The sequence below is a fragment of the Harpia harpyja genome, chromosome 15 (assembly GCF_026419915.1).
Source record: "Harpia harpyja isolate bHarHar1 chromosome 15, bHarHar1 primary haplotype, whole genome shotgun sequence".
Taxonomy (NCBI): Eukaryota; Metazoa; Chordata; class Aves; order Accipitriformes; family Accipitridae; genus Harpia; species Harpia harpyja.
Window position 1 is genome coordinate 28,831,980 of NC_068954.1, and position 67,684 is coordinate 28,899,663.

At 51.3% G+C, this 67,684-nt stretch overlaps 6 protein-coding genes across 6 annotated transcripts in view; all 6 read left to right on the forward strand.

Moving 5' to 3' along the window:
* KRT8 (keratin 8) overlaps positions 1-5,884 on the forward strand; it is a 6,385-nt gene extending 501 nt beyond the window's left edge. Inside the window, 10 exon segments of the mRNA XM_052809828.1 lie at positions 1-171; positions 1,873-2,081; positions 3,131-3,191; positions 3,294-3,389; positions 3,475-3,639; positions 4,001-4,126; positions 4,789-5,009; positions 5,411-5,466; positions 5,563-5,627; positions 5,629-5,884. The exon segment at positions 1-171 is cut by the window's left edge and continues 501 nt beyond it. Of these exon segments, the coding sequence (XP_052665788.1) occupies positions 1-171; positions 1,873-2,081; positions 3,131-3,191; positions 3,294-3,389; positions 3,475-3,639; positions 4,001-4,126; positions 4,789-5,009; positions 5,411-5,466; positions 5,563-5,627; positions 5,629-5,745 (1,287 nt within the window). The 3' untranslated portion in view covers positions 5,746-5,884.
* Positions 5,885-15,707: 9,823 nt separating this feature from the next.
* Positions 15,708-20,993, forward strand: LOC128151807 (keratin, type II cytoskeletal 4-like). The gene is made up of 9 exons (XM_052809480.1): positions 15,708-16,279; positions 16,911-17,128; positions 18,127-18,187; positions 18,418-18,513; positions 18,621-18,785; positions 19,018-19,143; positions 19,355-19,575; positions 19,807-19,841; positions 19,927-20,993. The coding sequence occupies exons 1-9, from the start codon at positions 15,740-15,742 to the stop codon at positions 20,235-20,237; spliced, it is 1,773 nt and encodes a 590-aa protein (XP_052665440.1). The 5' UTR covers positions 15,708-15,739; the 3' UTR covers positions 20,238-20,993.
* A 4,397-nt stretch (positions 20,994-25,390) lies between these two features.
* Positions 25,391-30,727, forward strand: LOC128151806 (keratin, type II cytoskeletal 3-like). The gene is made up of 9 exons (XM_052809479.1): positions 25,391-26,115; positions 26,777-26,991; positions 27,197-27,257; positions 27,508-27,603; positions 27,780-27,944; positions 28,417-28,542; positions 28,750-28,970; positions 29,378-29,412; positions 29,519-30,727. The coding sequence occupies exons 1-9, from the start codon at positions 25,489-25,491 to the stop codon at positions 29,878-29,880; spliced, it is 1,908 nt and encodes a 635-aa protein (XP_052665439.1). The 5' UTR covers positions 25,391-25,488; the 3' UTR covers positions 29,881-30,727.
* Positions 30,728-34,919: 4,192 nt separating this feature from the next.
* LOC128151805 (keratin, type II cytoskeletal 5-like) lies at positions 34,920-39,807 on the forward strand. Its single transcript, XM_052809478.1, has 9 exons — positions 34,920-35,637; positions 36,417-36,631; positions 36,826-36,886; positions 37,055-37,150; positions 37,287-37,451; positions 37,586-37,711; positions 37,940-38,160; positions 38,458-38,492; positions 38,599-39,807. The coding sequence occupies exons 1-9, from the start codon at positions 35,008-35,010 to the stop codon at positions 38,958-38,960; spliced, it is 1,911 nt and encodes a 636-aa protein (XP_052665438.1). The 5' UTR covers positions 34,920-35,007; the 3' UTR covers positions 38,961-39,807.
* A 4,287-nt stretch (positions 39,808-44,094) lies between these two features.
* LOC128152045 (keratin, type II cytoskeletal 6A-like) lies at positions 44,095-48,800 on the forward strand. The gene is made up of 9 exons (XM_052810032.1): positions 44,095-44,721; positions 45,606-45,820; positions 46,015-46,075; positions 46,244-46,339; positions 46,516-46,680; positions 46,815-46,940; positions 47,169-47,389; positions 47,680-47,714; positions 47,822-48,800. The coding sequence occupies exons 1-9, from the start codon at positions 44,095-44,097 to the stop codon at positions 48,091-48,093; spliced, it is 1,818 nt and encodes a 605-aa protein (XP_052665992.1). The 3' UTR covers positions 48,094-48,800.
* A 15,690-nt stretch (positions 48,801-64,490) lies between these two features.
* LOC128151857 (keratin, type II cytoskeletal 1-like) overlaps positions 64,491-67,684 on the forward strand; it is a 5,430-nt gene continuing 2,236 nt past the window's right edge. Inside the window, exons 1-2 of the mRNA XM_052809583.1 lie at positions 64,491-65,627; positions 67,018-67,235. Of these exons, the coding sequence (XP_052665543.1) occupies positions 65,034-65,627; positions 67,018-67,235 (812 nt within the window). The 5' untranslated portion in view covers positions 64,491-65,033. The remainder of the gene's footprint in view (positions 65,628-67,017; positions 67,236-67,684) is intronic.

The following is a 67,684-nucleotide window of genomic DNA, read 5'->3' on the forward strand; positions in this document are numbered from 1 at the left end:
GGTCCGGCCGTCGTGCCTGGGACGGGGGGTGGCATCACGGCCGTCAGCATCAACCAGAGCCTCCTGACGCCCCTCAACCTGGAGATCGACCCCAGCATCCAGCGGGTGCGCAAGGAGGAGAAGGAGCAGATCAAGACCCTCAACAACAAATTCGCCTCCTTCATCGACAAGGTGGGGCTGGGCTGGGGTGAGACCCCGCAGGGAGAGGGCTGGGACCCCCCCTTGGGGACCTCCTGAGTCCCTCAGGGACCTCTTGACCCGGTCAGGCACACCCTGAGCCCCTCGGGGACATTGAGACCCCCCCGGGGACCTCCTGGCCCCTTCAGGTCCATCCTGAGCCCCTTGGGGACACTGAGACCCCCTTGGGGACACTGAGACCCCCTTGGGGACCTCCTGAGCCCCTTGGGGACCTCCTGGCCCCGTCAGGCACACCCTGAGCCCCTTGGGGACATTGAGACCCCCTTGGGGACCTCCTGACCCCCTGTGGGACCTCCTGGCCCCTTCAGGTCCATCCTGACCCCCTTGGGGACATCCTGGCTCTCTTGGGGACACCCAGACCTCCTTGGGGACACCCTGACCCCTTTGGTCACATTTTGGACCCCTTGGGGACCTCCTGGCCCCTTTGGGGACATACAGACCCCCTTGGGGACACCCTGGCCCCTTTGGGCACGTTTTGTCCCCCTCAGGGACCTCCTGCCACCCTTGGGACCCCCATCGCCCCCCTCAGGGACCCTCTGACCCCCTTTGGGCACATTTTGCCCCCCCCTCTGGGACCTCCTGGCCCCCCTGGGGACACGCAGCTGGCTGTGGGGACACCCTGGTCCCCTCCCACTGCTGGGGACATGGCGGCCGAGCCTGCGGGCAGGGAGCGGCGCCGGAGCAGGAGCTGGGATGGGACGGGTTGGGGGGGGGAATGTTGCCTGCCCCCCCCAGGTGCAATGGGGGCACCCCCCAACGAGGAAGCAGCCAGCGCTGGGGTGGGTGCCCCACTCCCACCGGCACCCAGCACCTTCCTCCCCGGCACCCGCTTCCGGATGCTCCGCTGGGGCTGGGCTCCTCGCCCCGTCGTGGGCTGGGGGGGCCCAGCTGGGCGTGGGGGGGACACACGGGGGTTCCCCTGGGGGCAACCCCAGATTGCACCCGGCACCCCAGGTTTACACCCCAGACCTGGCGACCCCAGACTTGCACCCCAGCACCCCAGATTGCACCTGGGACCCCAGGTTTGCACCCCAGACCCGCTGACCCCAAACTTACACCCCAGGACCCCACAAGCACCCCAGACCCAGTTTGTACCCCAGGACTCCAGAATTGCCCCCAAGACCCCCTGGCTTGCACCTGGGACCCCAGATTTGCACCCAGGACCCCAGATCTGCCCCCTGCCACCCCTCTCACCCACCCCACCCTCTGCTCCTTGCAAGCCAGCACCCAAGACCCCCCCCCAGCCATGCACCCAAGACCTCCATGTTTGCAGCCAGGACCCCAGCCTTGCACCCCAGATCCAGCTTGCTCCCAGGACCCCAGACTTGCACCCATGGACCCCAGATCTGCCCCCTGCCACCCACTCCTCTCGCCCACCTCACCCTCTGCCCCTTGCAAACCAGCACCTGGGACCCCCAGCCTTGCACCCAGGACCCTCAGCCTTGCACCCCAGATCCAGCTTGCACCCAGGCCCCCAAATTTGCACGCAGGACCCCAAATTTACACCCAGGACCCCACGTCTGCCCCCTGCCACCCCTCTCACCCTCTACCCCTTGCAAACCAGCACCGAGCACCCATCTCCATGACCTACCTCGTGCAGCGGAACCCGTCCCCAGGGTGGGATTCGCAGCGTGACGGGGGGGTGACGCTGACTGCCCCCCCCCTCCTCCCCAGGTCCGGTTCTTGGAGCAGCAAAACAAGATGCTGGAGACCAAGTGGAGCCTCCTGCAGAACCAGAAGACCACCCGCAGCAACATGAGCGGGCTCTTCGAGGCGTACATCGCCAGCCTGCGCCGCCAGCTCGAGGGCCTGGGCCAGGAGCGCCTGCGCCTGGAAGCCGAACTGGGCAACATGCAGGGGCTGGTGGAGGAGTTCAAGAACAAGTCAGTCCCGTCCCCGCGGCCGCGACGCCTTCTCGGGCTGTCGTGTGCAGTGGGGGCGGTTGGGGATGTGGCACGGGCCCCCTCGGCGGCGTCTATCGCCTTGGGGTGCAGCATCCCACCGTGTCGCTGAGGTGGTTGGGGGGGGGGGAGCTGGGGATGCTGGGATGGGGCTGGAGCGTCCCCTCCGGCTGTCATTGGGGCGGCTTTGCCCGGGGAGGGTGGTTCTTCCACTGCGAGGGGCATCCGGGTGGATGGGACCCCGTGTCCCTGCATCCCTGTGTCCCCATGTCCCTGCATCCCTGTGTCCCCATGTCCCCGCATCCCTATATCCCCTGCATCCCTAGATCCCCTGTATCCCCATGTCCCCCGTATCCCCATGTCCCCGTATCCCCATGTCCCTGTATCCCCCATATTCCCATGTCCCTGCATCCCTGTCCCCCATATCCCCCATGTCCCTGCATCCCTATATCCCCCGTGTCCCCCTGTCCCTGTATCCCCATGTCCCTGTATCCCCCATATTCCCATGTCCCTGCATCCCTGTGTCCCCCATATCCCCCATGTCCCTGCATCCCTATATCCCCCGTGTCCCCCTGTCCCTGTATCCCCATGTCCCTGTATCCCCCATATTCCCATGTCCCTGCATCCCTGCGTCCCCCATATCCCCCATATCCCTGCATCCCTATATCCCCCGTATCCCCATGTCCCCGTATCCCCATGTCCCTGTATCCCCCATATTCCCATGTCCCCCATGTCCCTGCATCCCTATATCCCCCGTATCCCCATGTCCCCGTATCCCCCATATTCCCATGTCCCCCATGTCCCTGCATCCCTATATCCCCCGTATCCCCATGTCCCCGTATCCCCATGTCCCTGTATCCCCCATATTCCCATGTCCCCCATGTCCCTGCATCCCTATATCCCCCGTGTCCCCCTGTCCCTGTACCCCCCTGTCCCCATATCCCCATATCCCTATATCCCCCATATCCCCATGTCCCCGCATCCCTGTCCCCCCCCCATCCCCTTCTCCAAGCCCTCCCCTCTTCCCCAAGGTACGAAGAAGAGATCAACCACCGCACCGAGAAGGAAAATGAGTTTGTGCTGCTCAAAAAGGTGAGGGGGGGGCCCCGGGCCTGGCAAGGGCCAGGCAGCACGGAGTGGGGGGGGGGCAACAGGGACGGGGACGGCCTGACGGGCTGCCTGCTCTGCCGCCAGGACGTGGACGAAGCCTACATGAACAAGGTGGAGCTGGAGTCACGGCTGGAGAGCTTGACCGATGAAATCAATTTCTTGAGGCAGCTTTATGATGAGGTACGGGGTCACCTCCCTCGGGGGGGGGGCCCACACGTGCACCGAGTTGCCCGTGCTCAGCCCGGACGCCATTCCTTGCCCGCAGGAGCTCCGGGAGCTGCAGTCTCAGATCTCCGACACCTCCGTCGTCCTCTCCATGGACAACAACCGCAGCCTGGACCTGGACGGGATCATCGCCGAGGTGAAGGCGCAGTACGAGGACATTGCCAACCGCAGCCGCGCCGAGGCCGAGAGCATGTACCAGATCAAGGTGAGCCGGAGCACCGGCCCCGGGATGCGGGATGCTCCGACCTGGCTCCCCCCGCTGCCGGTGGTCCCCGCTCCTCCCTCATCTGGGATGAAGGAAGCGCAGGCTCCTTCCTCCTCCTCCCTGTGGCTTCACCCTGCAACCCAGCCGGGCAAACACCCTCCCTGCCCCGGAGCAGGCGGCTGCTGCGTGGGAGAGATCCCGGCTCCAAACCCAACCGGAGCCGCCACAGCCCAGCCCGGAGCATCCCTCCTGGCATGGGCACGTCCCGGCTCTTTTCTCCCCAATTTTGGGGGTGCTGGGGGAAGGAGGTGTGTGTGTGGGGGGCACCCCATCTCCATCCTGCCCGCTCGGGTCTCTGCAGTACGAGGAGTTGAAGACGACAGCCGGGAAGCACGGGGACGACCTGCGCAACACCCGCAGCGAGATCAACGAGCTCAACAGGCTGATCCAGAGGATCCAGGCGGAAATCGAGGCGCTCAAGAACCAGGTCTGGGAATGGCCCCCGGGGCGGGAAAGTGGGGGAGACGCTGCCCGCTCCTCCCACTGTCACCCTCCCCCACCAGCACCCCCGTGGCCCCTCTGGGCCTTGAGACTCCCCCCCAGCCGCCTGTGGAATCCTGCGGACCCTACCCTTGGGAGCCCCAGATCGGAGCAGGGATCGATATCCCGGGGATGCGGGGGGGGGGGGTGTCATAGCCTGGGGGCAGGGGATGCTGGGGGGCATGGGGGATGCTGGGGGGGTGAGGGATGGTGGGACATGGGGGATGCTGGGGGGGGGTGAGGGATGGTGGGACATGGGGAGTAGGGGATGCTGGGGGCGATGCTGGGGGTTGTGGGGGTGAGGGATGCTGGGCTACAGGGGATACTGGGGGGCGAGGGGTACTGGGGCGTGGGATTCTCAGGGGTGAGGGATGCTGGGGGACAGGGGATGCTGGGACATGGGAGATTCTGGGGGGCGATGGGTGCTGGGGGGTGGGGGATGCTGGGGGGAGCGAAGGGTGCTGGGGGGTGAGGGATGCTGGTGCATGGGACCTGCTGGGGGATGCAGAGGCACAGGGAGTGCTGGAGAACTGGGGATGCTGGGACACGGGGGACCCCCCCCAGCCCCTTCTCCATGTCACCCCCCCCCCCCCCGGCCGTGCCTTGCAGCGAGCCAGCCTGGAGACGGCCATCGCGGAGGCGGAGGAGCGCGGGGAGCTGGCCCTGAAGGATGCCAGGGGGAAGCTGGCCGAGCTGGAGGCAGCTCTGCAGAAGGCGAAGCAGGACATGGCCCGGCAGCTCCGCGAGTACCAGGAGCTCATGAACGTCAAGCTGGCCCTGGACATCGAGATCGCGACCTACAGAAAGCTGCTGGAGGGCGAGGAGAGCAGGTGGGGACACTCCTGCCTTGCTGGCACCCGCATCCCACATCCCATATCCCCCAGGGATCCCGTGGGCATCCCATGGGCACCCTGCATCCCGTATCCTGCATCCCGTGGGCACCCTGCATCCCGTATGCCGCATCCCATGGGCACCCTGCATCCCATATCCCCTGGGCATCCCAAATCCCATATCCCCTGGGCATCCCACATCCCGCATCTGTTGGGCATCCCGCAGCCTCACCCCGGCTACCTGCAGCTCAAGGCTGTGGCCAGGACCACAAGGACCCCGTGTCCCTCTGCCACTGCCTCCCCCTCCCGCCTGGCCTTTGGCATGTCCCTTAGCCCCCACCCTGACACTCGGCATGTGTCGTGTCACCCCCCCCCCCCCCCCCCCAAATTTCTCCTGGCAGGCTGGAGTCCGGCATGCAAAACCTGAGCATCCACACCAAGATGACGGGGTACTCGGGTAAGGCGGGGGGGTGACTGGGACCCCCTCCTACTTGGGTGCCACCCCCCCCCCCCGGTGCCACCACGCTCACGGCTGGTCCCTCTCCCCCGGCAGCCGGCTTTGGTGGGGGCTTCGGGGGGGGCTTCGGCACCTCCTTCGCCAGCGCCGGCTACATTGTGCCCCCCCCCCGCCCTGGAGAGCTCGCCCCTCACCAAGTCCCGCGCCATCGTCATCAAGAAGATCGAGACCCGCGACGGCAAGCTGGTGTCGGAGTCCTCCGACGTCCTGGCCAGCTGAGCCCCCCCCTCCCCGGGGGGGTCCCTCCGCAGGAGCCTTTGGTGGCCGGATCCGGCCCGCAGACGGATGGGACCCCCGGCAGCCCCTACCCCCCCAGGGCAACCTGAGCCAGTGCCCCCCTCCCCGTCCCCACCGAGGGCTCCAACCCCCCCTGGTCCCCACCCCCCTCTTCCATCTGTCCTGGCCCCACCATATCCCCATCGGAGCTGTGGGGTGGGAAATGGGGGGGCCTGGCCCCCCCCCCCCCGGGGGGCTCCCGCCGGCTCTGCTGCCGGAATAAACCTTTGAAATACAGAGTTGTTTTGGTAAACGCCGGTGCCGGGAGCTGCTGCCCACGGGGATGTGGGGGACCTGGAGAAGTGTCCCCCCCCACTGCCAGGGGTGCCAGGATCCGTCTTGGGGTGTCAGGGTCTGTCTTGGGGTGTCAGGGTCCATCCAGGGTGCCAGGATCCAGCCCGGGGTGCCAGGATCAGTCCCAGGGTGCTGGGGTCTGTCTGGGGTGCCAGCATCCATCCCAAACTGCCTGGCTCCCTCCTGGGGGGGGTCCCACATGCCAGGATTCACACCCAGGTGCCAGGATCCATCCCAGGGTGTCAGGATCTGTCCCAGCCCGCAACTGTGCAGCCCCGTGCGACACGATGCGCTGTGCGGTGTCTTTTAGGGTCCCCAACACCAGCCTGCAGGGGCATTAATTACAACTCTCGTTAGCGCTGGCCGTAACGAGGCCGTGGCCGGCGGCGTTCAAAGTCCAACTGGCCAAATCCTGCGGTGTTTTCCCCCAAACCAAGGTTCTCTCCAGGATCCAAGTGACGGCTCCCATCACGTCTGTCCTACATCGCCCGGATCCGGGAGCTGCCCCAGGCTCAGCCCTGCGGGATTCTCTGGGATTCTCCAGTGTCTCGTAGGAGGGTTGAGCCCTGGGGTGCTGCTAGGAGGAAAAGTGTGGGAGCCTTTTATTTTCGGCTGCCTCTGCACCCTGAAAAGCCGTGGGATCGTCCCGCCTGTGGGGTTTGCTGTGCCAAAAGTGGGGCCAGAGAGGCCCCAAGTCACCCAGGGAGGAGGGGACACCCCCCTGGCTGCCCACCCATGTCCCCCTTTTCCCCCCTGATCCGTAGTCACAGGGAGGGAGTGAAGCAGCCCCGTTTGGGGGTCCCAGCCCCCCCCCCCCCGCCGAGATCCAGCCCTTGGAATAGTGGTGGGGGGTGTGTTTAATGGGATTTTCCACCCCAACCCCCTCAGAGGTGATGGGGGGGCATGACTGGGGCTACTGGAGCTGGTGGTGGCAGAGACACGGGGGGAGCAAGTGGGCTCAGAGCTGTCCCTGGGGTGTCCCCATGGGGTGGGGGGGGGGCGGCAGGATGGGGGACGTCGGCTCAGAGTGGGGATGCAGCTGACGAGGACTTTGCCCCTTGGTTAATAATTAGCAGCACCGGCTCGTTTGGTTTGGGGACAGATCCTGTTCACACCAGGATGTGACAGGGTGGGAGGATTTGGGGGTGTGGGGTGGGCTGTGGGAGGCTTTGGGGGGGCCCATGCAATGGAATTGGGGGGCTCAGCATCCCCCCGGCACCGCTGGCACCTCTGGTGACCCCTTAGCGGGATGGGGGGGGGCTGCGAGGTGGGACTGGGGGATGTCCCCGGGATATTGGGGTGCTCCAGGAATTGGGGTGCAACCCCCCCCATTGCCGGTCCGGAGGTGACACCTGCTGTCTGCACCGCCCACCTCCGCTGCAATTACCGCTTGCAACTAATTAACGTGCTCTGGGGGGGCCGTGGGGTCCCCCCCTGCCCCCCCCGTGCAATGCACGATCCCCCCAGCCTTGCCAGTCTGCACCCCAGGGCCTTGCCCCCCCCCCAAGTTTGTGCTGCGATGCAAAGGGGGGACCCAGAGGCTCCCCAAAACCCGCCCCGACAGCCCCCTGGTCCCGGGGGGGGGGGGGCGAGCTTCTTGGGGGGGGCCCTTGGGTCAAAGCGGGGCTGGTGCTGTGTTCAGGTGGGGGGTGACACAGCTGACACTCCCCCCCAAAAAAAAGGGGGGTGGGAGCAGCCGCGGTGCCCGGGCTTCCCCCCTGCCCGGGGCGGGGGGGGGGGGGCGTTAAAGTGGGGCCACCGCCCTGCACCCCCTTTTCTGCTCCTGTCCCCCAATTTTGACACCACCCTGACCCTGCCTCGAGGTTTGGCGTTGGTGGGGTCCGCCCCCCCCCCTCCGGGATGTACCCAGATCCCTAAGGGCTCACCCCGCTTTTTTGGGGGGCTGCGAGCTGGTTTGGGGGCTCACCGGAGTGCTTGGGCGGGGGGGGTGGGGTGGTTGCCCCCCCCCCCGAGGGATTCACCCCCAGCCTCTGGGGCAGCCCTGCCACCCCCCCGGATGGTTTTGGGTTTTGGGGTTCGCGGGGACGCTGGAGGGCGGCAGAGGAGCGGGGATGGGTTACGGCAGCTCCTGCTGCCAGCTCCCGGGGTGCGGGCAGCTGCCTGGGACCGGGGGGGGGGGCCGGGGGGGGGCAGGATGCTGGGGTCCCCCTTTGGTCCCCCGGGGGGGCTGTGTGTGTGTGTGTGAGCCCGGCATGGGGGGTCCCACCCCAGCCCTGACCCCCCCCGGCTCCAAACCCCCCCCGAGGATTTGGGGGGGGGGGGGGGGAACAGCCCCGGTGCAGCCGATGGGGCTGAGACCGGGGGGGGGGGGGTGGGCATGGACCCCCCCGTTCGGAAACGCTGGGGGGTCGTGGAGACGTGACCTTGCAGGGAAACTGAGGCACGGGGCGGGCTGGAGAACCCCGGCGTCCTGGGGGGTGCTTGAGCCCCCCCCCCCAAGGGCGGCAGCTCGGTGGGACCCCCGGGATGCACCCACGGTGCTATCTAGAAGCCGGGGGGGGGGGGGGGCTGGAGGGGACAGCCCCCCCCTCGGAAGCATCACCCCATCTCGGTGCCAGCACCCCTGTTCTGCATAACCCCCTTCCCCCAGGGGGGGGGCACCCCAAAACGCGGGGTGCCGGGCGCCCATGGGTGCTGGCACAGCCGGATCCCGGCGGGCAGGGCCGGGCAGGAGCAGGCAGGTCCCGGCAGGGCTGGGGGGGGGGAAAGGGGGGGGGTTGGACAGCGCTTTGCTGCGGGCAGGGTGCCGTGCCACCCCGGGTTTCAGTGTCACCCTGCCCTGCTGGGACCGGGGACGCCGGGGGGGGGGACGACGTCGAGGGTCCCTGGCATCACCCCGTGGTTTTGTGGGACCCAGCGACACCCAGAGGGTTCTGGGGGGGGTGTTTAAAATCACCCGTCACCGCCGAAAAAGGTCCCAGGGCTGAATATCCTGCATGGGGAAACTGAGGCACGGCTGCAGGGCTGCAGCTCAGGGGACCCCCCTGCCACCAGACAGGACCTGGTCCTCATTGGCAGGATTTGACCCTATAAACCACCCTGGGGGTCCATCCCCGTGGAATCGGGCCGGCTGCGGCCCCCCCCAGGGCTGGGGGAGGATGCCAGGGCAGGCTGATGCCTGACTCAGCTCGTCTCACGGGTGGAGCAGTGACTCACGGGGAGAGACGTGCTGGGCCCCGTGCGCAGCCCACATGTTTTTTGGGTATCCCTGGGGCTGGGGGGGTTCCCCTGCTCCTTTCGGGGTGTCCCAGGGTCGGGGGGGGGGAGCTGGGAGGGAGGACATGGATGCCTGGGTTCCTCTTGGGCTGGGGGGGGGGAAGAGGGGGAGGGGGTTTGGGGGTCCTGAGCCCCTGGGGGGGGCGTTAGGGGCTCGTGGTGGGTGCTGGAGGGGGACAAGGGGACCCTGTCCGGTGGGGATCCCCCGGCGTGAGGACCCAGATCTCCGAGGATGGAGCCGAGCCACCGGCTTGCGTACTTTGTGCCCCCCCCAAAACTTTCCTGCCACTGATGTGACCTGAACCCCCATTTCTGCCTCCGCAGGACCCTCCGAGCCCAGACCCCCCCCAAATCCACCACCAGAACGGGCTCCTTCACCCCACATCCCACCTCGCCCTCGTGGTCCCCTCCCAGCCCTGGTGTTTTGGGGTCCCCGTTGCGAATGGATGCGTGTGGGGGTGGAAATCAGCAGCACCCATGGAGGGGGCACCCAAAATCTGGGTACTCGGGCGGGCACCTCCGGGCGTGCACCCGTCCTCGCACACGCGTGTGCACGGGGTGATGCGGGGGGTCCCTGCCCCATAGCGGGGGGCTCGTCCCCCCTCGGCTGCTGGAGCCCAGGTGTGGTTTGGGGCTGGGGTGCAGCAGCAAGACTGGGCTTGCCCTGAGTTTTAACGCCTGTAATTAGCATCAGGGGCAGGATCCACCCAAAGCTTACCTCTTCATATTTTCACACACACACCCCTGCGCCCTTCCCGGGTTGCTGCCCTCCCCCCTTGGAGCCCCCAAATCCCACCTGACTCCCAGCATCCCCCCCATGGCACCATCCTTCCCTTTCGGCCGCTTCCCCTCTCCGTGACTGCTCGTGGGGGTGAAGAATCCCCAAACCCGGCACAGTTTGGGGAGGGTGTTGCTTTTATTTTTTGGGGGAAAAGACCCCGGGATCAGGCACGGGGCGGCCCCCGGGTGCTGGTGAACCCCCGGGCAGGGGAAACCGGGGTGAGATGGGATGGTGGGGAGGGATGCACCCGTTTTTAGGGGGTTGGGGTGGCTGGTTTGGCTTCCCGGCACATCTCTGCCCTTTAGAGGGTGCTCTGCATTTACCATCCCCGGCCGACGCACCCAAAGGATTGCGTGATGGCCGGCATGGGATGGATGGACGGATGGATGGACGGACGGATGGATGGACGGACAGATGGATGGACGGATGGATGGACGGATGCAGGGACATCCCACGGGGTGCAGCACCCTTGGTTCCCACCTCCATCGCCCCACATCTGTCTTTCCCCTCGGCTCATCGCTGGGGTGACCCCAGCAATTTGGGGAGGGGGTGATGCTGCAGCAAAGCCGCTTTCCCTCTGCACCTGGAGGCCGTTGGGTCCAAAATCCCCCCCGACCCCGATTGCTTTAACCCCGCTGGTCTGGCAGCGGCTCCCAAATCCATGCTCAATCCTCTGCCGAGCCTGAGCTCTAATTTTGCTGAAGGGAGAGATGCTCTCCCATCCATTTTGCCAGTTTTCTTCGCCAAAACGCTCCTTTTCTGATTGCTTCATGTAAAAGCCAGAGAGTTTAACAGCCTCATTTCCACCCCCCCCAGCTTGTGAGAAATGAGGGGACCTTTGTGTGGGGAAAAATCCTCTCCATCCTCCTGCCAAATCCACAGGAGTTTGGAGAAACTTTTCTGTTTCCACGAGGCTCTGAGGCTTCAAACCCATTTTTTCCTCACCCTTTTTTCACTAAAAATGAATGTTCTGGCCTCAGGTGATGCTGTCGGGGTGAGGAAATGGGCTGGGGGAGATGCTCTGTCCTGCCAATGCTCCTGAAGCCACATAAAGTTGCGATTCCCCACCCTCGGCCCCACGGCAGGTGTATTCAGCACGACCCTTTCCCCTCTAAATTTGCCCCATTTTGGGGTCCTTGTTTGCTCTCTGCATGGACAAAGGATGCTCAGTGCCGAGTTTCCTCCAATGTAGGAAAACCCAGGGGGAAATAGGTGTCCAGCGGGTCTTTGTTCCCATGGGATGGGGTTGTACGGCTCTGCCCTGGCCTTGCTTGGGCTGCTGAGATGCCGTGGGATCCCCCCGGGGTCAGCCCAGCCCCTGCTTGGGGTAAATCCCCACCCTGTATCCCTCCGAGCAGGTCCTCATCTCCCCAGGGGCGTCCTGCGGGGGCTGCCCTGCTTCCCGCTTCCAGTCCAAGCGGCTACATCCGTAATTATCCCTAACACTCATTTCGTGGGAGACCTGGCTCTGTTTTTCCCACCGTCGAGCCTGGGAGGCAGGGCTGGGACGAGCTTTCCCCTGCGGTGGGGAAAGATGCTGGGTCGCCTTCCCGGATGGCAGGGGACAGCGGGAGAGGTGACACCCAACAGCGGTGCCAGTGCTGCATCAGGTGAAAGCATTTAATGGCATCGCCATAATAATAGGAATTATTGCTGTTATTAACCCCACTTACGGAGGGCTGCAGGTTCCCAGGAGAAGGGGTTGCCTGTAAGCTATGTGTTAGCAGCATCGTTTCTTACAAGGAGGCTCCCGAGCGAGAGCCCGGGGCTCTTTGCTCTCTGCAATTGCAGCTCTGACAGGAGCGGGGGTGCCGCCCGTCTTCTGCAACACACCGCTTTGATCTCTCTCGGGACCCACCTTGTTATTTCTGCTTTTATGATTCCCGGCTCACATCCCAGCCCTGCAATTTCCCTGGTTAGTAATTGCCAGCTGAGCAGCCAGGAGTCTCCTGCTCCTTTACTGTTCGACAAAGCGGGGTTTTCTCGGTCGAACGCGGTCCCAGTGCGGCTTTAGGCTGAAACCGGGTACATTTGGGCTCTCCGGTTTTGCTCTGCTTTCCCCTGGTTGAGGTTACAGGTGCTGCAGCTTGGATGCTGCCCGTGCTTTGACCCCGTATCAGTGGTCCCCTTTCCCGTGGGGGTACCTATGGGTATGGATATTCCAGCTATCCGGCTCCAGGCTTGACGCACGGGGTTGTCCCGAGCCTTTTTAACCCCCCAACGAGGACACGTTTCCTCTCCCTACCCTTTTCCCACTGCTCTTCACTGGGAGAGGAGCCGGCCCGGGGCTGCAGCCGCTGATGCACCATCAAAGAGCTCTGCGGGACTCACTTGCCTGTCCTGCTTTAATTTCCCTCTTTCTCTCCTCTGCTTTGCATGCGAGACCTGGCCCGTGGGGAGAACAAGCAGCAAGACTGAAGAGCCCAGCATCAGCCTTCGGCGAGGGGCTGTGCTCGCTGCCGTGGGCTTCGATGCCCATCGCTGGCTTTGAGAAGCTTCCCTGGCTCTGAAATACTCCCAGTATAAACTGGTGTTGCAGCCAAGGGACTGTGCTGCTTCCAGCATCACGATCCCCATGATCCTAATGAGAGATGCTGAGCACCATCAGTAGGATAAATCCCAGTTTCTGTCTGGGCACGGTGTCTGGTGCAGGAAAGGGTCGCATCCTGCCACAGTTCATCTCCTGCTAAGGTTCACGGAGTGTGCCTGCTCCTCCGTTGAGACCGGAGACGCTCGTGCCCCTGCGCAGATACCTGCCAGCAGATGAGGGATGACCCACGGCAGATGAACCAGCTGCCCCAGTGCCGGCGGTGACCGAGCCCGTGGGTCCCTGCCCCACAGCCGCCACCCCACCATCTCAGGGACCTGCCACGGATGCTCAGGCTGCACCTCTGCGGATCCGCGTGTGCCCAACTCTCCTGCCGTGGCCTCGCGGCGCCCCGAGGAAGTCTCGGAAGCTCATTAAAGAAATGCGGCCGTGCGTGTTAGTGGAGCTGCAAAACCTCTTGGGATCAAGTTTCACCTCTGGGCTAGGGTTAGGATGCAAAGAAGTTGGTTATTTATATCTTTCCATGGGAAGAGCCTATTTTCTCTTTCCAGCATCTCATTCAAGCCCGGCCTAGCAAAGCTCTTAGGCGTGTGTGTAAGTCTGGGGGTTTGCCCGCTGTCCTCAGGGAGAGGAGAAACCCCTTGGAAGGTGGATGGGGGTGTGGGCATTGCTGCAGAGCGATGGGATCAACGGCTGCTGAGCTCTTGGACCTGTTTGGTGGCGTGTCCAGGTCCTTAGTGACGGAGCTTTAAACCCGGCAGTAACCCGATGTCAAGATTTTATCTGGCTTTCTGAGCTACAAGCTGGTCTTTAAGAGGAGGACTCGTGTCTCCTGTGTTTGGAAACGTCTAATCTCTACTGCGCACTACGTCAGCTTTGCTACCGTCACGGCTCTTGCAAGGAGAGAGGAGTTGCTGGAATTTGACCTCTCCTCCCAGCCCGCCGTGGGGGAGGCAAGAGAGCAGGCGCTGGCAATTAAAGCCGGGCTGGGTTGTCCCGTGGGCTCTGTCTCCGCTCCCCACCCCATGGCTCTGGGAGGAAGGTCACCTCCACGGTGCGCTTTCCACCCCGGGATGCTCATCCCAAGACTTTGCTGTTGCTGCCGGGTGACTCCGTCCCGGCGCTGGGCGGGCGACGGTGGCCAACGTTGGGTCCCCAGGAAACATCGCTGTCGCTGGTGCTTTGCTCCTGGTGCGTTAACCAGCCTGGCAAGCGCTGGAGCATCTGAGATGCTCAGCCTTGGGATGCAGGACGGATTCGGGAGGGAGTCCCGGTGTCCCAGCAAGGTTTTCCCACCCCACCGTGGTGGGGCAGGACTTCGTGGGTGTAGCAGGGCGCTTTGCTGGCCCAACAGCTGGCTTCTTGGGCAAGCGCCTTGGCCGGCAGTGAGCCAGGAGCCGTGCCAGGAACCGGTGGCGGAGCCACCCTGGGAACTCCCGGCAGCTACGCTCTCTGCCTGGGCTCAAACAGGTTCAATTGGTTTCTCGGCAGATTTGCCGGTTGCGTAAGGTCGGGGAGATTCAGGCGCTGCCTCCTTTCCTCCAGCCAGAGCCGGGTTCAAGCCGCTTCCCTTCTCACCCCGACCACGTCCCCACTGCGAGCTGGAAAATCGGGGCTCCCAGAGCCCCAGAGCGGGAGAGGGTTTCCAGGTGGGGCCGGGGCGTGCAGGATGCTTGCTGCCGCAGGGGAGCGCGGGTTTCCCTGTTCCCTGCAACACAAATCCCCTTGGGCTGAAAATCCTGCAGTTCAACGAATGCCCAATGAGGTTCAGGAGGAAAAATCCTCCCTTCCTGCAGAGATGCACCCAGACCCAGATTTGCATGTTTGCAGAAAAAAAAGCTGGGGGTGAATAGGCTCAGAGCTGAAACTGGTTCTCCAAACCTCTCCCACGAGCGTCTCCAATAAAAGGGATAATTACAGAGTTGGCTTTTATTGTCACGGCTTCAGCTGCAGCTTGTGGTTTGGGGGGAAGTCTTACGGCTTTTTACTTTTTTTTAACGGCGGGATAAATGGGGATCCTCAGTCAGAAGGCATCTTCAGACACCTCTGCTCATTAAAATATAAATTAAAAGTGGTTAAGCAATTAAGTCGTATCTTTTTTAAACAATGCGAGCTCGCGGGAGCGGCTTTGCCAAGTGCCACGTGCTGTGGAGGGGGCTCCTGGCTGGAGACCCTGCGAGGATGACCAGGAAATATCCCGGCAGTGCCTGGAAGGCTTCCAGCCTAGGAGGGATGGGGATCTGCCATCATGGACGCAGGGCAGAGCTCCTCAGGCTGGTAATGGCATCTTGACTGTGTTGAGGTATGGCGAAGGGTGTGCAACACAGAAATATCAAGATATTTTGATCTCTGCAAACCCCTCTGTGTCCCTCCAGGCTCAATACACCAGTCAGAGTGATCTAAAATGACTTTAAAAACCTTCTTAAAAGTGTTTCTAAGTCTTCTTCATTGACATAAAACTGATTTTATAGCCCTGCCAAGGACTAATGCTCTCTGGTTGTGAAACAGTTTTGGACAACCCAAGTCAAATCTCCTCTGAGCAGAAGGTTGAACCAGAGTGCATTTGAGGGTGTGATTGGGAAACCACATTTTTGTCGGAATGCAGTGAACCAAGCACCTGCCATCAGGCTCAAAATGAGTGATCTAGCTAAAACAAGGGTCTCCCTTGAGGGTGTAATATGTCAAGGAATTTGTAGTGCTTTGTCATTGCCATAAGAGGCTCAGAAAGGCCCGTGATGAGTTTACAGCTGCAGCTAAGGGAATATGATTTGGAGTTGTGCTTCCAACACCAACAATACCTTTGTTTTTCTTAGCTCTCGAGGGAGTGTTTTGAGGCAGGTCATGGTGGTGGCAAAAAGAGGAGGGCATCCTTCCAAGCCCTAAAACAATGAATAGAATAAAAAAAAAAAAGATATCTCCACTCCCCTGCCACCCAACCAACTCCCTGAGCACATAAAAAGGGGCACTCAGCCACTGCACGCACAGAACTCACCTCCTCTTACCTCCCAACCTCCTCCCGCGCGCTGCACCACTTGGCTTTTCTCTCTTCACTCTTTGACTGCTGGGGACCCGTCACCATGTCTCGCCAGTCCTGTGGTCTCGGCAAGAGATTCAGCTCCAGCTCCGCTTGCTTCGGAGGGAGGAACAAGGTCACGTTCAGCTCTGCGTCCCATGGAGGATGCTGGGGACCTGGCAATGCCGGTGGCTTCAGCAGCAGGAGCCTCTATTGCTTGGGAGGGAGTAAAAGTACCTCTCTGGGAGGGTTCGGTGGAGGTGGTGGTGTCTACAGAGGTTTTGGGGCTGGCGGCCAAGGAGGCTTTGGCTACGGCTGCGGTGCTGGGGCAGGATTTGGTGGTGGCTATGGTGGTGGGGCTGGAGGTGGCTTCAGTGGAGGCTTTGGTGGTGCTTTTGGTGGCTTTGGTGGAGGATTTGATGGCGGGATGGGAGGCCAAGGCTTTTTCCCTTGCCCACCGGGCGGCATCAGGGAAGTGACCATCAACCAGAGCCTGCTGGCCCCACTCAACCTTGAAATCGACCCTGAGATCCAGAAGGTGCGAACACAAGAGCGGGAGGAGATGAAGAAGCTTAACAACAAATTCGCTTCCTTCATTGACAAGGTGAGAGTGGCTTCAACCCGGGGCTGGGAGGTGGAGGTCTGAGCTCACCACAGCTCGTGCTGGTTGCAATTGCTGGGAGATACGCATCCAATAATATCCAGGGAGCCAGGCATTGCCTAGACCACCCCAAAGAACCCCTGCAGACAGAGAGATGGTGGCTGGAGAATTGACTTTCCCAAGGTTATGGAGAAACCCAGGAATAAGAACCTTGGTTCTTAAGACCACAGTCCTGGTGCTAAGCCCTGGGACCAGGTACCTGCATGCAGAGCATCCTCAGAGGAGTCTCTGCTGATGGACTCTGTCCATCTGCGGGCTGAAGAACTTCGCATGTTTTGGCTGATTTTTAAGGAGAAGATGCCAAAGCTATGAAGTTCACTGTGTTTCTCCTGTTTAAGGACTGTGAGACTGGAGAGGGAAGGTGACCCACCTTTGCCCACTCATCCTAGAGCTGTGGTCCCACCCGTCCAGTGGGACCCTGGAGCTGTTGCTCACTGGAGATGAGAATAGGCAGGAAGGCTAAACTCGTTAAATGGCAAAAAGTTACGGAAAACATGGGGAAAAAAAAAATCAATAAAAAGATGCTTTTGGGAATAGCCTGACTCTTTTTCTATCCACCCCTGCACTCATTTAGGTCCGGTTCCTAGAGCAGCAGAACCGAGTCCTGGAGACCAAGTGGAAACTCCTGCAGGAGCAGGGTGGCACAGGGACGGGTGGCAGAAACTTCAGCCCCTTTTTTGAAACCTACATCAGCGGGCTGAGGAAGCAGCTGGACAGCCTCTCAAGTGAGAAGCTTCAGCTGGAGTCAGAGCTGAAGAGCTTCCAAGATATGGTGGAAGACTTCAAGACCAAGTGCGTTGTTCTCAGTGTAGTCATGGTTGGGCTGTCTGGTGGGGAAAAAATAGAGATAAAAACTTGCTTTGAGCAGTCAGAAAATGGAAAGAATCATAAGAATTGGCAATATTTCACTTGTTTCAATGATTAGAAAATGTAAAAGCTTTTGGGAAAGTTTTCATCAACTGAGTTTTGACAATAGGCAGTGATTTTTCAAGGTGTTTCTCAATATGTATTGTTGCCTGAGTTACGCTTCTCACTAAAGCAGGATCCTTCACTGTTTGTCTTCCTCGCTTAAGAATCCATGACATTATGATTTAATGAAGTAATTAGATCAGTTGCTAAATCCTACTGTAATTTCCTCCTGCATTTCCTCATGGATTCCTTCCCATAACATCCTTCATGATTTGAAGCTTAGAGCTTTCTTTGGAAGGATGATGTGGGGTTAAAAAAAAAAAAAAAGATTCTTTTCCTGCTATTATTTATTAGATTAATTTGCTCAGTTGGAAAAGCAAGAACAAAGCCTGGAGAAATGCTTGCACTGAAGGAGTTGCAAAAATTGGTGGGAAAGCAAGTCTGGGACTCGTCAGGATCAACCAGATCCCTTGCTCTACTGAGGCTGCAGGTTGAAAATTGACTTTGTTTTGGAGATCATCTCCACCACTCAACAGTCTGCAGCAATTACCTGCCCTAGTGAGCAGTTGGAAGTGGACCAAGTTGAGGACCTGAAGGTCCTTGGGTCTTGTAGGAGGAGTTGGAGTGGCCACAGCCACCAGGACTCAGTTTAGGCAGAGACAGGATCCCTCTTTGCAGGCTTTCTTCAGCAAGGCATTGGAGATGGCAGGAGCCAGGGCTCGTCTAGAAAGGCAAAGTGCTGTTGCTTGTCCATAAATCTCGCTCATGGCAGGTCTATTTTTGCTGCGTTCATTAGTCTGAGGCCAACAATGTCTAGTTGCCAGCAGCAGCCAGAGCCAAAATAAGCAGACAGATTCAATCTCCCTTGTTATAATCAACAGGTACGAAGAGGAAATAAACAAAAGGACAACTGCGGAGAACGATTTTGTGCTCCTAAAAAAGGTAAAGTCCTTTTTTTTTTAAAGTCCTTCTTTTTTTTTTGACACGAAGACACATCTTAGTTCAGAGGATGTCTTGCTTCCATCAGCACTGGTTCATTAGCACCAGACAGAAACCAGGACCCCTAGATGTATGGCCCATAGGGAAAAGGAACACCAAAGGGCTCACAGTTACATGTTAGATAAAACGGTGTGTATCAGGCAGAAGGTTTTCACCTCCCATTTCTGCTGCAGGATGTGGATACAGCCTATATGACCAAGGTGGAACTTCAGGCAAAATTAGATTCTCTGGCAGATGAGATTAACTTCTTGAGGTGTCTTTACGAAGCGGTAAGTGGTCCAGCTGCTCTCTGGAGGGGGATGCCAGGATGGAGAAGGGTTGTCATGCTCTAAGGAAATAATGGCAGGGCTAAAGCCAGATCTGGTGTGAATTACAGGAGCTGTCTGAGATGCAGAAGACCGTTTCCGACACCTCTGTGGTTGTCTCTATGGACAATAACCGAAACCTGGACCTGGACAGCATCATCGCAGAGGTCAAAGCCCAATACGAGGAGATTGCCAACAGGAGCCGCGTGGAGGCTGAGACTTGGTACCGATGCAAGGTGAGTGTGCTACAGGTTGCTTGTGATCACCGATGTCTGAGGAGGTGGAAGAGTTACTGGTGGTAGCTCTGACCGTGCTGAGACCTGGGATATTGCTGGTACTGATCTAGCCAGACTGGAGTTGGTGTGCACATGGTCACCTTGGCTTGGATGGGGTGGAATGGGGAGCCGTTGCGAGGAGTCACCTAGGTCATGGTGGACCTAACATGCTCCTCTCACTTCTGCCTACCAGTATGAAGAGCTGCAGATTACCGTGGGCAAACATGGAGACAGCCTTAAGGACACAAAGATCGAGATCTCTGAGCTCAACCGCATGATCCAGAGGATAAGGGCTGAGATCGAGAGTGTGAAGAAACAGGTAGAGGTTGCGTTTTTTGAGAAATGGGTGTGAGCTCTTGGTAATGCCCTTCAGAGCTTCCCTAAAAGCAAATAGTCTGGTAGCAGTCATTGTAAGCGGGAGGGAACCTGCTGCATTTGTGAATAGCTGAGCCCAAGTGACCTGGGGTCACGGCTGCATCTCCGACTGGCTGCCCCTGGCCCACTCATGACATCTGTGTCTCACTCTCCAGTGTGAAACTCTGCAGAGCTCTATTGCGGATGCCGAGCAGCGCGGGGAGCTGGCCCTCAAGGATGCCAGGGCCAAACTGACTGAGCTGGAGTCAGCCCTGCAGAAGGCGAAGCAGGACCTGGCCCAGCAGCTCCGCGAGTACCAGGAGCTCATGAACGTCAAGCTGGCCCTGGACGTTGAGATCGCGACCTACAGAAAGCTGCTGGAGGGCGAGGAGAGCAGGTGGGTGGGGATACAGCAGGAGTCCGACTGCATCCTGCTAAATCAATGGGAAGAACGTGGCACATCACATCTCTTCTAAAATATTAATGGTGTTGCCATTTAGCCATGGACTACAGTCCTGTAGCTGCTGTTATTTATGCCCGTGGTCTGATGGACTAAGCCTGGCTTCATGGAGCTGGACCAGTCCAGATGCTCCGGCTGGAGCTGATGCTCTGTCTCTTTTCCTTGCAGGATGTCTGGAGAGTGTCAGAGCACCGTGAGCATCTGTAAGTAGTGTTCCCACAGGATTGATGCTCCAAAACTTCATGGTGGCATCAGAGGTAACCTTGTGCCTTCTGTTCCTCTCTGCAGCTGTGGTGGGAGGCAGCATGAGCTCTGTGGTAGGTGGATACAGCAGCGGACTGTGCCTTGGAGGAGGAGGAGGAATCGGATTCGGTGCTGGAAGTGGGAGAGGCAGCTGTAACACAGGTGGTGTTGGCTTCTCCTGCAGCCTAGGAGGGGGCGGATTTGGCTCCGGGGCAGGATTTGGTGCAGGGGGGGGATTTGGCTCCGGAGGGAAAGGATTCTGCTCCGTGGGCGGAGGGTGTAAGTCAGTGGTGGTGGGGTCTGGCACCACCCCGAAGAAGAGCACCAGCTCTGTGTCTGTCAACCAGAGGGTCTAGGAAAGCAAGCTATCTCCCCCATCCCCAGCACCCAAAGGAGAAAGGAAGAAAATTTGATGATGGCCACCACCACCCCTTCATTGCCAAAGTGATGGCCATCTATTTCATTTTAAACCGCCACCATCCTTCAGAAACTGGATGGAAAAGTAAAATATGGCTATATTCGCCAGCTAATGACTGAGATTCTCAACAGTGTTCGAGAACAGCTTGCTTCCCCAGCGGTCCCCTCGAGACACTGCAAAGCTGCTTGTTACCAGGGTACTGAGGACTCATTTGGAAGCATGACCTGCCCGTTCACTGGAAAGCCCCAAACACGGCTGGGATAACGCTATAAAGCAGCGTGGTCCAAGTCAGAGGCATCCTACCAGCTGCGGGTGGAGGGGACTGGTCCCTGTGCTGCTCAGACAACTGGTGTCCCGTGAAGCCTGCAGAAAGGCTTGACTTCTTTCAAGATCTTGTGCTGGATCCAGATGTGGTGCAATTTTAATCGGTGCTACTCATCAGCCAGGGCTCGAACTCCAAAACAAGAATTTCCTAATGGTGACTAGTCCCAGCTGAAGACATTTCTTACCCCGCTGCAGTTTGGTTTTTTTATTTCTAAGCAAGATACTGGTGGTCTCACTGTGTTCTTTAGAAGCTGTTGTAAAACGTTTAGTTTTGCTCAGGGTTTACCTTTTCATTGTGATCATGAGAACAATTGTGCTTGTTTGCTTAAGCCTTTCTCCTTTGGCATGTGGCATACCCTAATAAACACCAGAGGCAGTAAGCTTGTGTGGTTTTCTCTCTGACCAAAGAGTTTCGTGTTGCGACAGGACTCCTCTTTTGCTGAGATCTGAAAGTGTTACCTGACTTTCTCTTGCCCTTTGAAGTTTGCATTTAGAGGAACCAAAGCAAACGTGTAGCCCAGTCTCCCATCCTTCTCATCTTCTCTCTCCAAAAATTTGGATGGTTTATAAGTTTGGCAGGAGGGCGAAGGAGGTCTTGCAGGGGTGAGGTGGTTGGGGTGACAAAACTGCTGGGTCAGTCTCAGTGTGATGGTCTGATCCGGCTGAGTCTGTGAAACACATGGGGTTTTCTTGAATGACATCCATGGGAACGAGCCCACTCCTGGCAGTGTGGCAGGAGAGAAAGAGCCAGCTGGGTTGAACGTGGATGCTCCTCCGTCCTTCTGCTGGGTCTCCTGTGGTGACAGAGGCAGTTGGTCCCGTTAGAGCAAAGCAGACTTTCAGACTCACTTGATGTTAGGAGGCTGTTCCTTTCCCCTTTCTCTTCCTAAGCCCTTTTCTTGCTTGTGTTGGCCAACCTGGGATATTCCCAAGTCCACCTCTGACTGACCACTGCCTCCAAGCACACCACTGGCCTCCAGCCGTGCTTCCCTGTCCTCCAAGGTGGTCCCAATGCTAGGTCCCACATGACTAGCTGGTGCTGTCATGGCAAAGACATTGCACAGCCCTAAGCATTTTTGGAGCATCCTATAAGGGATGGTGTGGAGGAGGGAAGGGTAATCATCACACCTCCAGCTAATTCCGAGCTAATTCCGCAGTATCCATGATGTTGGAGCCAGCCCTGCAGCTTTTACTGTTGTCTGGACTGGCCAGGGATCCATGGGTTGCTTTTAAGGCATCTCCAAAAGGTAACTGAGCCCATGGGAAGAGCAAGATCTCAACCCCCTGTCAAGCCCTACCTCTCCGCAGAAGTAGAATATTTTTGATGACCTGTACATTTAGAACCAAAAACCCCTGGTGTGGTTTGACCTCTTGCTCAGGAGACCTTGAATCACATCCCTGGTCAACCGCAGACTTGCTCTGCGATCCGGATGAGTCATTTCATTTATCCCATGCTCCGTTCCCTGTTTGTAAATGCTTGAGACATAAACGTACCAGTGACTGTGGAATGTCACAATGCTGCCAGCAAAGGCATGTAACTACTTGGATGGGGAGATGGTTTGGGCAACAGTTAAATATTCTGGTGAGTTGTAAAGGGACCTGAGATGGCGTTGAATGAAAAGACATCTACTTCCCTCAGAGTCACCCCAAACTAGCTGCCTCTGTGCAAACTTGCCTCCAGCAAATGACTCCTGACATCAGGGCAGCGTGATGAAGAGACAAAAGGCTTCTAGATGTGTACAAATGCTGTAGTTAAAACAAACAGACACCAGAAAGCCCTTGCCTTTTGTTCCTATGATTGCACCAGCAATTAGGGGAAAATTCTCCCGGGCTGGACCGAGATGTGACATAATTTCTGCCTTTTGTTGGAGGAGCGAAAACATTTTGCATGGCCTGAAAGAAGTTTCGTTTAATTTTGTCATGATTTCCCCCGGTTTAGAAGTCTCTTCTGAAGCACAGTGAAAACACTTAGATGTCAAGTGTTTTATGGGAAGTGTGGGAATTAAATGCTTTGCTTTGCTTTTTTCCCAGAAGTTCTCCCTTTCTGTGGTTGAAGACTTTTCCTGAGTTCAGTGCATGTCGACTGACAGTGTTGCTGCTGAAATGAGCCTTTTCCTCCATGTATTCAAGGCCTGAGCAGCTTTTCCTGTATTCCTGCCGGTTTATTTTCATAGAATTATAGAACAGTTTGGGTTGGAAGGGACCTTTAAAGGTCATTTTCCTTCATTAGGGCTTTGGTACAACATGTTGTTTGAGATCCCTGCAGTCTAAAGCTGCCTATTGCGTTTGAACCGGGTGATGATGTTGATATCCAAATCCCGGTTTGATTTCCTAAACTTGGCTGGAGATGTGGCCATGACTCAACAAGTGTGTTATCTAAACATGGGCGCTCGGGACTCGGAGCGTTGTGCTGACTTAACGCATCTCCTCCCAGCACAGCTGGGAACACGAAAACTTTCACGTCGTCCCACCCACAGAAAAAAGAAAAGAACAACCCCCCCCCAGGAAAACGTAACCACGTATTTGGTAATGCAGAGGGAGGCATTGTTAAATGTGTGTGCGTCTGTGCATGCGCATATATGTGATTATATCTATAGCAGCTATAAACCCACAGCACCCTCCTGAACCCTGTGGTGTGGCAGGCAGCGGCGGAATGTATTTGACTGATAAATCAGAAGCGGAGCGTGTTCTCAGCCCGGGTCCGCGGACACAGCGCTGCCAGGTCTTGCTTGCAATTTGCCCCTCCTCTAGACGGGAAGGGCTGTTGAGAGATGGCTCTTGCCTTCGCCCCAAGAGGGGATCAGATGTTTGTCAAGTCTTTTGGCTCATGGTTGCAGTGATGTTTGAGGTTGTGCTTCAAAACCTCCCTGCCTGGGCAGCCGTTTGTCCCGACTGTGGCATTTAGGAGACAAAGTCTTGCTGAAGACCAACAAGCCATACGGGACCTCCCCAGCCCACATATTTATTGTCTATAAACCATGCTGTACAACCACCAAAACCCCTGTCCTCCCCATCCCTCCCCCAGTGACTTGTTGTTGTTATATTTTTTTTTTTAGCCCTATCCGTCCCCTGATCTGCTTCCCCGTGTGCTCAGGAATCCACGCTGGTGCTGGGCAGGGAGGTGGGACGAGCAGGCTCTGCAGGGACGGCCATGTTTTTCGGTGGAAATGCCAGTTTAGCTGCACGTTACGCCACGGTCCAGGTCCCTAGGCACTTTTGGAAATAGGTGTCTGGGCGATATATTTAGAAGTATTTAAACATCTGAAGATGCCAAGAGTTGCTAGTGTGGATTTTCAAGATGCAGTTAATTGCCCGTGTCCTATGGGAACTTCTGAGAACTTTGCTAGACAGCTACCAGCACAGTTAGATGCCTCCATAGTCATAAAGATTTTTGAACGTCAGAATTCCTTAGGTGGATTTAAAAAGTTGAAAACTAATAAAAAAAGGAATTTCCTAATTAAAAATTTAAAAATGAGACATTGTTATTTGATAAGCAGGCTTCTGCAAGACAAAAGGATGAATGCATGATGGGTCATAGCCTTATTACTGCATGTTTAACTCATAAGCTAATCCTTTCTTAGTATGGCATCAAACCCAGAGTATTCTGATCAGCTTTTGCCTTTCTAAAATCTGGTGACTGCTTTCAAATAAGCTTAAAAAGGATACCTACCTGTGTTCTTGAAGGAGGGCTCAACACAGCTTGCAAGTGTGTATGTCTGCCAAAAATATATTTGCATATAAATACTGAAGTAAGCCAGGCAGCTGAAAAACATGCATTTCCTCAAGTGAAAGTTATTGTGCCCTCTGTTCTCCTCATTTCTATGTGTCTCTACAAATGAGGTGAGCTCTCCAGCATCCTCTGCTTAGCTAATTGCATGTAAATAGTTACAGCATTTATTATGTGGGCAGCATGATTTTGCATGCCTCCTTCTCTCTGTCTATTCTCAGAGCCATCTGTCCGTCTGTCCACACTTCCCACTGTAGCAGCTGGGTTCCTGATGTCTTCTCTGGCTCTTCTCATGGTCCTGAAGCCTTCAGAAAATCCTAAACAGATTTCCCATCTGTGATATTCGTGGCATTTCTTCACTGGTGCTGCGACTATCCTGGCATGAAGACTCCAGGACTCACTTTCAGTAGGAGTTTTGTCCAACAATAAATGAATTTCCAGTGCCAACCATTGCTCCGGTATCTTGTTTCTTGTAAAGGTTTTATTTATCGAAAAGACACAGAGCCTCATCAAAATGCAATTTGCTGAGCCCTGGCTCTAGATTGAGAAACTACTTCTCAAAGCCAAGGGCAATTTTCCATGTAAGAAGACGACTAAGGGTGTAACATAGGTGTGTTTTGGGAATTATGAAAGCCATGCTACAACTTGGCATGAACTACAGCGCTTGCCTGCCATGGGGCTTTGGAGTGAAAGATCAAAATAAAGATAAACATAAGCAGGGAAACAACCACAATGGATGAAAGGTGAAAAAAAAATGACTAGTATATCCTAGGGAGGCTGTTACTATACCGCAAAAGCATAAGACTTCTTAGTCATTGAGTGCTACCATTTGGTAGACACAGTTGTATCTTTTTTAATTTTCTCCTGCATTATAGGGTGTGTTTCTGGGTAGGGTCAATGTTTGGCAAATTGAAGATGAAAATCTGTAAACCACACCACGCTGATGAAGACAGTAACTGTCTCCTCCTTCACGCCCATGCAAACCCAGCCCACCTCCAGAAACAGATAAAAGAGAGCATCTACTGCCCTCCAGTCAGAGGGACTGACTTCCCTTCTCTTTGCACTCATCTTCTTGCAGCACAAGTCCATTGATATTTCTTATCTTCTCGATTTTTGACTCTGCTTAGAAGAAACGGCCATGTCTCGGCAGTCTGTCTGCAGAAGCTTTGGAGGCGGGAGTAGAAGGGGCTACAGCTCTTGCTCTGCCATCGGTGGTGGCTTTGGAGGAGGTGGCGGCAGAAGCAGGAGCAGCTACAGCTCATTCTCTATGTCCAGGGGATTTGGAGGTGGCGGACGTTGTGGAGGGTTTAGCAGCAAGAGTCTCCATAACATGGGTGGCAGTGGAAGGATTTCCATGGGTGGATGCTATGGCGGTGGAGGATACGGAGGCAGAATGGGTGGCTTTGGTGGAGGCTATGGAGGAGGACTAGGCAGCTTTGGTGGAGGAATGGGTGGAGGAGGAATGGGTGGCTTTGGAGGAATGGGTGGTTATGGTGGAGGAATGGGTAGTTATGGTGGAGGAATGGGTAGTTATGGTGGAGGAATGGGTGGTGGAGGAATGGGTGGCTTTGGTGGACCAGGCTTTGGCATGCCAGGCTTTGGTGGCCCCGGTAGAGGTGGCCCTGGTATCCAGCCGGTGCAGGTTGACCCAACCCTCCTACAGCCAGTCCATGTTGAGATTGATCCCCAGATCCAGCAAGTCAAAAACCAGGAGAAGGAACAGATCAAGACTCTTAACAACCAATTTGCCTCTTTCATTGATAAGGTGAGAGGGTGGGATTGTGTCTAATTAAGGGTCCAAATCGGGACGAACTTTCAAGTTCTGCAGAAATGTTGTCCTTTTTGAGCTAAATATCAGCAGGCTGAGAAGCTTGAGCAGAGTCTTTTTATTAAGTACTCCTAGGGAAGAGATGAGAATCTCTCATCCATAGGAGATCAAAGCTATGTCTTCAGGGCTTTAACCTAGCCTGTTGCACCAGGTTCAACTAATAGGTTATTCTTGCAAGCAGGCTTAACGCCTCCAAACTTCTGCAGGTTTCAGGCACAAATTTTCCCTCCTGTACCATTCTCTTTCCAAATACCCTCCCATTTAAGGATGCACTAATATAATTTTTTTCTTGTTGTTTTCAAATACCCAGGCTTTTGAATCTAGACTAGAAATCTAAGATTTCTACACTACCCACGACGGGCATGTACTTGGAGCTGGTGCTATATTTGAAAGCTCCTTTGACTCGAATATGACTTAGAAATTTCCTCCTTTTCCCGATCTTGCAGTTTAGGCAAGAACAGAAATTTAAAAAAAAAAGACGTTAACCAGTTCTCTCATTGTTGTGCAAAGGAGAACCTTTTTATGTGATGAAAGAGATGCCTTGGCTGCTGCTGTTGTTCCCCATGTGATGGTGGATACTCCATGTGTTGGCTTTCAGGTCCGCTTCCTGGAGCAACAGAACAAGGTCCTCTCCACCAAGTGGGAGCTCCTCCAACAGCAAGGCCCTTCAGGGCCAAGGAAGAACCTCGATGTCATCTTTGAAAATTACATCCAGAACCTGAGGAGGCAGCTGGACTCAATCTTGGCACAGAGGGGACAGCTGGAGTCGGAGCTGCAGAACATGCAGCAATACGTCGAGGATTACAAAACCAAGTAAGTGCAGTGACAGTCTAACCCAGAAAGCAACACAAGCAGCTTGGCAGTCATTTTTCTTCATGCACACGCTTTTTATAGCAATTGTGGACATAGTTTTTTCAGTCTAAGTATTTTATTCTGTTTTTTTTTCCTTTTAGTTTGTTTAGTGTGGCCTTAGGCAGGAAAATTCAGGAAACTCAGCTTGTATTTTTACTCTCCATAGGTATGAGGAAGAGATCAACAGGCGCACAACTGCTGAGAATGAGTTTGTGGTGCTTAAGAAGGTGAGTCACATGCACTACAAAGTGATCGCTCGAATACCAGGCTTCATCTGTGCTTGGAGGGGATTCCTTCTTGAACGGGAATTTGTAGACATTGTAGGATCTGTGGGATGATATTTGAAGTCCCTTGGTTTTAATTTGCATAATTGAATAACACCGTCACAGCTGTTACCCTCAGCACAGACTGTAATTTCCATGATCCTGAAGGATTTCCAAGAGGAAACGAAACTATTCTCTGTGATCTTTCCTTTAGGATGTGGACTGTGCCTACATGACTAAAGTAGAGCTGGAAGCCAAGGTGGGAGCTCTGACTGATGAAATCAACTTCTTGAGGTGCATCTATGAGGAGGTAAGAGCTCTCCCTTGCTCTGGGCTGGCTGGAGTTGCAATGAGGTGTGTGGTGGCCAAAGACACTGAGGTTGGACCTGGAGGTCCCACATGGATTTGGTCTGGAGAGGCTGCCTGGACTTGCTGCTCTTTTCTGCCCTTCTCAGATGGTCAGGCTAACTCATGTCTTGGTTGTAGGAACTGGCTCAGATGCAGACGATCAGCCGGGACCTGTCCGTGGTGGTGTCCATGGACAACAATCGGCACCTGGATCTGGAGAGCATCATTGAGGAGGTCAGGCGCCAGTACGAGCAGATTGCTCAGAGCAGCAGAGCTGAAGCTGAGGCTTGGTACCAGAGCCAGGTGAGTTGGGAAGCAGTTAGGGAACCCTGGGTGATGGCTAGAGTTCGCGGATAATTTATGACAATATGTGAGACATTTCTTCAAGCTAATGGTGCTGGAGCTTGTATGAGGAAGTCTCAAGAGGAATTGTGTTGCTTTTGAGGGATCTGACTCACTGTTTTCAAGGTGCTCAGAATCTCACTTTGATGCACGGTACAAACGTCTCAATAAAGATACCCCAAAATGTACCTTAACTAGTAAATGCTTGCCCAAAGTAGCTTTTCAGAAGCCAAGGGATGCTTATTAGTGTCACTAAGATCTATTTCAAAGTTCAAAACTAATAATTGAGCCTCAGAACCATCTTTTTTCATGGGCATCCATGACCAACATGATAGGTCCTTGCAGCAGCACCTGAGCTATGAAACTGTTGACAAATCTCATCTAGGCATCAGGAATGTTTCACTGAAGGTTTACTTTGTCTTGGTGCCATCAGTACGAACAGCTGCAGAACACTGCTGGAAGACATGGGGACAGCCTCCGCAACACCAAGATAGAGATCCAAGAGTTGACCAGGAACATCCAGAGGCTGCGGGCTGAGATTGAGAATGTGAAGAAGCAGGTAGGGGTTGGCTACTGTCTCATGGGATGCTGGCGTCAGGTCGGATTACAAATGACCATGTGTGGGGCAGAAATGGTTTCTTCAACAACCCCTTGTTTACTTCATGTAGATGTTTCCTTTTTTTCCTTGACTTCTCCACTTGGGGTTTGAGGGCTGATCCTAAGTGACAAAATGAGATCGGAAAAAGTGCCCTTTTGTCTTCCTCAGAACCAGCAGCTGCAGGCAGCTATCGCTGAGGCTGAGGAGCGGGGTGAGATGGCCCTCAAGGATGCTCGGTTAAAACTGGAAGAGCTGGAAAGTGCCCTGAGCAAAGACAAGGAGGAGCTGGCTCGCTTGCTGAAGGAGTACCAGGAGCTGCTGAACGTTAAGATTGCGCTGGACGTTGAGATTGCCATGTACAGGAAACTGCTGGAGGGAGAGGAGAACAGGTAAACTCTTGACCTCTGATTTGAGAGGGATGTTATGAACTATGCTGGATGCCTTGAGTTTTGACATTAATGGTGTAATCTCAGAGCAGCGCTTTTGGTTGAAATGGGTAGATATGGCAATTTGCACTCTGGGTGGTCAGGATTGATAATTGGCATACCATGTTCACTACAGGTGGTATAACTATTTCATTTCTGTTATGTGCAAATTTTTTAATGAAGCTCAAATCTGGAAGAACCTCATTGTAAAGAGGAATTGTCAATGACTTCCCGCCTTAAATATTTTAGTGATACCAAAGTTGCTGATAAGGATGAAGCAGGAAAATGTTTTGATAATGAAAATACAGTTCTGAGTTTTTACAATGCCTCTTTGGTTTGGTAATTAAAATTTACCAATTTTTCTTTTACAGACTGTGCAATGATGGCATGTCCAACGTCAATGTCTGTAAGTATCTGCATTTGTTTCCTCGAGAAGTAGTAGCAGACCATGTCTTTTTGGAGACACGGCCTGCCAGTGGACAGCCTGTATGTAACCTGTGCTTCTCTTCCAGCTGTGGTAGGCAGGACCAGCATCTCTGGAGGCAGAGGAGGCATGGGAGGAGGCTTCGGAGGCGGCAGCGGCATGGGAGGAGGCTTCGGAGGCGGCAGCGGCATGGGAGGAGGCTTCGGAGGCGGCAGCGGCATGGGCGGAGGAATGGGAGGAGGCCTGTGTGGAGTAGGAAGCAGCATTGGAGGTGGAAGCATGGGCGGCAGCTGTGGAATGGGAGGAGGAATGTACAGCGGTGGCTTCTCTTCTGGAAGTGGAAGGATGTGCGGCTCTGGAGGTGGCAACTTCGGCTCTGGTGGGGGATCGTCCTCCATACGGAGATGTGTCACGACCACCTCCGTCAAATCTTCAGGAGTGAGATTCTGAGCCCCCAGGCCAGATTGGAAAAGGAAAGAAGCAGCCCCTATCTTCTCCCGGCAGCAGCCCAACCTCCTTAAATCCCGCTCCGGTGTCCTGCAATGAAATGAACCGTGTCCCTCACGGCCCACCACATACCAGCACATCTACCTGGCTCGGTCCCATCAGGGGAGTCTCGTGGCGATGCCACATCCCGTCAGCAGCCCTGGCAAGCTGCTCGTTAGCCCCAAGCCCAGTGACGAAATAACCGTCTGAGCAAAGAAAAGTCTCACAGGTGGATACCCAGCACGGAGAGCTGATTTACAGGAGGGAACCGCTCTGCCTTTCTTGCTGTGTTGTACATTTCTGGCTGCCTCGTGGCAAATGTGTATAAAACTCCTCTTTCTTCCTCTGTCCTCATGTCCCTTCCTCGATGGCCGTATCCCTGGGGTGCTTCTGCATGCAGTACATCCCGCTGCTTCCATTCACTAGCCTTTGGGGTGAGGGTAGGCGTGGGGCAAGCGGGACTCGTCCCGTGGCAGAGCTGGGGAGGGAGCATCTTCTCGGCAGGTGGCCAGAGGGATTAACTGCCCCAGGTTGGAGCACCTGGGCAGCTTTGCTCACCTGGTAGCCCCAGGTGTGCCGTAAGCAGGAGCTCTCTCTGGAGCCATGGCTTCCAGTTCCGCTTGTCCTTGCTCTCCGTGACACCTGATAAGACCTCACACACACGTGGACTTTTTCAAAGGAGAACAAAGCTTGCTCTTCGGTGCCTGGTCCCCTGTGACATGGAACGAGATGTACTGTCCCCACCTCCCTTCCTCTTCTGTTTGTGGTATGCCCTACTTCCTCGGGATGTTGCCATTCTCAATAAATTGCAGAGAACATTCATGATGTCTTTGTGTCTGTCATTGCTTTGGAAGCCACTTCTAGGCAAGGTGGTTTCTGCTGTTGGGGAAGCAACTTGGTGGGAAGGTGTGGGTTGTTCTTCTGTTCTACGTGTCGTGACTGTGCTTTGAGGGAACTGAATGGGGGTGTGGATGGAGCTAGGCAAGTGTCCAAGCATGGGTGATGCCTCTTGACTCGTATCGGTCATTGCAGCACCTGAAAACACGAGCCATACCTAGAATGGTGGGGTCCTGGATGCTCAGTTCACACAATGTGCGGCAAATGTGAGCAGGCAGGAGCACTGGGAGGCCAAGAAGGAGGAATTCAGGAGGCCACTAAACTTTTGGGCGGATCCTGATATAGCCCCATCCTTGGAACCATGTATAGTCGTTTCCACAGCTGATGGCTTCATTTGTTGTGTCTGGAAACCTCCAGCACAGAGGGGTCCAGAACCTTCTGAATCAATGAGGAGGCTACAGGCTAACCTGTGCCAATGTTTAGGAGTCAGCCTTCATGTGAACTGAGGCAGTCAGTGCCCTGTTGCTCGTGTCACATCTTACTGGAGTGGTCTGGTAACTACAGGAATTGCTGCTGCTCTAGGAAGGGGGTTTTATCAATCTCTCTCTTGGATTTCAATTTTTTAGAGCAGGAAGAACCTGTGTACAGGGTATGCTGAATCACAAACCAGAAGTTATGGGATTTATGCAGGAACGCTGACAGTGCACATTGGCGAAACCAGTCGAGACCCAAACACGTTGATCGGTGATGGGAATCGGCAGCAGCAGGGTGGGAGCAGCCATCAGATCAGTCTGCTGTTGTCAGTTCATCTGAGTTTCCTGCCTTGGAGTGGACTTTGGTTTGTGGTAGGGGAAGGTGGCAATGGTTGGAGTCTTGCGGGCAGTGGCGGGAGGGCGGGTTTCCAGCTGCCTGGAAGCATGGATATGGAGGTTGGCCAAGCACCTACCCCCTGGTGTAGAAGTAGGATGTGGCCAGGCAGGCTGCACAGCTCGGCACCCTACGAGCACCAGGAGTGCTTGAGAACCACTAACTCATCCTCCCCTTCATTCACCAGAAGCGGGAACACAAAGGCCTGGGAAGGCGTGATTCATCCCAAATCCATGGGCTGAGGTACCCATCGGCTCCCTGAAAAGTCGATTAATTCCCCCAGTGTCTCTTCTTTACGTGGAGAGCGAGAGGGAGAGATTTGGTCTAGCTCAAGGAGGGGGGACTGGGAGAAGAATGCTGGTGTGTTTGATCTGTGCCGTGCTTCAGTTCCTCCACCACAAGAAGAGATCAAAGAGACAGAAACCACTTTCAGTAGTGGTTCAGGAGTCCCACAACAACCTGCTGTGAGCTGCCAGTGTCCCCGTAGCAGGTGAGGAAGCTGCAGACCTAGGAATAGGTCCAGGCAAGGCAGTGGGGAATGGTTACAGGGCTCCTGGAAGAGGGACGTTGACTTGCTTTAGAGCCCAGCAGAAGTGTGCTAGAGCTGGGGAACGTGACGGGGTTTGGCCCAAACAGAAGACAATGAGAAGGCAATGCCTCTGAGAAGCTGGGGCTGTGCCAAGAGCACTTTTGGGTTTGGCTTGGGGCAAGAGTCACCTGTTTTCGTTCTTAATTTTAAGGCTGTGTTTCTTCTCGGCTTTAAAATCTGAAACACGGCTTTGTAGGCATTGTTGTGAGGAGTCATTACAACATCTTCGGCTATGCTCCCTCTTGAGTTTCATGCCAGAATCTCTTTGCTGTGTGAGATCCGAAGCTGCAGCCTGGCTTGGTCTCCATCTACGTTTTCTGCAGAGTTTACATTTTGCCTGGTGTTGATGATTTTGCTGCGTACAACCCTTTGTGTAAGAGATCTGAAGGAACGGCTGGAGCCTAGGCTTGGTATTGAGTTTTACCTGGAGAAGGCTGAAGAGACTCCAGGTTTGGTATAATCTTCACATCTTGTCTGAAGACGTCAGGGTGACTCAATCTGGGCGTCTTATCTGTATGTGCTGAATGTGGTCAGCATCCAGGCATTTGGCTGACTTAACAGATCTTCTCCCTTGTCGTGGAGCCGCCACGTGGGATGTTACAACCAAGCCATGCTGCTTACTGAGAAATGCAGCTACCATGCGTTTGGCAATCTGGAGAGAGGCCACGAGAAGAGATGACCTGTTTTCTCTAAGCAAAAATTGAGTTACCCTACATCTTCCCGGGACTGCTCACCATGAGCGAGTGCACTGGGCTGTAGAATGAAGTGGAGAACTTAAGTCTCTATCTTGAGGATGACAACTGAGGAATAAGACCCTCTTCATTCAAGGTGCTTTTGAAAGGGGAGGTGTCCCCTCCCAGCTGTAGGGATGGCTGCTCATTCTCCAGCTGCAGCCTGTTGCATAGGGCAGGCCACACACGTCTGGATTACCCTTGGCCAACCATGACTTGAGTCCCCTTCAAGGCCAGGATAACCCTTGGCCAACCATGAATTGTGTCCTTCAAGGCCAGGATAACCCTTGGCCAACCATGACTTGAGTCCCCCTCAAGGGTAATGATCTCCGCACCCCTACGCCCCGTTCTGTGAAGTGAAGAGACTGTGGTGTCCAGCAGCCTCTGTCTCAGTGGCAGCCAATGGCATTTATGTTTCTGATTGCTCTGGTGGCTTTTGAAAGTGATTGTCTGGGCTGGTTGTGTCTGTGGCTGAAGGCTGATACCTAGTGATACTTTCAAACAACATTTAGTTGCACAAGTCTTATAGGAGATTCTAAAAATTCCTTATGAATGTATATGTTCATACTTAGGTCTTTTGAATGACCTTAAATTTGTGTTCATTTTTATTTTAAGTCTTTTGAAGGGCTGTAATGTATATTTTCTCTGTCACTTTTTGTTTACTTGTGCTGGGTATTATCTAGAGATACTGTATATTTCACTCATTAACTTAAACATATATTTGATTGATAATATCCAGACATATAATACCTTCAGAATGCCTTTAAAATAGTATTTACAGACCTCAGTTTCCTTTTAACCAACACCTATAATCTCGTTTCTTCAGAACACTGCACATCAGTATCATTGTATATTTTCTATCTTAATCTGGAAATTTATGAGTAATTATTTATATGCAATCCAAAAATGAGCTTCTTTATTTCAGAGACATCCTACAGAATACATTTCTAAAATATGTTCCTTTAGCAACAGAATATTTGAAATAAAGAGGATATACTATGCCTTAGAATTTGTAATAGCTCCATTTCTCAACAGTTTTTTCCACTTCAGTTGTCTCATCTTTGGAAATAACCAGGTAAAGAGGAGGTCAGCAACATTCATCTGAGCAGCAAGAACTCCTCACCATCTTGAGTTGTTCATCTGTCATTCTGCTTCTATAGTGCTTCTCTGTCTGTCCCCAATCATCATCACTGAAGCAGCTGCCCGACATGTCCCTTCGTTCTTCCACAGGTTGTCATTATCTGTCGCCCTCAGAAGAGCACAGAGATAATTCAAGTTGTCTTCTTCGCTCTGCTCCAGTATCATCCAAGGTCCCAGCTAGCTGTCACAGATTTGGGGAGATACAGTTGGAGGGAATTTAATCCACAGGTAGAAGACACTCCCATTCAAAGTGACAGCATGTGCACTCCAGGGAGATGTTTTTCCTTTCTAGCAGGAGAATATGCTGAGTCTCTTCAAACTTTGGTGTCATGAGTTCATGTTCAAGATTGGGAAACTACTAAAATGCCAAAGGCAATTTTACATATAAAAAGGGGATTTAGGGTGTGTTTAAGGAATTGTGAAAGCTATATTATAGCTGGGATTTCATCAAAACTTCTCCTTTCAGTGGAGTTTTGATTGGAAAGATAGGTATCTGGAATTATTGGGAACCATTAATGAAGGTTGGAAATCCAATAAGGGGCTGCAGAAAAGTGCATTATTGTAAAAGTTGATTCCAAAGATGTCATAAAGATATGAAAGTCCACTTAGTCATTGAGACCTGTTTCAATGTTCTTGTTCTTTTATTCACTTCTATATTGCAGGGTGTGTTTCTAGGCAGGCCCAAATATGGAAAAGCTCAACTGAGAATCTGTCAACAACACCATGCTGATGAAAATAATAAATTGGTTTCCACCTTCACGCCCATGCCATCCCAGCCCACCTCCAGAAGCGGATAAAAGGGAGTGCCTGAAGCTGTGGAGTCAGAGAAGACTTGTGCACACTTCTCTCTGCATTCATCCCTCAGCAGCACAGCTCCGTTGGTCTTTCTGCTCTTCTTGATTTTGACTCTGCTTGGAAGAAACAGCCATGTCTCGGCAGTCTGTCTGCAGAAGCTTTGGAGGCGGGAGTAGAAGGGGCTACAGCTCTTGCTCTGCCATCGGTGGTGGCTTTGGAGGAGGTGGTGGCAGAAGCAGGATCAGTTACAGTTCATACTCCTCATCCAGGGGAGGTGGAGGAGGTGGACATGGTGGAGGTTTTAGCAGCAGAAGCCTCCATAACATGGGTGGCAGCAGAAGAATTACTGTGGGTGGATGCTATGGTGGTGGAGGATACGGAGGCAGAATGGGTGGCTTTGGTGGAGGCTATGGAGGAGGAATGGGTGGCTTTGGTGGAGGAATGAGTTGTGGAGGAATGGGTGGTGGAGGAATGGGTAGTGGAGGAATGGGTGGCTTTGGAGGAGGAATGGGTGGTGGAGGAATGGGTGGTGGAGGAATGGGTGGCTTTGGTGGAGGAATGGGTGGTGGAGGAATGGGTGGTGGAGGAATGGGTGGCTTTGGTGGCCCTGGCTTCCCTGGAGGCATCCACCCAGTGCAAGTTGACCCAACCCTCCTGCGGCCAGTCCATGTTGAGATTGACCCCCAAATCCAGCAAGTGAAAAACCAGGAGAAGGAGCAGATTAAGACTCTTAACAATCAGTTTGCCTCCTTCATTGATAAGGTGAGAAATTAGGACTGTGATTGTTTGGAGGTGGGCAGTTTAAATTACTTTCCTGTGGTGTGGAAAGGGCATTTTTTTTCCCTACCAACAAGTACTTGTTAAAGTTTGCAAGACTGATGCCTTAGCAGCAAGTTGTTGTTAAGGTCTTATTAAGTAATACTGAACAATAGACAAGGTTTTCATGCTAATGGAAGATTAAAGAGAACATCTGCAGGGCATTCTGTAGATTCTCTTGCCTAGTCATCTCTTCAGACTAATTTCTAGTGATTCAGGGTAAAGTCATCATCGTCTATTTAGTTGTCCTAAGAGTTCTCATTACTGTGCTTTTCTTTTTGATGAAACATTCTTTTCAAGGAACTGATTCTATAAACTTCAGAGTGTTAAATACATTTCCAACACTCTTGGTTATTTTCATTTCAAATAGAAACCCAAGAAATACAAAATCCCTTGTAAAGAGAATTTATGAGAGGTTAGATGAAAAAAAGCATTATTTTCTTGACTTCACTACTGCAAAGATGATACCAATGTCCAAAACTGATGCTATGGAAAATAGAGATGCTGTTTTCTACTGGCAACATCTGTTTGTCCCAAAGTGAGAAGTTCAGAATGACTCAAAATTTAATAACGCTTGTCATGCACTTTAGGAGCTTGGATGTTTGAATGAGCCATAGTTGGGGATTTGGGAAATGATTCCGTTGGCCTCCCAAATAAGCAGGAGGTTTGAGTAGTGTGATGTCTCCCCGGGTGAGTATCTCACACCCCCCTTTGTGGGCTTTCAGGTCCGCTTCCTGGAGCAACAGAACAAGGTCCTCTCCACCAAGTGGGAGCTCCTCCAACAGCAAGGCCCTTCAGGGCCAAGGAAGAACCTCGATGTCATCTTTGAAAATTACATCCAGAACCTGAGGAGGAGGTTGGAGTCTCTCCTGGGACAGAGGGGACAGCTGGAGTCGGAGCTGCAGAACATGCGGCAATACGTGGAGGAGTACAAAACCAAGTAAGTGCAGTGGCAGACTAAGGAAGAAATGAGCACCAAGACAGGAGAGCTAAGCCAGCTTGGAGATTCCCACGCTGTCTTCCCTTTGCTGTGGAGCTCTGTAGAAATGGGGCCGAGGTTGCCATGGAGGGAAGGGGGGTTCCACTGGTTGACTGATGAACAGTCCAAGAGACTCGTCTTGTCCCCTTCAACAGGTACGAAGAAGAAATCAACAGGCGCACCGCTGCTGAGAACGAGTTTGTGGTGCTCAAGAAGGTGAGTCACAGAGGGACCAGGAGAGAGGGGCTTTTGGGGGGACAGGCTGCAAAGACATTGGAAGGAGGCAGCACCAAGACGGGCAGCTTCCAACAGGAGGCACTGGCTGCCAACAGCTCTTCTGGGATGGGACAAAGCTGTTGTCTATCTATGTGATCTTTCCTTTAGGATGTGGACTGTGCCTACATGACTAAAGTAGAGCTGGAAGCCAAGGTGGGAGCTCTGACTGATGAAATCAACTTCTTGAGGTGCATCTATGAGGAGGTAAGAGGTCTCCCTTCCCCTGGGCTGGCTGGAGTTGCAATGAGGTGTGTGGTGGCCAAAGACACTGAGGTTGGACCTGGAGGTCCCATGTGGATTTAGGTTTGAGAGTCACTTGGGCTGCCTGTCTTGGTTGTAGGAACTGGCTCAGATGCAGACGATCAGCCGGGACCTGTCCGTGGTGGTGTCCATGGACAACAATCGGCACCTGGATCTGGAGAGCATCATTGAGGAGGTCAGGCGCCAGTACGAGCAGATCGCTCAGAGCAGCAGAGCTGAAGCTGAGGCTTGGTACCAGAGCCGGGTGAGTTGGGAAGCAGTCAAAGCACCTGAGATGGTCTCTGCTGCTCGATGCCTTCCTTGGCACAGAACAAGGGAACCGCCTGAGTTCTGGATAGGTTGTGTCACTGATGGATGGTTTTGTCTCCATGCCATCAGTATGAAGAGCTGCAGAACACTGCTGGAAGACATGGGGACAGCCTCCGCAACACCAAGATAGAGATCCAAGAGTTGACCAGGAACGTCCAGAGGTTGCGGGCTGAGATTGAGAATGTGAAGAAGCAGGTAGGGGTTGTTCAGCATCTTGTTGGGTAATGGCATCAGGCTGGGTCATGACTGAGCTGGGTGGTGTGCTAAGGGTAGCATGAGGGAAACGTAGTCATTGAAATTCAGGTCCTTTGGAGGAGATTGATGGTTCCTGCCTATTTTCCCTCTAGTCTGTGCCCTGAGGGCTGCTCCAGTGAGGGGTGTGTGTGCAGAAGGGAACTGAGAAAGTTCTTTTTTCTTTCACAGAACCAGCAGTTGCAGGCGGCCATTGCCGAGGCCGAGGAGCGGGGTGAGATGGCCCTCAAGGATGCTAGGAGGAAACTGGAAGAGCTGGAATGTGCCCTGAGCAAAGACAAGGAGGAGCTGGCTCGCTTGCTGAAGGAGTACCAGGAGCTGCTGAACATCAAGATTGCACTGGACGTTGAGATTGCCATGTACAGGAAACTGCTGGAGGGAGAGGAGAACAGGTACCTCTCTGTCTATCTATTTGACTAAATTCTTGACAGATTATACTATGTGTGGGTAAAATCTTTGCATGCACTCTAAAGATAAATTTCGTATCACTCATGCTCTAATTCTTAGCCTTAAGTATATATTTGATATTTCTTATAAGAATGTTAACTTCAAGGTTGCTCATTTGTTTTAAAGAATAATTAGGAAATTCAGAAAGTATAGGGTATATATAACTTGTAAAAAAAGGGAAATTCTCAGCTGAAAAAATGTGCATTTCCCTTGGGATAAACAGGTTGTGTTTTCTTTCACAGACTGTGCAATGATGGCATGTCCAACGTCAATGTCTGTAAGTATCTGCATTTGTTTCCTCGAGAAGTAGTAGCAGACCATGTCTTTTTGGAGACACGGCCTGCCAGTGGACAGCCTGTATGTAACCTGTGCTTCTCTTCCAGCTGTGGTAGGCAGGACCAGCATCTCTGGAGGCAGAGGAGGCATGGGAGGAGGCTTCGGAGGCGGCAGCGGCATGGGAGGAGGCTTCGGAGGCGGCAGCGGCATGGGAGGAGGCTTCGGAGGCGGCAGCGGCATGGGCGGAGGAATGGGAGGAGGCCTGTGTGGAGTAGGAAGCAGCATTGGAGGTGGAAGCATGGGCGGCAGCTGTGGAATGGGAGGAGGAATGTACAGCGGTGGCTTCTCTTCTGGAAGTGGAAGGATGTGCGGCTCTGGAGGTGGCAACTTCGGCTCTGGTGGGGGATCGTCCTCCATACGGAGATGTGTCACGACCACCTCCGTCAAATCTTCAGGAGTGAGATTCTGAGCCCCCAGGCCAGATTGGAAAAGGAAAGAAGCAGCCCCTATCTTCTCCCGGCAGCAGCCCAACCTCCTTAAATCCCGCTCCGGTGTCCTGCAATGAAATGAACCGTGTCCCTCACGGCCCACCACATACCAGCACATCTACCTGGCTCGGTCCCATCAGGGGAGTCTCGTGGCGATGCCACATCCCGTCAGCAGCCCTGGCAAGCTGCTCGTTAGCCCCAAGCCCAGTGACGAAATAACCGTCTGAGCAAAGAAAAGTCTCACAGGTGGATACCCAGCACGGAGAGCTGATTTACAGGAGGGAACCGCTCTGCCTTTCTTGCTGTGTTGTACATTTCTGGCTGCCTCGTGGCAAATGTGTATAAAACTCCTCTTTCTTCCTCTGTCCTCATGTCCCTTCCTCGATGGCCGTATCCCTGGGGTGCTTCTGCATGCAGTACATCCCGCTGCTTCCATTCACTAGCCTTTGGGGTGAGGGTAGGCGTGGGGCAAGCGGGACTCGTCCCGTGGCAGAGCTGGGGAGGGAGCATCTTCTCGGCAGGTGGCCAGAGGGATTAACTGCCCCAGGTTGGAGCACCTGGGCAGCTTTGCTCACCTGGTAGCCCCAGGTGTGCCGTAAGCAGGAGCTCTCTCTGGAGCCATGGCTTCCAGTTCCGCTTGTCCTTGCTCTCCGTGACACCTGATAAGACCTCACACACACGTGGACTTTTTCAAAGGAGAACAAAGCTTGCTCTTCGGTGCCTGGTCCCCTGTGACATGGAACGAGATGTACTGTCCCCACCTCCCTTCCTCTTCTGTTTGTGGTATGCCCTACTTCCTCGGGATGTTGCCATTCTCAATAAATTGCAGAGAACATTCATGATGTCTTTGTGTCTGTCATTGCTTTGGAAGCCACTTCTAGGCAAGGTGGTTTCTGCTGTTGGGGAAGCAACTTGGTGGGAAGGTGTGGGTTGTTCTTCTGTTCTACGTGTCGTGACTGTGCTTTGAGGGAACTGAATGGGGGTGTGGATGGAGCTAGGCAAGTGTCCAAGCATGGGTGATGCCTCTTGACTCGTATCGGTCATTGCAGCACCTGAAAACACGAGCCATACCTAGAATGGTGGGGTCCTGGATGCTCAGTTCACACAATGTGCGGCAAATGTGAGCAGGCAGGAGCACTGGGAGGCCAAGAAGGAGGAATTCAGGAGGCCACTAAACTTTTGGGCGGATCCTGATATAGCCCCATCCTTGGAACCATGTATAGTCGTTTCCACAGCTGATGGCTTCATTTGTTGTGTCTGGAAACCTCCAGCACAGAGGGGTCCAGAACCTTCTGAATCAATGAGGAGGCTACAGGCTAACCTGTGCCAATGTTTAGGAGTCAGCCTTCATGTGAACTGAGGCAGTCAGTGCCCTGTTGCTCGTGTCACATCTTACTGGAGTGGTCTGGTAACTACAGGAATTGCTGCTGCTCTAGGAAGGGGGTTTTATCAATCTCTCTCTTGGATTTCAATTTTTTAGAGCAGGAAGAACCTGTGTACAGGGTATGCTGAATCACAAACCAGAAGTTATGGGATTTATGCAGGAACGCTGACAGTGCACATTGGCGAAACCAGTCGAGACCCAAACACGTTGATCGGTGATGGGAATCGGCAGCAGCAGGGTGGGAGCAGCCATCAGATCAGTCTGCTGTTGTCAGTTCATCTGAGTTTCCTGCCTTGGAGTGGACTTTGGTTTGTGGTAGGGGAAGGTGGCAATGGTTGGAGTCTTGCGGGCAGTGGCGGGAGGGCGGGTTTCCAGCTGCCTGGAAGCATGGATATGGAGGTTGGCCAAGCACCTACCCCCTGGTGTAGAAGTAGGATGTGGCCAGGCAGGCTGCACAGCTCGGCACCCTACGAGCACCAGGAGTGCTTGAGAACCACTAACTCATCCTCCCCTTCATTCACCAGAAGCGGGAACACAAAGGCCTGGGAAGGCGTGATTCATCCCAAATCCATGGGCTGAGGTACCCATCGGCTCCCTGAAAAGTCGATTAATTCCCCCAGTGTCTCTTCTTTACGTGGAGAGCGAGAGGGAGAGATTTGGTCTAGCTCAAGGAGGGGGGACTGGGAGAAGAATGCTGGTGTGTTTGATCTGTGCCGTGCTTCAGTTCCTCCACCACAAGAAGAGATCAAAGAGACAGAAACCACTTTCAGTAGTGGTTCAGGAGTCCCACAACAACCTGCTGTGAGCTGCCAGTGTCCCCGTAGCAGGTGAGGAAGCTGCAGACCTAGGAATAGGTCCAGGCAAGGCAGTGGGGAATGGTTACAGGGCTCCTGGAAGAGGGACGTTGACTTGCTTTAGAGCCCAGCAGAAGTGTGCTAGAGCTGGGGAACGTGACGGGGTTTGGCCCAAACAGAAGACAATGAGAAGGCAATGCCTCTGAGAAGCTGGGGCTGTGCCAAGAGCACTTTTGGGTTTGGCTTGGGGCAAGAGTCACCTGTTTTCGTTCTTAATTTTAAGGCTGTGTTTCTTCTCGGCTTTAAAATCTGAAACACGGCTTTGTAGGCATTGTTGTGAGGAGTCATTGCGACATTCTCCCCTATGCTGCCAGAATCTCTTTGCTGTGTGAGATCCGAAGCTGCAGCCTGGCTTGGTCTCCATCTACATTTTCTGCAGAGTTTACATTTTGCCTGGTGTTGATGATTTTGCTGTGCACAGCTCCTTGCGTAAGAGATCTGAAGGAACAGCCGGCTGGAGCCTAGGCTGTCTATCGAGTTTTACCTGGAGGAGGCTGAAGTGACTCCAGGTTTGGTATAATCTTCACATCTTGTCTGAAGACGTCAGGGTGACTCAATCTGGGCGTCTTATCTGTATGTGCTGAATGTGGTCAGCATCCAGGCATTTGGCTGACTTAACAGATCTTCTCCCTTGTCGTGGAGCCGCCACGTGGGATGTTACAACCAAGCCATGCTGCTTACTGAGAAATGCAGCTACCATGCGTTTGGCAATCTGGAGAGAGGCCACGAGAAGAGATGACCTGTTTTCTCTAAGCAAAAATTGAGTTACCCTACATCTTCCCGGGACTGCTCACCATGAGCGAGTGCACTGGGCTGTAGAATGAAGTGGAGAACTTAAGTCTCTATCTTGAGGATGACAACTGAGGAATAAGACCCTCTTCATTCAAGGTGCTTTTGAAAGGGGAGGTGTCCCCTCCCAGCTGTAGGGATGGCTGCTCATTCTCCAGCTGCAGCCTGTTGCATAGGGCAGGCCACACACGTCTGGATTACCCTTGGCCAACCATGACTTGAGTCCCCTTCAAGGCCAGGATAACCCTTGGCCAACCATGAATTGTGATAACCCTTGGCCAACCATGAATTGTGTCCTTCAAGGCTAGGATAAGCCTTGGCCAACCATGACTTGTGTCCTTCAAGGCTAGGATAACCCTTGGCCAACCATGAATTGTGTCCTTCAAGGCTAGGATAACCCTTGGCCAACCATGAATTGTGTCCTTCAAGGCCAGGATAACCCTTGGCCAACCATGACTTGAGTCCCCCTCAAGGGTAATGATCTCCGCACCCCTACGCCCCGTTCTGTGAAGTGGAGACACTGTGGTGTCCAGCAGCCTCTGTCTCAGTGGCAGTCAATGGCATTTATGTTTCTGATTGCTCTGGTGGCTTTTGAAAGTGATTGTCTGGGCTGGTTGTGTCTGTGGCTGAAGGCTGATACCTAGTGATACTTTCAAACAACATTTAGTTGCACAAGTGTTGTGGGTGATTCTGAAAATTCAAACATACATGTATAGTACACTTTGTAAGCTTAAATATAGTGTAATATTGGATTGCTGAAATGCTTAGAAGGTTTCAAATATATTTCCCTTGGCTTTTATTGATGATTTTCTGGAACTAAGCACTAGGAAAATATTGTTTTTTTTTTCTTAGATTTCACATGTGTAACTAAAATATATATTTGATTAATGAGATCCAGAAGATATCTGCAAGATGTCTTTCAGGTGAACTTCCTACTTCATAGCCAGATAGCTTGTGCATGAAATTAATCATTATTGTTTTCTAGTTTGAAACAGCAGCTGCTGTCTTAAAAACACATTTTTCTAACATGAATTTGGTCAGCACCCCTTCTCTCCCCCACCCCAAATTTACTGTGGTCAAAGGTGTGGGCAAAGTTGCCATACCTCTTAAAGCACCCTTCATATACAGCAATACTTTAACTGTTATTACTTAAGAAAGCATGAGATCTTCTTCTACCTTTTGGTTGTCCCTTATTTCAGAATGATCAAGTATGATGAACGCAGCCTGATCATTTGCCTACCAACTTAAATAAAAAAAACCCAGCCATTTTAACAAGTCACTGTTATCCCTATCTGCATTTCCCTGCTATTTGTCTGTCTTCAGTCGTCATTACCGCATCTAGTGCCTGAAGCGTCCTTTCAGTCCTCTGCAGGTTCGGCAATCCCTGTGGCCATCTGAAGAGCACAAGGAAGGAGCCTGGACATCGTTGTTCTCTTGCTCATTCCGCTCTGGTGCTCAGAGTCTTGGTACGAGGTTATCTCAGACTCTGGGAGACACATTTTGCAGGAATGTGCACTAGAAGAAGGCACTCCCATCCCAATTGATGCTCTTAGGAAAGGAACTAAGCACCTCCTTTCCCGATAAAAAAAAATGCTGACCGTTGCTAAACGTTAATGTGTGGTGTTTTTGCTCCATACTGGGAAACTGTCTCTTGGAAAGCCATCAGCAATTTTCCGCTTCAGAAGGAAATTTGGGGTGTGCTTGGAGGAATTGTGAAAGTCTCATTCTAGTTGGTTTTCACCAAAATGCTTTCCTGACATTGAGTGTCAGTGCAAAAGATGTAGATCCAGACAAACTGCAAAATCGTTAAGAACAGATAGAAAGGTGGGAGGAGGGAAGAACATGACTACATCACTGTAAAACATATTTTTCCAGATGCCGTAAAGATATGAAAGTCCACTTACTCATTGAGACCTGTTTCAATGCTCTTGCTCTTTTATTCTCTTCTGCATTGCAAAGCGTATTTCTGGGTGGAGTCAACAATTTGGCAAAAATCTGTTAACCGCACCAAGCTGATGAAGACAGTAAATTTGTTTCCTCTTCACGCCCTTGTAGACCCAGCCCACCTCCAGAAACAGATAAAAGGGAATGCCTAAAGCCGTGGAACCAGAGAAGACTGTGCACACTTCTCTCTGCATTCATCCCTCAGCAGCACAGCTCCGTTGGTCTTTCTGCTCTCCTCAACTCTGCTTGGAAGAAACAGCCATGTCTCGGCAGTCAATCTGTAGAAGCTTTGGAGTTGGAAGCAAAAGGGGATACAGCTCTTGTTCTGCCATCGGTGGTGGCTTTGGAGGAAGTGGGGGCAGAACCAGGATCAGCTATAGCTCGTTCTCCACATCCAGGGGAATTGGAGGCAGCGGACGTTGTGGAGGTTTTAGCAGCAGGAGCCTCCATAACATGGGTGGCAGCGGAAGAATTTCCATGGGTGGCTCTTATGGCGGTGGATACGGATGTAGAATTGGTGGCTTTGGTGGAGGCTATGGAGGAGGATTTGGCAGCATTGGAGGAGGTGTCATTGGTGGAGGAATAGGCAGCTTTGGTGGTCCTGTGAGATGTGGTCCTGGGTTCCCTGGAGGCATCCAACCGGTCCAGGTTGACCCAACCCTCCTGCGGCCGGTCCATGTTGATATTGATCCTCAGATCCACCAAGTGAAGTGCCAGGAGAAGGAACAGATCAAGACTCTTAACAATCAGTTTGCCTCTTTCATTGACAAGGTGAGAGGCTGGAACTGTATTTGCTTGGGAATGGGGACCCTGAGGAACTTTTCTGTGCTGTGGAGAGGGAAATATTGTCCTTCTTAGCTCAGTGTTGCCAGGTCTGGAAGGCTGGTAGTGTTTCCACGGAGTCTCCTAAGGAAATGTAAAAATTTTACATCTGCAGAGAAACCAAAGGACTTTCTCTAAGTTTAGTTGATCCAAATTATTCCTTACGTTTTCTCTCTAGTGTTCTCTGTGCAGTCAGGCCAAACTGATCATGATATAGTCAGTTATCTTAAGCGGTTCTTTAAGTCTGTCCTTTTTCAAGGATAGTTTGTTCTCAAGGAACTTAGACTGTAGGAATGAGCTTTCAATTAATTCCTGACTGTTCCTTATTTCAGATCAAGTACAGATGAGTATTCTTTAGACTGTCTGCACTGGGAGAACATTGGTTATAAATGTGCTTCATAGTTTTTTAAATATATGGCATATATGCCATAAATATATGGCAGACACTTATTGTATCTGATAAGAGGAATGTTCTCCGATACTGAGACATATGGGATTTCATTCACTGGAAGGTAAAAAATGATCTGATGCTTCTGCAAATTAATGTGGGACAAAATTTGCAATTGGAAATGGCAATATACTGTAAATCTGGAGTGTAATAATTCCAATAGATAATAAATGTAGGAGGAGAAAAGAGGAGAAATTCAAGGATAATTGAAAAAAGAGGAGAAAGAAGGGGTGAATGCCCCTCTTGGAAAACTGGCTTTCAACTAGCCACAGTCCTGTTGGAGATTTGGGAAATGATTCCATTGGCCTCCCAAATAAGCAGGAGGTTTGAGTAGTGTGATGTCTCCTCGGGTGAGTATCTCACACCCCCCTTTGTGGGCTTTCAGGTCCGCTTCCTGGAGCAACAGAACAAGGTCCTCTCCACCAAGTGGGAGCTCCTCCAACAGCAAGGCCCTTCAGGGCCAAGGAAGAACCTCGATGTCATCTTTGAAAATTACATCCAGAACCTGAGGAGGAGGTTGGAGCCTCTCCTGGCACAGAGGGGACAGCTGGAGTCGGAGCTGCAGAACATGCGGCAATACGTGGAGGAGTACAAAACCAAGTAAGTGCAGTGGCAGACTAAGGAAGAAATGAGCACCAAGACAGGAGAGCTAAGCCAGCTTGGAGATTCCCACGCTGTCTTCCCTTTGCTGTGGAGCTCTGTAGAAATGGGGCCGAGGTTGCCATGGAGGGAAGGGGGGTTCCACTGGTTGACTGATGAACAGTCCAAGAGACTCGTCTTGTCCCCTTCAACAGGTACGAAGAAGAAATCAACAGGCGCACCGCTGCTGAGAACGAGTTTGTGGTGCTCAAGAAGGTGAGTCACAGAGGGACCAGGAGAGAGGGGCTTTTGGGGGGACAGGCTGCAAAGACATTGGAAGGAGGCAGCACCAAGACGGGCAGCTTCCAACAGGAGGCACTGGCTGCCAACAGCTCTTCTGGGATGGGACAAAGCTGTTGTCTATCTGTGTGATCTTTCCTTTAGGATGTGGACTGTGCCTACATGACTAAAGTAGAGCTGGAAGCCAAGGTGGGAGCTCTGACTGATGAAATCAACTTCTTGAGGTGTATGTATGAGGAGGTAAGAGGTCTCCCTTCCCCTGGGCTGGCTGGAGTTGCAATGAGGTGTGTGGTGGCCAAAGACACTGAGGTTGGACCTGGAGGTCCCACATGGATTTGGTCTGGAGAGGCTGCCTGGACTTGCTGCTCTTTTCTGCCCTTCTCACATGGTCAGGCTAACTCATGTCTTGGTTGTAGGAACTGGCTCAGATGCAGACGATCAGCCGGGACCTGTCCGTGGTGGTGTCCATGGACAACAATCGGCACCTGGATCTGGACAGCATCATTGAGGAGGTCAGGCGTCAGTACGAGCAGATCGCTCAGAACAGCAGAGCTGAAGCTGAGGCTTGGTACCAGAGCCGGGTGAGTTGGGAAGCAGTCAAAGCACCTGAGATGGTCTCTGCTGCTCAATGCCTTCCTTGGCACAGAACAAGGGAACCGCCTGAGTTCTGGATAGGTTGTGTCACTGATGGATGGTTTTGTCTCCATGCCATCAGTATGAAGAGCTGCAGAACACTGCTGGAAGACATGGGGACAGCCTCCGCAACACCAAGATAGAGATCCAAGAGTTGACCAGGAACGTCCAGAGGTTGCGGGCTGAGATTGAGAATGTGAAGAAGCAGGTAGGGGTTGTTCAGCATCTTGTTGGGTAATGGCATCAGGCTGGGTCATGACTGAGCTGGGTGGTGTGCTAAGGGTAGCATGAGGGAAACGTAGTCATTGAAATTCAGGTCCTTTGGAGGAGATTGATGGTTCCTGCCTATTTTCCCTCCAGTCTGTGCCCTGAGGGCTGCTCCAGTGAGGGGTGTGTGTGCAGAAGGGAACTGAGAAAGTTCTTTTTTCTTTCACAGAACCAGCAGTTGCAGGCGGCCATTGCCGAGGCCGAGGAGCGGGGTGAGATGGCCCTCAAGGATGCTAGGAGGAAACTGGAAGAGCTGGAATGTGCCCTGAGCAAAGACAAGGAGGAGCTGGCTCGCTTGCTGAAGGAGTACCAGGAGCTGCTGAACATCAAGATTGCACTGGACGTTGAGATTGCCATGTACAGGAAACTGCTGGAGGGAGAGGAGAACAGGTGAGACCTGCTGTCAGGTTGGTCTGGCCAAAGTAATGTCTCTCCTTGGGACAGACTGAGGTTTAATCATCTCTCACAACCTATTTAATGTTGATATCTGATTTACTTTCATTTTTTCCCCAAGTTTTTAAGCCCCCAATAGAAATGAGGTCCCCACTGGGAATATTTCTCAGTGGTTTTGACTGATGTTAAATGAAACAGGAAGTAAAAGGGGTTGTTAGGAAATTGCATGGAGCTTAATTGTTTTCTATTATATTAGATATACAGCTTGTGTTCCTTTCCCTACACAGGCTCTGTGGAGACAACTTGTCCAACGTGAATGTCTGTAAGTATCTGCACATCATTTTCTCTGCAGAATGGCTTTTACCCTGGGTTTCGTGAGGATTCCCAGGCTGTCACTTGATGTACAGTGAGCCTGTCCTTCTCTTGCAGCTGTGGTAGGCAGAACCACCATTGCTGGAGGCAGAGCTGGTGGCTTTGGAGCCAGCAGTGGCATGGGAGGGGGAGTATGTGCGGTCGGAGGAGGAAGCATCATTGGAGGCAGCTGTGGAATGGGAGGAGGAATACTCAGCGGTGGCTTCTCTTCTGGAAGTGGAAGAATGTGCACCTCTGGAGGTGGCAACTTCATCTCAGGGGGTGGATCCTCCTCTGTGCGGAGGTGTGTCACAACCACAACGGTTAAATCTTCAGGTGTAAAATACTGAGTCATGACCTCAGTCCCTCCAAGGAAAGAAGCATATTTTCCTTTCTCCAGCCAGCAGCACAGCCCCTTCCATCCTGAACCGGTATCCAGCAAAGAAATGAACTGTTTCCCTTATAGCTCAGAACCTCCTTAAATCATCCTGCCCAAGGGGAGACTTGCAGCAAAACACCATCCTGTTGGCAGAGCCCGGCTCCTCTCTGAGCTCCACCAGCCTCCAGGGATGAAAGATCTTCCTTGAGGGTACCAGGGACTGCAGAGCTCATCTGAGCATCTTTTGCTGCACTTCTTGCTGCTACCCCCGGCTGCTGCACTGGCTGAGGAGGAGCATGTATAAAACTGCTCTTTCCTTTCACTTTTTAAGGTCTTTTTTTCAATGGCCGTGTTTCCCTTGCGACTTCCGCGCGTCCTGCATGTTACCCACATGCTTGTTTCAGCTATATCAGGAATTCACGTAAGCAGAAGAAACATGATAATGTCTCATAGTCAGATTTAGGAGTGAGAAACAGGTCTCTGGAGATGTCCACCTTCCCTTGGTGGAGTAATTTGGCAGCTTTAATATTTTATAGATCACTTTCCCTCTTCTCCTTCACACCTGACATATGTATGGCCTTATTGCAAACCTTCTGTTGCGTGAACCCTACTGCATGGTTGCTTTCTACCAGCACCTCTTTCCTCCAAGTTCTTTCATTACCAATAAACTGCAGAGAGATGAAAAGATATCCTTGTGTTGTCTTATCAATTAATGGTCCCCAGGGGAGGGAAAATACACTTTGTTCTTCACCATAAGGAATGGCAATGCCTACGGTGCTCTGTCCTATGGTGCAAATCACTGAGTGCCATGAACTGCCCAGCTGAGGTGAGGAGGAGGAAGACGGCCCTTCCCTCTCCTCTTAAGAGGTGTTGTCTTGTTCCTCCATAGTAGACTCTCCATCTCTCTGCTGGGTGGGAGAGCCATGGCTGTGAGGAGTGTGGCACAGGAAGGGAACATGCGATGTCAACCTGGTGGCCATGAGGTGGGATGTGGTGGTTTGAATGTGGCCATTGGGATGTGGTGGTTTGAACGGGGCTGTTGGGATGTGACAGATGGACTAGGATTGGTTTGAACATGGCTGTTGGGATGTGGCAGTTGGACTGGGGTGGTTTGAACACAGCCATTGGGATGTGGCGGTTTGAACATGGTCTTTGGGATGTGACAGATGGACTAGGATAGGTTTGAACACGGCTGTTGGGATGTGGCAGTTTGAATGCAGCCATTGGGATGTGATAGATGGACTAGGATTGCTTTGAACATAGCTGTTGGGATGTGGCGGTTGGACTGGGGTGGTTTGAACATGGCTGTTGGGATGTGGTGGTTTGAACATAGCTGTTGGGATGTGACAGATGGACTAGGATTGGTTTGAACATGGCTGTTGGGATGTGGCCATTTGATGGTGACAGTTTGAAAACAACCATTGGTATGTGGCAGTTGTGTGGTGGCAGTTTGAATGTGGCCGTTGGGATGTGGCAGTTGGACTGGGGTGGTTTGACCACTGCTGTTGGGATGTGGCAGTTTGAACGCAGCCGTTGGGATGCAGCAGGTAGCACCAGTCCTCCGCACAGCTGTCATCCCAAGAGGACACACGGCCAACCCATCACCACCACGCAGTGGCTCAGTCCTGATGGTGCCTGGAGTTTCCACCCAGGCGCCCTGGAGGCCTCGATGGGGGAGGACACCAGCGACAGGTCTGCGGCGGGTGGTTGATGCACCAATGAAGAGTGGTTGTCCTCCACCCTTGGCTGGCACAAGGGCAAGCAGCACCATCTATCTGACGAGCAGGGCTCTTACATGGGCACTGGCACCTCATACGTGAGTAGTGGGAAGGCCTGAAGACGCTACACGCACAGAAATTACTCATGAAAAAAAGCAGCGTGAAAGTATGAGACACAGCCTCAAACCTGCTATTATAACTCTAGATTGCCCAGCCAGGTTAGTCATTAGCCCTCTCTAAATAACATCCCATTGCAACCAAATTAATTTGATTAATGCTTGGCTGGATTCTTCTCCAGCATTGGGAGGAGCAAGAGCCAGAGCGGTAGGTGAATCAACCCTGATTGTACTGTAGTGCATGCATTATCCTGGTGCAGTCTCAGTGTTTGTCAGATAAAAGTACGGAAATGGAGAAGATCTGTATTGCAGAGTCCTTGCCACCTAAATGAACAGAACAAATGAGGAAGAAATGATAGTTCATACTTGAACTAGTGTTACTTTCATGCCGCTTTTCTTATTTTCACCAAAACATTCTTTCAGTTGACACACTTGACTTCTTAATCTGATGTTTATACCAGGTTATAATATGCTTTATTCTCTTGTTTGAATGAACAATGACACTTTTGATTCTAAAATTTATAGGCTGGGGATGGGAGAGACCAAGAAGTCATCTCCTACTTCCTCATCCCAGTGAAGAGGCCAAGGACAGGTACAGACCAAGATGGTGCAAAGCCCTAGAGCATTCCTGGGGACTTCCTTGGGAGGATGGCAGAGAGGGTGAAGATCTCCAGTGTGTTGAAATCCAGGAAAGCCAAAGATGCAGGCTTCATCCTGCAGAAAACCACAGGCTTTTTATAAGTTCCCTGAGTTTTTCCTGGAGAGGGGCCAGGCTATAACACGGAGGTTGCAGAGTTTTTCTCTCCCATCTGCTGTGCTCATGAAAAGGGAGTAATGCTAATTGCTCAAGTGCATCATGCTTGAATGAAAGATCATAACAGCCCAGTGGCTGGGCTCCCCTTCATCTGCTCCATGGGGCATTCTGATAGCTGCTAGCTCCAGTGTAAAAGTAGATCTATATTTGCAGCAAAGGGGCCTGTTCTGCTTAAAATGAGTGAATTTACTTGTGAAACAGGTTCAGTGTGATCAAGCAATGATATGTCTTCAATATTATTTGGTAGAGCTATTGCCATTTTGGATATACAGGATAAAAAATACAGAATAAATATATTTTTTTGTTGGTTTGTAAGTTCTGGTTTTCTACAGCAAAGGGCATGAGCCATCTGTGCTAATATAAAATCTGCTCCCAGGAGTCTCCTGCAGGCTCTGCTTAGGTGCTTACAAGAACCTGCCTGCATTTTCAGATCATTTCTGGCTTGCAAAAATTGGAGTTCAAAGTAAGATGGCAAATGTCTTACTCCTAGCAATTATCACTGAGTCTCTATCACTCGGTCCGAGTAATGTGGGGTTGTGAGATACAGCCTGGGATTGCTGGCCTGTCCAGTCACCAACTGGTTTAGTGCAAGGTCATTGGTGGCTAGATGCCCTACGGCTCTGAGGACAGTTAGGTCCCAGCTGGTGGGACCCAGAGCACTCTTCCTTCCACCAAGTACTGTTGAGGTGGAACAGAAAGGAGATCTCACCCCCAACAAAGCCAAAAGCAAACTGGATGAAGTCTACAGAGCCCTCAGTGGAGCCAAAGAGGAGCTTGGCCAGGCATTGAAGGAATATCAGGGCTTGTGAGATAGCCCTGGACATTGAGGTTGCCATGTGCAGGAAGCTGCTGGAAGGAGAGGAGAGCAGGTAGATGTCTATCATATAACCTGGTTCAGGGCATGAGTGGTGCAATATCCTTTGCATTAGAACATGGAAAGAAATATAATAGGTGCAATATTTTATGAGCTTATTGGGGAATGAATCCAGGTGGCATTATATTGGCTGTAATTAGAGCTGTAATGAGTTTTTAATTGTTACTAATCATGTTTATTATGGGAGGGCCTCAGAAGCTACCAAGATTGCTTCCCTTGGGTTGGTGACTGTGCAAATATGGAGGAGACTCACCCACTTTGTAGTTATATTGGATATGACAGTGAACAGCTGGTAAGCAGGAAACATTTGCTTTTATGAGTGGCACAGCTTTGTTGAAAGGATGGGAACATTGTCTCCTCAGAGGTGATCTGCCTCTGCATCTTTGATACTGTTATTTACATGGCAGGTATCTCCTGAGCAGCTGGAGCCCTTCATGATCCTCAAGGATGAGAAATTCGGAGCAATGGAGCTGAGGTGCAGAGAGGTTATAGGAGATTAAATGTGGAAATCAGCATCCTTTGGTCCCTCATCTACACTTCAAACACCACCAGCAACACCCTCAGCTCACTCACATCCAACTCGACTTCTTTAAGTTCAAAGCTAGCTGAAATACTCACTAGAAAACCTGCTGACCTTCTCAAGAGAGACTGAAATCATACCATGAGAGCAGCAACAGCCACCAAGTATCTGGGCTTGTAAGGAGTTTTAAAACCCAACGGTTAAAGACCTGAAAGCTGCTGCAAGCAAACACATTGACAAACATACCTAAAGCTATGTAGCTACTGAAGAAATTTAGCTAAGGAGCAAAGTGGAGCTCTTCCATTTTCTTTTGCAAGCTGTGCTCCTGTTCTTTTCTTCTAGATGCTAAAACACCTCCTTTCTTGCCTCTTTGGATCCTGGCTGCTCCTGTCTTGGATTCAGCAGGAGTGAAACTGGTTCTGTTGTCAGTCTCCAGGGATGTCTTGTGGCAAGAGGGTGAGTCTTGCTGACTGGCTTACTGGGATCCAAAGAAGTCCATGTCCTAGAGCATCATCTAGGGCTTTACAGGAGAATTTGGACCCTTCATCTAAGTTAATATTCACCTCAACTTTGATTGTAGAGATTGTGACAACAGTCAAGCGCCTTTCATCCCAGCCTTTTCTTCCTGTTTGATGTCAGCCCTGTTCCTCTGTGAGAGTGCTCAATGAACTGCAAGCAAATCACACGCTGCTCCCGTGTTACGTGTCTCTGAACAAAATATCTGCTCCCACGCAGTCAGGTGACTTGGATGAGTGCTGCCAGTGGATGCGGTGTACCTCCAGCTCCCTCCTGGCCCCATTTCATCCAGGGCTCTCTCAGCTAAAGGTGGGACGGGTAGAGCAGGATTTGCAGAACTTACGGCAACCATATTGTCTGTGTCTGGTGCTGACTACAAACCTTCCTCCTCTTCTTCCTCCCACCCACTCTGGTTTGGATGCTGGTGCTTCTCTGTCCTTCATCTTGCTTCCACACTCACTAGCTCTTCCCTAAGAGTGGGCTGATATTCCTTTAGGTTTATACTTGCGACTCCACAATCCACATTTTCTGACCACCTCTATTGCTGGTGCCCATCAGACCTAGCTGAAAGTCTACATGACATGACATGGCATGGCATGGCATGACAACATCCACTCTTAACTACAAGCATGGGTTGAAGCAAGTCGACATCTCCCGTTGCCTGGGGACCAGGGCTTGTTGGGCAGACCTGATGAAGATAGGGTAGACATAGCCACAAAATGCCACTAGAGGGATTGTAGCCTGTACAAGGGACACTGCCCCGTTCTCTCACACACCTCAACCTGCTGTTGTCCTCCAGGTCGATGACAAATTGACTTTCCCATAAATTATCGGTCAGGCTGAGATGGGAATTTCAGGTTGTGCAGAAAACCACTACCTAAAGGAAGGACCGGCTCCATTCTTAGTGCAGTCATCGGTCACAAGTGACAGCCTGATGAAAGATGAAAGGACAAGTGGTGTGTTGCATTTGCCAATAACTCTGTTTGTGGCAGATCTGTCTGAGCTGCAGGTCCTCTGCCTTGCCTGATCTTTACAGGGTTTGATATGGGGCCAGAATCAACTGAAACAGGAACCGGTCCTTATCTCAGACTTGGACAGCCACTTCACGCTGGTCCTGGAGGTCCTCAAACCAGCCTCCCTTCCTCCTCCCCGACAAAACCACTCTCTGAAGTCCCTAGAAAAAGTTCTCTTATTTCTGTTTTGCCTCCACAGGTGTTTGAAATCTGCTGGAGTAAAGGCTGGGCCGGCAGCCAAGGAACCAAGCCCTTCAGCTGGCTTGCATTGCTTTCTTTTCTTGTAGACATGTAAAAAGGAAATACACTGATCCTCTGTTAGAAGGTCTGTTTTCGTACCACAGCCTTGTCCATTTGAAGTAAAGCAGCTGAACAAGAGCAAGGGTAGCTCTGGTATTGTCATACCTGCCAGCAGCACAGCCTGCTTGAAACCTTTTGGGCTGAGAAAGAAATGGCTTCTGTGGCTTTGCAGTATGATTCTCCCCACAAATGGTGGGCATAGAAGTGTTTCCTACAGGCTGGAAGTTCTCAGCTGGGAGGGCATTTTGCTGCTGAGTAGTCCTAAGGTGGTGTGGCAAATCTCTTTGGTGAAAACAGGTTGTTTGTTGGAAAAAGATCTGCTAGTTCCCCTCCATCACATCTGCTGGCGTCCAAGAAGTCACCCTGAACCAAGGCTTCCTGGCACCTCTCAGTCTAGATGTTGACCCTGAGATCCAGAATGTGCAAATGCTGGAGAAGGAACAAATCAAGATCCTCAATGAAATCATTACCTCCTTTGTTGACAAGGTAGGACTTGTAATTTTTTCACTGTGACACTTTGTATTGGTTTTGTGTGGCAAGGTTTTGGTAGCAGGGGGGGGTTACAGGGGTGGCTTCTGTAAGAAGCTGCTGGAAGCTTCCCCTGTGTTCGAGAGACCCCATACCAGCCGGCTCTAAGACGGATCCGCCACCGGCCAAGGCCGAGCCAATCAACGATAGTGGTAACGCCTCTGTGATAACATTTTTAAGAAGGAAAAAAGTTGGGACGGCGGGATTCGGCAGCCGGAGAGAGGAGTGAGAACATGTAAGAGAAACAACCCTGCGGACACCAAGGTCAGTGAAGAAGGAGGGGAGGAGATGCTCCAGGCGCCGGAGCAGAGATTCCCCTGCAGCCTGTGGGGAAGACCGTGGTGAGGCAGGCTGTCCCCCTGCAGCCCATGGAGGTCCACGGTGGAGCAGATCTCCACTTGCAGCCCGTGGAGGACCCCACGCCGGAGCAGGTGCGTTCCCGAAGGAGGCTGTGACCCCGTGGGAACCCCGCGCTGGAGCAGGCTCCTGGCAGGACCTGCGGATCTGTGAAGAGAGGAGCCCACGGAGCAGGTTTTCTGGCAGGACTTGTGACCCCGTGGGGGGCCCACGCTGGAGCAGTCTGTGCCTGAAGGACTGCACACCGTGGAAAGGACCCATGCTGGAGCAGTTCGTGAAGAACTGCAGCCCGTGGGAAGGACCCACGTTGGAGAAGTTCGTGGAGGACTGTCTCCTGTGGGTGGGACCCCACACCGGAGCAGGGGAAGAGTGTGATGAGTCCTCCCCCTGAGGAGGATGAAGTGGCAGAAAATAATGTGTGATGAACTGACCGTAAACCCCATCCCCGTCCCCCTGTGCCGCTGGGGGGTTGGTAGAGAATCCGGGAGTGAAGTTGTGCCCAGGAAGAAGGGAGGGGTGGAGGGAAGGTGTTCTGAGATTTGGTTTTATTTCTCATTACCCTACTCCGGTTGATTTGTAATAAATCAAGTTAATTTTCCCCAAACTGAGTCTGTTTTGCCCAGGACGGTAATTGGTGAGTGATCTCTCCTGTCCTTATCTCAACCCACAAGCTCTTTGTTATATTTTCTCTCCCCTGTCCAGCTGAGAAGGAGGGGGAGTGATAGAACAGCTCTGGTGGGCACCTGGCCCTTCCAGTGGGATGTCGCATTCAGGGGTAGGTAGATAGGTCCCTTTTCTGGAATATTAGGTAGGCAAATTGGGCCTTGGACAGGGGAGTTTATCTTGTGCTTGGATCTGACAGGCTGTGATGGCTGAGGTTACTCACACCAGGCTACCAAAGCACTGGTAAATGCAATGGGATACTTCAGGCTCTGTGCATCCTTTGGCCACGCTGAGGGCTCAGTGGTTATTTTGACACCAAGGTGTGCAGCAAACTGCTGCTCTGGATGGTTTTTAAAGCACAGACTGTGCCAAGCACCACTAGAGGGCTCAGAAAATATTTTAAATGCATAAAAGGTAGATCTAAATTACTCTTTACGGCAAAGTGTTAGCAATCTATCTCCCTGCATGGTACAAAGCCAGCATGCCTGTGGCTCCAAAGGGCTTTTGGTGACAATGTGTGAATGGTTTTGTTTGTACAGCACCTAGCACAGATGATTGATGGCTCCGACTGAGGTCCCCAGTGACAATAAATAACTGTATTTAAAACTTTGGTATGTTATTGACTGCTTCTGGCATGGGAAGAATTGAAAGCGGTATGATTTGGGAAAGTCTGTGACCTTTTGAGTCATAGGGTTACTTCTAGCAGTCTGCAACTTGCTTGGCTCTTCCCAGCAGTGGCATGCCTTTGCCAGTTGTTCCGGTGTGCAAATCTGCCTCTGCTCCTGCAGACTGGCATTCTTCTGCCTTGGTGAGCAAAGTGCAGCCGCAATCCAGGATGGAAATGGCTGATGGATGAGATAATTCCCGAGATGCTAATACTTCAGTTCCAGCCCTCATGGGCCACGTAGCAACGCTGATAATTTCCTAACATGGACAAGAGTTGCAGCATGTCCCCTAACAGAGGTGAGCGTTCAGCAGATTTTTATTCTTCTTCCCCAAACCAGAGCTTGAATGTGGACCTGGGAGAATTTCCTTTGCTAAAGAACAACTTTGAGTGGCAGCTCATCATGGGTTCTTCTTGAGGTGCCAGGACTGCCCATGGTCATCATCTGAAATGCCCTATCCCTGTACCACAATACGAGCTGCAGTATCTGGAGGTTTTGAGTGATCAAACCAGCCTTCATAGATTTTACAATACTCTCCCACCTAAGACAAACCATAATAAAAGTTGCCCAGTGAAGCTTGCCCTAAATCTTACAGACTTACGTTGTGTGCAACAATAGCAAGACCCATGTCGTGCACTCCCATGACAAACACTGCTGCAGTGCAGCCTGGGCCTCTGAGCAAACTATTTCCATCCCCAGCTCTTCCCTGAGATTTATAGCCAGCATGTTAACAGATCCCTTGGGCCATAAGACAGGCAGCCAAATACCGTATCCTATCCAGACGGCTTTTCCAGAGCCACAAGCCCCTGGCTAGTGCCGTGCACAAGCAGGCACAAAATGTGCGTGGTCCTGAGAAGTGCTGGGGGGAGGCAACGGCGTGCTGCCCTCCCTGGGCCCATTGCCCCACCAGCTCGAAGGTGCACATCAGCAAGCCATGCCCAACTTACCATGCAAAACCTGCTGGCCCAGACCCAAACAGTGCTCCGCAGCAGTGGCTGTGCTCCAAAAGTTGATCAGAGGCTGTTCTGGCATGCAGCGAGAGCGAGCTGGCTGCTAGTCTCAAGTTCTTTGGAAAAAGCTGAATGAAGGGCTTGGCTGGCAAATTATGTTGTGCAGTTGCTGTTGTGAACTGGAGCTTTTAACTGGGAGATGCCATGACACAGGAACTTGTTGGCTTGCTGGGGCAGCACCAGGTCCTGAGTTTTGGACACCGTATGGCCTTGGGATCTGGTTAAAAAAGTGTGGGTGTGGGACTGGGACAAAATGTGCGTGATGGGATGGATCTTCCAGGGATAGTACCATTTATGATGGTCTGAAGTGCTCCTTAGAGTAAGGTATCTCATGATGCCACAGGTCTCTTGAGAGGATGAATGCTGAGGAATCTTGTACCTTTGTGTCAAACTCAGTTGCTGGTCCTTGTCACATCCGCCGCCAATCAGACCATTGCAAACCCAGGAGACACTGGTAGAATGGGGCTTGTTTGAAACTGTGGACATACACGATATATCTGGCAGAACCCCTCTGACGGAGGAGTCCTCTTGGCTAAGAAATGCCATTCTTTAAAACACATTATCTGTGAGGTTATGCTAAGAGACTTTGACTAACTGCTATTATGTGGGGAAAGAAAGATTCAAGGATGGATTCTGCAGAGAGGGAATCACCTTCTGGAGGTGGTGGTCTCTCTTCACCAGCTCTGCAAAGAGCCTAAATGGCTAGATTAGCCAAAATACTTACCTTCAGAGTTGGGCATCACGCGATGCCTGCGCTAGGTGACTTTTCTTCAGATTCTTCCTTTGCTGGGCAAGAGGTCTAGTCTGAGAATAACCAAAGTTCTGGTGCTTTCTGTGTTGCTTTATCCTTTCTCCACTTGTTTTGTTGTCCTGTGGATGCTGTTGTTGCTGCTGCAGAGCTAATGACAGCAATTGAGGTTCCAATAACTCAAAAGAGTGATTTACTAAATTGATCACAAATTCTGACCTTGATTGGACTAATTATCAGCTCTAAGCCAACTGGGAGGCCAGCCCAGGTGATATGTAAGTGTGACTGGGTGTGGTGAACTTCCCAGATGTGATGACACTGCCTGGAGAAGGCAGCACTGGGACCCACTTCTTTTGTAGGTTGGTAATCACATTGTTTACTGGATTCTGAACATCTGCCAGAATTATTTCCAGCTGTTTCAACTTCCTGTGGGAAGGGATGTTATTAAAATTGTTCTCAATCATAAACAGTGTCTTTTGATGCTTGCGATACCCCTCTTAGCGTGTTCTCTACCTCTATTCTCTGACCAAGTGAGCTATTGTTTCCCTGTCTACCTAGGAAAGGCTGATCCACTGAGCATGAAAGGCTTTTCTTTGTTTCCTTAAATTTTGTAGAAGTGGAGAGGACTACTGGGGTGTTTAATGCCTTTGGCTGCTAAAAGAAACCTTGCGAACAGGGGGACGTGGCTCAGCTGAATGGGTTGAGTGTCACTTAGGAGAGGCCACCCTCTCCCTCTCCATGGCTTTAGGGGGTCAGGTGAAGTGAAACGAATCCCACCATGCATGGCTGGTTCCTGTGGATCATGGTTGAACCAGATTGGGTTAAGCTGCTTGTCCTGGGGTCCTCCTGGAAGCATTCCCCAAAGTCATGAACTCAGACCATTCCTGTGAGTGCTGATTGCTGGTGGCAGTTACTGAAGTTCCAGCAACTCCCTTTACTTATTCCCACTGTAGGTCTTGATCAAGAAGCTACCCTAATATTTTTCCTCTATTTATGTGACGGATGCCACATACGTTGACTATTTTTCTGCTGGGAAGCAGCTGCACGTAGGAAAAAAGTCATGTTTTCTGATGACACCTGGTGCATTTAACCTAGAGTTCAATCCAGTTTCCTCTTCATCCTCATTTTTCTCTTTTCTTTTTTTTTTTCTCTGCAGACCGTATCTCTCCTCCTCCTGAAACACTGGAGATTTCATCTCTGCCTTGCTCTAGCACCACATGCCCCAGCTTGAGGGCATCAGCTGCAGGTTTGCTGTGTGTGGAGGAACCAGGACTTGCTCAGCCTTTAAGAGATGTCAGGGATGAGCATGATATTTTGCACTAGGTTAGCCAATAAAGTGAAAAAAAGCAATAAGCTTCTACTTCATCCACTCACTGCAATTGTTAATAATGACAGCAATAGAAAAATTACTTCACTACACATTATATTAAATTGATACTTTCACATTGTTGTAGGGGAAATAAGACATCAACAGATATCATAATTATGATTACTATTTTCTGAATAGATAATATTATAGGTGGTTACAAGTAAGTTATTGACTTGTTTACCTTTCTGCTAACTCAGAATAATTAGCCATTTATTAAAATAGCCATTAGTCAGTTGTTAACTGGATTGCAAGGTAAAATAATATTTTGTTTTGCATTGGAAGAATACTTGCTGGTCCAGATGTAAGACTAAAATCAAATCTTAACACAGCCCACCCCTCTCCCCATTCAAAGTGCCTCAAGCAGGCAAGACAAAGATGGGAAGTGACCTACCCCACACCAGGTAGAATTCATCCTGCCTAACTCTGACTTTCTGCAAGCCAAAGGTCTAATCTAAAGCCATCATGCAGGCACACAGTCAAGGAGAGAGGATTGTAGCTCCAGGGACAGCTCTCCTTTGTCCTCACAGGCTTTCCACCACTTCCCACACTGTGTCTCCTTAGCTTGCCTTTCTGTCCTTGCACTTATGAACTGAGCGCTTGGTTCCAACCTCTTACAGGTGGCCACCTTGTTCTACTTGTTGTCCTTTCTCCACTCAAAAAAGAATCACTCACATGCAAGCAGAGATGCACTGTTGCTTCTTACCATCTCAAATGCTGTGGTCCACTGGTCCCTTCCTTATGTCCATATTATGGAGCCGCTCCTGATGGAGAAGCCAATGACAGGTACTGTGCCAAGTTCCTCCTTGTCTATCCATGGAGCTCATGTCTTTTGGAGTGGCCAGCTCTGCACCCTCACCTTCAGTCCTAGCCTCCACCCCGGTTCTGTGCAATTCAACCACAGCATTTCCAGAAAATACTTCTGTTTAGCAAAGACAAAAGAACATTTTCCCCCCAAAACCATTCCCAACCAGCTGAACTCAGTACCCTCTTATATCAGTCTATGCAGGACAAAGCCCTCCCATCTTAGGGGCTTCCCAGACCTCCTCTAATTATAGTTTCCTCATCAGGAAGCTTCACTTTTACTATGAAGGATTGGCAGCTCATGTAATTCTGAACGTGCCCTGATACGGGGCTTTTTTCTGTGGTGTAATAGCAACTTTCAGTCTTACCCAGATGTAGGTCTGGGTGAGGGAAACTCCATCTGATCTTTGGGATCATATGCTTGCTCCTACCTTGAAGTGTCTCTATAATCAGTACAATATATTTGTGCAGGCAAGGTGCTCTCCAAGCTGGAGAGCCTCAGAATTAAAGTAGCATAAACCTTTGGTAGAATACCAGCATTTCACATTTTTTTTTCCTGCCATTACAAGGTTTTTGACACTTCTCTTCCTTTTGTTCTCTTCTCAGAATCTCCTGTTGCCTCCACTGACCACAGAAAAAGGTTATTGTCAGTCCCTATGATAGAAGGTGTGAGAAAATGAAAGTCTGTGGGATGAAAGGCATTTTTATTAGTGTGCCTATGTGATTTCAGTCCCATTTTCTAAGTGACTTAGGGCCCTACTTATGCAGGTATTTAGGCAACTAGTGATCAAGATCTACTATTTCAATCCTCTGTGTGTGTGTGTCTATCTACTTTATCTGGACAGCTATTAAATTTAAGTACTGTATTTATTAAGGTACTACTGTACTACACTGCTGTGTGTCCACTTGTACGGGTGTGCAGTGGTTATTTAGTAGTAATAAATATATTACTGTACTTATCTACTCTCTGCTCTGCCAATGTAAAGATCACTAGTTTATGTTTGGCAGTGATGACAAGTAGCTAGATCTTTCTTCTGAGACATCTGCAGGATTTTAGTGGTTTAGGCTTTCTGATTTGAGTTGATTAAAATGGTCCTGCAAGAATGTAGAGGCATTTCCTTGAGCATTAGCCTAGGTACCAGAATTTATTATTCCCATTTATTATTTGGGTTGACTGGAGGTGGACAGAGATGGATGTGGGTTGTGGAGGTTGGCAGGTTCCTGCATCAGTTGCGCTCAAAGAGCTAAAGCTTGGGTCTGTTTGTGAATTGTCTTTATAGTTTGAAAATGCAAATCCTTGGTGCAGTCTCTGTGACATAGGTCTGATAGAGGATGGCTCAACTCACATTACTTTCACCACCTCAAATTCGGGAGTTGAGTGAGCTCTCCGGGTTCCCTTATGGTCCACAGAGGGAAATGAGACCATCTGGAAAAGCACACTCATGCCACCTCTCCCTTCGCCAGATGGGAGGAACATCATCACCTGCTTCACGGATTTTTCTGGATGGGAGGAATTACACGTGGATGTTCTGTGCTTCCTCCAACAGCTATAGAAGAAGCCCAGGCAGTCAATTTTACATTAATAACTTTTGGGATGCAATTTAAATTTATCTTAAAAATCCCCAACAACAAAAAGCCTGGTTGACCATGTGGCTATCTCAACAGCCCCTGAAGACTTCCACTCCCTGGTAGATTCTGTGATAACCCATCTCTGTGGTAAGGATGTTGGTTGAACCTGTGGTCCTTTTACTCCATGCATGTTGGGAACTGTTTTGCCATTTCTTTTAAAGGATCAGACCAGAAGCCACCCAGGTACATCCAAGAGCAATGCCAAGTCATTGCAGGGAAGAGGAAGGTATCACAGGAAGCTCCCCCTTCATCTGCAGAATGCACGAACATCTCTCTGGGTGCATCACTGTTTCTGGAGCCAGCTCGACAGGTTCAGGTGTGGCTTGGTTTGTTGTGCCAAGGCTAGGCTGGTGCCAGCAATGATCACAACAGCAGCCTACATGCTGCGCTCTGGATTATGTGGCATGTGGGGTAGGTTGGCTGCTCTTCTCATGCAGGGTTTGCAGGAGGCCTTCTCAAGCAGGACACAGCTGCCTCAGAGATCAGTGCAGTGGTTCTGTATGAATTGCCACCTGGTTTGCTTCACGCAGCGAGCTGATGTATGTATTTAGGGCAGTGATTTTGGATCGACATCTCTCTAACCATTGTTCCACAGGCAGCTGGCTTATTTGGTCTATGGGTGTTCCCTCCCCTAGGTCATAACGCTTCCTTCCAAGATCCATGTGGATGATCTAAAGTATTGCCTGATGCAGTGCGTGTTGGAATAAGCCACACTCAAAACTGAAAGAGTGGGGATGAAGATGAATTGCACTCAAAGTAGTCATTCATAAACTCAACAGACAGGTGGACAACAGCAACCCTTTAGAAACTCTTGTGTATGTTGCTGAGGAATCGTTAAGGCAAGCAAAAGGGACATTTTAGCTCAGATCTCACAAGGAAATCATGGGTCATGTCCACAGTCTCACCTCCTCCTGACGGGAAGTCATATATTGTCCTCCTAATCTTTACCTGAGCCTAATAATGGCTCCAAGGTCACACAGGAATTTCAGTCTCAGCATTGTTCAGACACAGTTTGTCCTACACAGAATTTTGCAGAGAGTGGATACAATTCTGAAAGCATCTTTTAGCTTGACTGAAATAGCGGAGTGAAGGAGGACAACTGACATTGGTTTCTCTTGAGATGCACCAGCACCTAGAAAATATTGAGCCCAACTAAAAGAGAACAGGGAAGATTTTTGTGTATTATCCTAATGCTTTGGCAAACCTTACCCAGATGTGTTGAAATAGATCTGTTTCCAGATTTCCCCCCCACTCAATTTAAAATTATGGTCATTACACATTTTTTCTGTTCACTGTAATTATTCTTTCCAGTGGGACACAGAATTTGCGATCCAAGTCAGATTTTTATATAGGTATATAAAAAGGGGAAATTCAGTGGGAAATTTGGTTGAAATTCTCAGTAAAATGTAGGTAACTAGTGAAGATTAATTACAAAAAAGTAGCACAAATGGAAGGTCTGGGTTACCAGTTGGCCATTCCTGGTGTAAGGCTAGAAGAGATCCAGTTTGGTAGGGAAAAGTAGTACTTCTTGTCTGGTTGTCTGGAAAAACACCATGTCTGCTTCTGGGAAAACCCCTTCATCTGGTCGCTGAGTGCCCCAAATCTTGTCCGCTTCTAGATATATCAGCTGGTCTAATAACAGCTGGTCTAATAACCTCTCCCTACAAACCTTTCATTTAGGGCATTTACGAGGTGCTTTCCAAATGGAGCCAGAGCAATGATTACAAAGCCCTGACCACATAACCTCTATATAACTGAAGGGTTCATAGTGTGGCTTTATCCAGCACCTTTGGAAGGAAAAACATCCCCTTCGGGTGAAGCCCAGCTTCTCCTAATGTTGTGTAGGGGACAAAGGGGAGGTTCTTGCCATGTGGAAATTGTTCCACCAGTGCTTTTGGGGACAGTGTATCAGATCTCAGTTGTCTTCTAGAGCTATTAGTCAAGGCTGAAGGCTCTCAGTGGCATTGTCAGCAGCAGGATTTGGCTCCCAAATGCTTTTTAAATGAATTCATGGCCATTGAGTCTTGCACCGGAGTGCGCTCAGACTGGAAAGGTGGAGTCTTGCACGGAGATGAGGAGAGGAAAGAGAATCATAGACTCATAGAATGGTTTGGGTTGGAAGGGACCTTAAAGATCACCTAGTTCCAACCTCCCTGCCATGGGCGGGGACGGGGACACCTTCCACTAGAGGGATGGATCAGGCAGATGCTCGGTGGGACAATTTGGGTAGAAAAGCCTGGAGCCCAGCACTGTATTTGGTATCTCAGCTATCCGGTGGCGGGGCCTTTAAAAACCAACAATCCACAAACACGTAGTTTCAGTTCATGGTCTAACTATTCCCACATGGAAGAGCAGGAGCAGCCAAGAGCAGAAGGGCCAAGAGTCCTAATGTATGGAAGTGATGGGTCATCTGTTCCCTAAGGTGACCTCGTCTTAATCTTTAATAGTCAAATGTCTACTTTAATTGATTAAAGTTTATCTCAGAGCTTTCTCTTTTACATTTAAAACTCTGTATCCATTTACTTAAAGCTAAAATTGATACAGAGAGATTCCATTTTTTCTGGTTTCTAGATGCTATTTCACCTTTATGAGCCAAAGGCAAATTTTTTTTATGCAATTAGCAAGAAGGCCAGATCTCAACACCTTCCCTCTCCCTGCAGCCCTTCAGAAGTAATACTTACTCTTGGGTGGATATACTGGGAATGACAGAAAAGAGAGAATGGGAAGCTAAGGGAGCAATAGTCTTTGCTTTCTGTAGTAGGTACTCCTGATGACGTGGTGAAGCAAGGTGAGCTACCCTGAAGTCAATATGAGGACAATATCAAGGCCTTCTGTCTCATGAAATGAAATGCCAAAAGAGGTGGGGAAATTTGAGAGAGAACAAACCATGGTAATGTGCATGGATAACTGCGTGAACTGTAATTAATGACGGAGGGCAGGCTAATGAGATAAGGAAATCTCATCTGAACAAAGCTCATGAGTCAAGCAGGATTTGGGGAATTTCACAATTCCTCCACTGGTGTGTGGTGTTTACTCTGACCTCTCTTCAGGCAGCCGTTAATTGCTGCCTGATGAACCAAACCCAATAACAACATTAACAGACCTGCTAATTACCACGGAATGGAGACTAACTCCTCCAGAACGTATAAAGGAGAACTTCTGTCACCCCCACCAGAGGAGCTGAGGATCCTTCACTCTCATTTCTCCTCCTGCTTCAGAACCTTCCCTGCCTGTGCTCTCGCCTTCTCTTAACGCTCTGAAAGCGACGCTATGAGCCAACATTTCTACCGATTTGGGGATGGGAATTTCAGTTCTTTTTCTGCTCACTGTGGCAGACTGGGTGGTGGGAGAAGTTCATCTACCGTAAGCTATTGTGAAGACAATAGAGGAGAAGAAAGGTACAGTGGTTATGGGTATGGGTATGGTTATGGCAGCAGGAGTCTCCACAACCTTGGTGGGTTTAGGGATGTTTCTACTGGTGGAGGCTATGGAGGAGAAGGAGGAGGCTATGGGAGGTGCCTGGGATTTGGTGGTAGGAGACATCTTGATAGGGGCTTTGGTAGAAGAGGATATTTTGTGGGAGCTTTTCAAGGTGGTGAAGCAGGGCTTGGTAGCATGTGTGGCAGAAGTTCAGGCAGGGAGGTGCTTGGAGGAGGCTTTGGTGGAAGTGCCTTTGGTGAACAAGGGGCTGGACAGGGTTTTGGGCAGGCTGGTGTTGGCAGAGGCATTGGGGAAGTCCATGTCAACACCAACCTGCTGAGGCCAATACAAGTACAAGTTGACCCCGAGTTCCAGAGAGTGCGGTCAGATGAGAAAGAGCAGATTAAGGCTCTCAACAACAAATTTGCATCATTCATCAATAAGGTGAGTCCCTGTTCTCTTTTTTACTTGTTATCTGGAAGGGGGAAATATAAGAAGTGCTGCTCTGCCTGTGTGAGGCATGGGGACACCTTTACATTGCATATTCTCCCCCCCCAAATCACAGCATTGGCTAGATTCCCTTGTGCTGGTGTGAAGTTTTTAATAGCTTGCTATAAACGCCGCTGCATGAATCACTTACATTTAGCCCTGGGATAAGTATCTGAGTCGCCTTTTGTGGCAGGACAATAACAAACTACTGGGATGTCACCGACACGTTAAGTGACTTCTCTTTTGAGGAAAAGGGTTTCTGCATGGCTAGTAATATTCTGGTGCCTGGGAATCGTTGATGCTAGCAGAAAAAATGGGTGATGGACTTGGACATCCTTGAAGTGTTCTGTTTCTTTTTCTCAAGCAAAGCAAAATGTTGCATTTCTCTGAATTACAAAACAAATTGCTTCTTTGCTTGGAGGTCCTAGCCTCTTTCAGGTGGCCTGTGGCCCCCACATCTTTCTTCTTTACCTCTTTCTTGGTTTACACTACAATACTTCCACCTCTGTCTGCCGTCATCTTCTCTTTCGTTTCTACTCACAGACACAGGAACAAAACGGCCACAAAAACACTTCCACCCATGCAGACCTGACATGTGCCTTTGAGTGGTGACATGTGTCTCTGCGTAGTGTGGAAGCTTGTATTATTTGTTACATGTGAAGACTTAAAGGCTTCTTGTATTACCCTACCGAAAAGGTGTTGGTTACACCCAGAAGTTTTAAACATGCTTAGTCCTGAAAAATAGGAGCACCTTTCCTTTAACACTTTTTTTTTTTTTTTTTAAACTTTCTGGATGTTGTCTTCCAGGTTATAACCTGTTCAGTGTCCCAGCTGAAGAGATGCTATCCCTCTGGTTTCCAAAAATACTAGCTCTGCATGTTATAGGTTTTTCTGACCTTCTTCTCTAAGGCAAGGTATATCTAGGAAGAGAGTGGTCCCATGTGGTCTTCTGAGAGGGGGATAATTCTTCTCATGTATTTGGGTGTCTAAGGTACTTCAGAAACAGCTGAAGTCTCCCTCCACCCCAATCATCTCCCTAAATATTGTGCATTTAAGAGATGAAAAGCCAGCAAAGATTTCAGTATCAGCTTTGAGAAGCAGCGGTAAAATCATGCCCTTCTTAGGCAACACATTGGGAAAAAAGAGGTGTGTCCCCTGTTAGTCTAAGCTGCCTCCCGTGTTGGTACCAGTGTAACTACAGTTGGTCCCACCTGGCAAAACCTTTAGATGTTACTGTGTTGGAAACATTAATTAGGATTTGTTTTGCTATAGGGACTTATGCTGATGTCAGTGTTTCCCCCAGTGCTTTCCAGTGGCTGAGACACTCTTCTGCTTTGCCTTTCAGGTTCAATGTCTTGAGCGGCAGAACCAGGCTCTGCTGGCCAAATGGGAACTTCTGCAGCAGCAAAGTGCCCGACCGGAGGAGAGCAGAAATATCACCTCTTTCTTCCAATCTTACATCAGCAACCTGCAGAGGCAGCTAGAAATGCTCCAGAGCCAGAAGGAGCAGCTGGATCCAGAAGCTTATAATATGCTTCAGCTTGTTGAAGATTATAAAAAGAGGTGAATAATCACACGTCTGGGAAAAAGCATACTGGAATTTTCCAAGGCAATGCTAATCATGCCCTGGGATGGCATAGCTTAGCTTCACACCTTCAAGAGTTTTGTAGCCATTGTAGCACTACTCTGCAGTAGGTTCATTATGGGACTTGACTTTGATACTGGAAGACTAAAGCAGATTTGGTAGAACCCAGAACAGTAAGAGGAAAATCAAAGGCCCTGCAGATCTATCCCACTCTTTTCTCCTCCTGTCCTCCTTCATGCCCTTCCTCCCCCAGGCAATGAGTAACCCAGGACTCCTTACCACTGGGGTCAAGTTGAGAACAGTCACTCCTGGTTTAGCTACACCCAAAAAATATATGTCCACAGTTCTGAAATAGGGGAAGTTTAGTTCAGAATTACAAGGCTGTTAGAACTGATGTATATCAATCTATATTAGCCACATTTTGTAG

Excerpts from the sequence above, each read along its gene's own strand:
- LOC128151805 (XM_052809478.1), top strand. The coding sequence starts at position 35,008 with ATGTCTCGGCAGTCTGTCTGCAGAAGCTTTGGAGGCGGGAGTAGAAGG. Across the intron at positions 36,632-36,825 it reads GTGGAGGAGTACAAAACCAA|GTACGAAGAAGAAATCAACA; the intron begins GTAAGTGCAGTG and ends CCCCTTCAACAG. Across the intron at positions 38,161-38,457 it reads CTGGAGGGAGAGGAGAACAG|ACTGTGCAATGATGGCATGT; the intron begins GTACCTCTCTGT and ends TTTCTTTCACAG.
- LOC128151806 (XM_052809479.1), top strand. The coding sequence starts at position 25,489 with ATGTCTCGGCAGTCTGTCTGCAGAAGCTTTGGAGGCGGGAGTAGAAGG. Across the intron at positions 27,604-27,779 it reads TGAGGTGCATCTATGAGGAG|GAACTGGCTCAGATGCAGAC; the intron begins GTAAGAGCTCTC and ends TCTTGGTTGTAG. Across the intron at positions 28,971-29,377 it reads CTGGAGGGAGAGGAGAACAG|ACTGTGCAATGATGGCATGT; the intron begins GTAAACTCTTGA and ends TTTCTTTTACAG.
- LOC128151807 (XM_052809480.1), top strand. The coding sequence starts at position 15,740 with ATGTCTCGCCAGTCCTGTGGTCTCGGCAAGAGATTCAGCTCCAGCTCC. Across the intron at positions 18,188-18,417 it reads ATTTTGTGCTCCTAAAAAAG|GATGTGGATACAGCCTATAT; the intron begins GTAAAGTCCTTT and ends TTTCTGCTGCAG. Across the intron at positions 18,786-19,017 it reads AGACTTGGTACCGATGCAAG|TATGAAGAGCTGCAGATTAC; the intron begins GTGAGTGTGCTA and ends TCTGCCTACCAG.
- LOC128152045 (XM_052810032.1), top strand. The coding sequence starts at position 44,095 with ATGCCTAAAGCCGTGGAACCAGAGAAGACTGTGCACACTTCTCTCTGC. Across the intron at positions 45,821-46,014 it reads GTGGAGGAGTACAAAACCAA|GTACGAAGAAGAAATCAACA; the intron begins GTAAGTGCAGTG and ends CCCCTTCAACAG. Across the intron at positions 46,941-47,168 it reads TTGAGAATGTGAAGAAGCAG|AACCAGCAGTTGCAGGCGGC; the intron begins GTAGGGGTTGTT and ends TTTCTTTCACAG.